Source organism: Nelumbo nucifera, chromosome 3, assembly GCF_055504915.1.
Source record: "Nelumbo nucifera cultivar China Antique chromosome 3, China Antique-T2T, whole genome shotgun sequence".
NCBI classification, from domain to species: Eukaryota; Viridiplantae; Streptophyta; class Magnoliopsida; order Proteales; family Nelumbonaceae; genus Nelumbo; species Nelumbo nucifera.
This window is the reverse complement of record NC_142651.1, coordinates 38,957,698-39,029,786: the sequence shown is the minus strand read 5'-3', so window position 1 is coordinate 39,029,786 and position 72,089 is coordinate 38,957,698. Positions and strand designations below refer to the sequence as shown.

The 72,089-nt window shown below is 36.3% G+C and overlaps 4 protein-coding genes across 6 annotated transcripts in view; 1 reads left to right on the top strand and 3 right to left on the bottom strand.

Annotated features, from left to right (window-relative positions):
• Nucleotides 1-9,584: 9,584 nt before the first annotated feature.
• Nucleotides 9,585-11,530, bottom strand: LOC104604055 (bidirectional sugar transporter SWEET4-like). Its single transcript, XM_010268285.3, has 5 exons — nt 11,353-11,530; nt 11,155-11,191; nt 10,668-11,046; nt 10,341-10,460; nt 9,585-10,258 (listed from the first exon to the last, which is right to left on the bottom strand). The coding sequence occupies exons 1-5, from the start codon at nt 11,393-11,395 to the stop codon at nt 10,040-10,042; spliced, it is 798 nt and encodes a 265-aa protein (XP_010266587.1). The 5' UTR covers nt 11,396-11,530; the 3' UTR covers nt 9,585-10,039.
• A 16,460-nt stretch (nt 11,531-27,990) lies between these two features.
• RCF3 (RNA-binding KH domain-containing protein) lies at nt 27,991-49,222 on the bottom strand. 2 transcript variants are annotated; one of them, XM_010268286.3, is made up of 8 exons: nt 48,022-49,222; nt 45,618-46,082; nt 30,902-31,150; nt 29,025-29,285; nt 28,776-28,855; nt 28,592-28,700; nt 28,385-28,511; nt 27,991-28,283 (listed from the first exon to the last, which is right to left on the bottom strand). In XM_010268286.3, exons 1-8 carry the CDS (start codon nt 48,718-48,720, stop codon nt 28,258-28,260), a joined length of 2,016 nt encoding a protein of 671 aa, XP_010266588.1. In that variant the 5' UTR covers nt 48,721-49,222; the 3' UTR covers nt 27,991-28,257. The 2 variants fall into 2 exon arrangements, with proteins under 2 accessions (XP_010266588.1, XP_010266589.1); XM_010268287.3 differs by lacking the exon at nt 30,902-31,150 and having other exon boundaries at nt 48,022-49,136.
• Nucleotides 49,223-53,038: 3,816 nt separating this feature from the next.
• On the top strand, nt 53,039-57,509 carry PTAC7 (plastid transcriptionally active7). Of its 2 annotated transcripts, none has more exons than XM_010268288.3 (4): nt 53,039-53,143; nt 53,238-53,297; nt 53,376-53,426; nt 57,053-57,509. In XM_010268288.3, exons 1-4 carry the CDS (start codon nt 53,090-53,092, stop codon nt 57,383-57,385), a joined length of 498 nt encoding a protein of 165 aa, XP_010266590.1. In that variant the 5' UTR covers nt 53,039-53,089; the 3' UTR covers nt 57,386-57,509. The 2 variants fall into 2 exon arrangements, with proteins under 2 accessions (XP_010266590.1, XP_010266591.1); XM_010268289.3 differs by having other exon boundaries at nt 53,044-53,143; nt 53,241-53,297.
• A 5,678-nt stretch (nt 57,510-63,187) lies between these two features.
• LOC104604058 (protein KINESIN LIGHT CHAIN-RELATED 1-like) overlaps nt 63,188-72,089 on the bottom strand; it is an 11,389-nt gene continuing 2,487 nt past the window's right edge. The window contains exons 2-3 of the mRNA XM_010268290.3: nt 70,384-71,292; nt 63,188-63,660 (exon numbers count right to left, since the gene is read on the bottom strand). Coding sequence (XP_010266592.1) covers nt 63,426-63,660; nt 70,384-71,292 — 1,144 coding nt within the window. The 3' untranslated portion in view covers nt 63,188-63,425. The remainder of the gene's footprint in view (nt 63,661-70,383; nt 71,293-72,089) is intronic.

Sequence of the window (72,089 nt, the reverse complement as noted above, 5' to 3'; positions counted from 1 at the left end):
AAACAGACTTTGGCCAAATCCATGAACTTTTTTTATTTTTTTGCGGATGTCAAGTGGTCGGTATGGCCCCCAATATTCAATATATAAATGTATGCCGCCCCAAAGAAAGAGATATACATTATACATGCTAGGTTTACTGTTATAATTCTATGAATAAGTGCCAAGGGTGGTCCCTTTGATTTTTAGTAAGGATATAAAAGTGGACTGGTCCCCTCTATAACTGATACCCCTAAATTAAAAATATCTATACATGTACATGAACCTGGAGAAAAAAAAGCATATATAACAGGCAGCCAATTAAAAGGTGGACAAATATGGCACGGAAACCAGATCTATTCCTTACGAGTGTTGGGAACATTTTTTCATAAATATAACATACATACATGGGAGATGTGCAGTTGCTATTTTCTGAAGGATTATAAAACGGAAATAGCTCATCCCCCAACCCAAGTTCCGATAAGATTCAATTTCAAGTCTTCACCAAGGTTCAAAATATCGATACATTCAATATATCGGTATGGGTGTATCAGCAAATCGATATTCTTTTTGGTGTTTTTTTTTATTTTATTTTTTTGTCAACTGGTTCAGGGGAGTCAGTTTAGATCTTCGCCACACCCTGAACCAGTCAGCCCACTGTGTAGGGGTGTACTGGTGAGGTGCCGGAATAATACGTATCAGCTGATACGGGTCAACACGTATCGATACTTTGAACCTTGATCTCCACTATAACCAACAGGAGACCTGACCAACCAGCTGCTGGTTAGCACCTTGTATTCATTTAACTCAAAAGACAAATAAAGAGTAATTATGGTCAACATTCTTTTAATTCAAAGGATAAATAAAAAACTAAGGTAAGGTATCATGTTCAGGTAGAGTTGGGATCTCCTCCCAATAGAACATGTTCCAATGCCCTACCAACTTGATCTAACAGCGCACATTTCACCATAAGACTGGGACCCGTCATATATGAAATATGTGGTATCGGATCATGTTGATAGATTGTTGGAATGTATTATGGCAGGTGATCCAGACTCGCTGACTAGAAATAGATCGGGCTATATGCTCCAATTAACAGCCAAGCCTTTTCCCACCCACACCCTACCTACAACATATTGGAGAAATCTCTCCATGAATGACAACATCCAAGTTGCCTTTTTCTTGTCAATTTATGCACAAACGTCTCGTGGATTTCTCTACTTACAAAACAATTTCTATCATGCAACAACCAGTCTTTCAGCAGAAAAGAAACTCGTAAATCATGTAGTTCAAAGTTCAAACGAGTAACTGTAGCGGGTTTGCTTCCAAATTTTATATTTGTATGTGTCTATTTCTTCATACAATCTAGATAATAAATATCACGACGCTGTCAAGATGCTGAGCTCTCTTTGCTCTTACATCTCTGTTCGAAGAAAAAGCAGAAGAAAACAAACGGTCTAACTTGAACTCTTGAAGAGAACTCTTTCCTGTAATATTTTCTACATTTTCCTATGCTATAACCTCACAAGCCTAATTCATGCATGGTCTCAAAATGGTAACCCCAATTAACCTACCCAAATCAGGTTTGGGTTGGACCCCATGTGATTATGGGTGGTGCCATGTAGGCACTAGACAGTGGCGGTGACTGGAATTATCTGGGGGGTGGAAAGTTAAAGAAGAAAATGAGGATTTGGGGAAAAATGGTCTGAGAAGGTTTGAATTTATTATATATTTTTACGCTTTGACCCTGCCCATACTTAGTAAGCATATATAAATAATGGTTTAACAAAAAGTTTGGGGGGAGGGGGGAGAGGACCCCCACCATCTTACATGTAGGGGAGTCAATGAATGGGATTTGGGATCAAAATAAGTTTGAACGGGTTTGGCATACCTCTTGGAAATATGGGGTCATGGAAATTTAATTGGAGGAGAAGATATGAGGTGTGCCTAAAGACATTGTCTTTAGAATGTTATTTGAGAGGACCCCCACCATCTTACATGTAGGGGAGTCAATGAATGGGATTTGGGATCAAAATAAGTTTGAACGGATTTGGCATACCTCTTGGAAATATGGGGTCATGAAAATTTAATTGGAGGAGAAGATATGAGGTGTGCTTAAAGACATTGTCTTTGGAATGTTATTTGCCCTCACTCTGATTTACTAAGTTTGTTGTATGGTTATAAGCAAATCCGTTCCTAGGATGCAACAGAACCCTGGGCGAGAGTCTACAACCAACAAAGTTGAAGAGTCTCCAAAGAAACCTTCTACGAGACAGTAATAAATCAAACAGAGAGAGGCAAGAGTGATTTTCGAAAAGCCTGTGTCTGCATTTTCTTGATTTACACTCCTTAAATAATTTTCTGAAAAGTAATGTAGTAGAAAAAGGTGCTAGTTTAGAAAAATGCTCATTAAACAGTCATAAGGGAAATTGTCTAAAACTCACCATGAGTTTTCGACATTTCTCTTAAACTTGCCACAACTTTTCAAAACGTCTAAAACTCACCATGTCATTAAGTTTTTATTTTCCAAAACTCACCTTCCGTTAGTGCACTGTTAATGTTTCTTAACAGAGGTGTCCACATCAGCATAAATAACAATTTTTATGACCAAATCACCCTTGAATGGCGAGTTAGAGGACAAGGGTTTTTTTCATTTTTTTACATTTTAGTGTTTTGTTAGAATTTCTAATGTTCTGTTATAATTTCTGCTTTTTTTTTACATTTTTCTATTTTCTACAATCTATAAGATTTCTTGTATTTTTTGTTATTTATTTGCAATTTCTGCATTTTTCTATAATTTTTGGTGTTTTTTCTACAATTTTTATTTTCTAATTTTGTTTTTCAATTTTTATAGTTTCTATAATTTGAAAATAATTTTTTATTTTGTGTGCAATTTCTATAAATTTTTATTTTTTTTTTGCAATTTTTGTGTTTTTATGTATTTTATATTTGAAAATATTTTTTGAACTTTTTCCTTTTTTTCATATCTAAATATTAAAATATATGTAAATATTTTATATTTTCTATGAATGTTAAAATGGTAGTATATTAATAGCCGTTAATATATTAATAGTTAATGATTTCATATTGGACCAGGTGAAGTGCGAACAAAGTGCACCTTTAAAGTGTCTCATTGCAACGCATACACCCATGTGCACGCATTACACGATAGCAAGCCTCCCTACTCTCTTCTTTATTTCTAAGGAGTGTAAATAAGCTCTTATTTAAAAACTCAAAACAAGTTTTGTAATTTTCCAATGTGGGACAAGTTGATAAATGGTTTTAATAAGAGAAAAAACTATTTTGCAAGACGTGTGCAGTTTTTTTTTTTTAATGTAATTGATCAATCAAACCCCATTGGATTTAATCTCTAATGAGATTAAAATCCAACAAGATCAAGAAGATATATTGAATTGGACCAGTCTAGATTTAATGGTCCAAAGTATTTATTGGATTGGATTAGACCTGGTCCATCTTAATGGATTTATATTGGACTTGGTCAGGTTGAACCAATATTCGGTTCATTGATAGAATATCAGAGTATATCTGGAACAATCCAATCTAAATTAATTAAAATCAATTTGAATAGATTGGACAATGTAGACATTGAACTGGACCAGTCCAGAATGATGCAAGTATTCATCAAATTGAATTGGATCTGGTCAATCTATAATGATTTCATATTGGACCAGGTCGAATTGAACCAATAGGTCCATTGACAGCCCTATTGCCACGAAAGCCTATCACCAAAACAAGGAAAAAACCAAAAGGATAACAATGTAAGAGATTGGCCTTCATCACCAAAATGGTTTTTAATAACCAACCTAGCACCTAGGTGATAGATCTCTTCTCTTGTAATGTCTTCTATGTTTTCTTATTTGTAGTTAATGTGCACGTGCATGCACGTGGTAATTTTAGATAATAAATGGCTTCAAATAATTTAGATTACAACAACCATAACAATAATAATAATAACAATTTAAACCTATGTTTGAACTCTGAATTAGATGGTTAGTTGATTGACCTATCACCCAACCAGATTTTTTTTTTTTTTTACTTCTGTCACCTCAGACCACATTAAAAAAAATGACCTAACTGGACGAATTATTACTGATCCATTTGACTCGACCAATGGATCATTAGTTAAAACATTAATTCTCTTTCTTTTTTCACTTTTGGCCATTTTCATAATTAATAACAATAATATAGGAGCATGCACAATTATTTATGAATTTTATGAATTATTTTATATATATTTTTTTCTATTTTATTGTTCAATCTATGGCATGACATGGTGACTTATATTTGATGGGTAAACAACTAACCCATCACTAGAAGGAAAATGTAGTTCCAATCAAAATTTAAAAAATTGGTTTTTTAAAGTGCTTTCTAACCCATGGTTGAATCAGCTGACCTATTATCCAATCAAGATTCCAGGTCCATTTCACCACCAAATTGTTTATCTAGAAAAAAAAAATTGTTGACTCAGTCAACAACCTAGTGACCCAACCATTGGACCCGATCAGTTGAGTCACAATTTATATATTGTTTCTCTTTTTTATCTTTTAATTTACTTCCATTATTGATAAAAATAATTTATATTTATCACACATATTTTTGTTTAGTATGATGAATATATTAGAGATGTGCCCAAATTCTTTTACAAGATTTTATATTTTATAATTTTTTATATTGTTTATCTTTTTTTAATTTCTATTATTTGATTATCATGTCATGGGTTGACCCATTTGATCAAAACAATTCAACCACTGACCCCCACCCAAACGGAGAAACATTTTCATTTATATGTCAAATTTAAAAACATTTATTCCATTTAAATTATGGGGACTATTAAAGTTGACTAATGGGATTTAATATGTGAAATAAAATTGCCTTATATGTAAGATTTTTTTTGAAGCCCTTGGATATAAGAGTTAAGAGAGAGAAGAAAAATGCATGGGAACCAATTAATTTAAATATAAGAAATAATGAGTAAAAATGGGAACTAATAAATTAAATATAAAAGTTAATGAGAGGAAACAGGATAAACCAAAAAGTAATAGCTCAAATTAGATTTTTCACACCCACAATAAAAAGGGAACAAGCCAAAAAAATAGGGGTCTTTGAGTCAAAGAAAAGTATGAAAACATTGAAGGTCTATTCCCACTTTTGATAAAGTAGGGATTATTTATTACATAATACTTTAGTAGCATGTGTATACGAGGGAGAGAGATAGGAAAATAAATGAAGAGACAGAAAAACAAACTTATTATTCCTCATGACCGGATAATGTTGGGTATTTATTATTCCATGTCTAGCGGTATCTCCTTTTTCCTTGGATATTTATCCTTCATATTTTTAGTTTTTCCTATTTTAATTTTCATTACTTTTAAAACCAAACAAAATAACTCACATAACCAATCACTTTTAAAACTTTTCCAATTATATCTACTCATTAACTCACTATTACCTTTATCTTCTATTTCTCATTAACTCCAATTATATATTCTCATTAATCACACTATTAACTTTTCTCACTCCTATCAGTTATTCCATTTGTCTTCGTGTTGCACCCCAACTTTAAGAAATCACCAAATACCAAAAACAATTAAATTGCCTAGAATTACTTTACTCTATCTATTTATAATTATTTTTCAGTTAATTAATTAAGAATACAAGCACAAGGGAGAAAAAACAAAATAAGAGCCAAAAAAGTAGCCAAAGAATCCTAACTTGGGACAAACTCAACGACATATGGATAGTGGGAGATTACAAAGTGGTGATATAAAAAGAACAAGGGGACAGAATAGAATATATATAGCAAGGTAAAGATGATCAACAATACTTGAAAAAATTGAATTCAAATCAGCCCCCCACAACATCCCACAGCACATCTTCGCGCCGTGTATTGAGAGCATCTCCCAATAATAACATCATCATTTCTAAGATGGCAGAGATGTAATGTGGGATGTTGTGGGGGGCTGATTTGGTCTCTTGAAAATTGAAATCCAACAAAGACTTATCAATAAATTAAAGTAACCACTGCACGTATATTTAGAAAAAGGAAATGGGAAATCAATGCTGACTTCCTATATGGAGTTTGGCATATTGGTGTTTATCCATTGTTTGCATTCAAGCATAGTCAGCAAAATGTCCGATTTTCAATCTTTTTATAATACATGTTTTTGATACAGATATGTGCTGGCTAGGCATTCAAGGTGCTATACTTTTTATTAAAATTTTTGTAGCAATCAAATAAAGATAAAAAAAACAAGTGGTTTGCTTTTTCATTTTCCAATGTGCCACATCTTAGGGGAGTTCTAGCATTCCCCCAATTGTAAGAACATTAAATTGGCATTCTTACGGTTGCCCCTACTATATTATTGCACTAGCATTTTTATATAAAAGGGCATAAAAAACATGATTTTCCCCCAATTTTCGACTTTTTCTTGACTAAAATGCATTCCTTGTTTTAAATTTGGTCTCTATTGTGCGGATAGAAAAATGGTAAAAGACTTGCCATACTTAGAATTTTCATAATTTGACTTAAATATACCTTAAGTTTTTCAAAAAGACTTAAATATTAATATATTTCATGGGCTGATTCCATTGGACTTAAGCATATCCTCCATCAATGAAACATTACATGAAATTCATAAATTTTGAAAATCCTATTTTTCCCTTATGGACAGAAACAGAAGAAGGAGAAGTGAGCTGGAAGAAGAAGAAGAAAGAACGTGAGAGGAGAGAAGAGAAAAATATATAATACTAAATATGGCTGCAAAAAATAGGAGAGAGAGATTGAAAAGTGAATACTAAATATTTGGTTATAGGAATCAAAGCTTCTATGATTTTTTTTTTTTTCATTTGAAATTCTAGATTTAATGGTAAAAAAGAGAGAGGGGATTGTTTCAAGTTCCAATTTAAAGTCCCACTTCCCAAAAGAAATTTGTTTTGCAGAGCAAGATATTAACACCCAATAGTTGGTTCGTTTATCTTCAAATCCTAGGTGATCATTTCCACGGTTTCAGGAGTCCATGGTACAAGAATATTCACATATAGAAATGATCAAAATTTCAATCGTTATCTCCTTTTGTGAGCATTGTCATGTTTCTTTCTTTATTTATGTACTTTTTTCATCCTATTGTTGGGGAGTGGAGATCTCTTATGCTTTGGCATATTTTATTGAGATTCCCAACATCCACATGAGTTTAAAAAATTCAGGATACATTTTGATAATTTGAAATAAAATAAAGGATAAAAAAGGCACAAGGTATATTTAATTCTTTTTAAAAAACTCAAGGTGCCTTTAAGTCAATTTATGAAAACTCAGGTCTCAGGGTATGTTTAAATCTTTTACCCCAAAAAATATAATCTTAATACCACTTTTCAATTCATTATAATCTATTACTTCTCATTTAATCTTAGGCTATGTTTGGTTTGAAGGAAAAGGTAGGAAAACCTATATAAGATTTATAAAGATTTTTCTACCTTTCCCTTCCTTTCCCTACCTTTTCCTTCAAACCAAACATAGCCTTATATTTAAGGTTTTATGAACTACACCCTACCTATTATAGCAACACTTCTCCTTTTAACCAGGCAAACTATTCAAAAGTGAATCTAAATTTATTCCTCACACTTGGAGCCACACATTGAGAATATCTCCCTATTACTTCTAAATTATCATTTGTGGAGAGATGTTCCTTTTAACACTTCTCCTTTTAACAAGGTTGATGTAAGGGGCATTCTGTGATGAACAAATCCGAATATTGTATATGAAGCATAGTTAATCAAAATGAACTATAATTCACATGAATTAAAACTAGAGGGAGAAAAAAAAAGAGGCTCCTACAATTAGGAAGCACAGTGATTTAAATGTAGACATTGGAGTCGTTTATATAGTTTCAAAGAACAGAACAATAAAAAAAAAAAAAAAAGATCAGAACAATGATCATGGCCAATATCCATTTAATGAAAGATGCCTGATGTTGACCTGTCCTCTTGCTCTCTCATACATTTGTATATTAATTGATGGGTTCCTCATCGGTTGGAAATGTTTTGGTCATTTGTAAAACAGCTATTACCCAGGGGTAGGGGTATTTAGGGTATATTAAGATGTATAAATATGAAGAATAGACAAATAGGGAGTGAAAATTTTGACATATCATTATGAACCTCTTAGGGCCGGGGGTAGTCCAGACTGTCCAGCAAGGGAGATTTTACACAGTTGATAATTCCCCTATTTTATTTAACACATTATTAACCTCTTAGGGCCCGTTTGGTTCGGGGTTTTGAATTGGAACCATTTCGATTCTAACTATTTGGTTGGACAGAATTGGAATCTCATTCCTATTTCTACTGGAATAGTATTTTTTTATTTGAGGGAATTGCCATTCCCTCTCCCTTTCATGGGAATGAAATCTCCAAATTATTTCAATTCTGATTCAGATTCCAATCTAAATCAAATAGACTATGGGAGTAGACGATTCTGATTCTAGCCTAAACTAAACAGACTATGAGAATGGACTATTTCGATTCCAATTCTAAAAAAAAAAGTTAATTCTGATTTCAACTACAAACAAAATAAGGCCTTATTTTATAAGTAATTGTAATAGAACTAAAAAATCCATACTACCAAATGAGAAAAACTAAAAAATCCATGCTTAAACTGTTAGATTTTAATCTCATAAGAGATTAAATCCAATGGGTTTGATTGGTCAATTACATGAGAAATTGCACCTGCACACTTGATTGAAAAATTGGTTTTTCTCTTACAAAACCCTATTTTGAACTTATCCCACATTGGAAAATTATAAGCTTTGTTTTCAGTATTTTAATAGGAGTTGATTTACACTCCTTAGAAATAGTAGAGGAGAGTATGGGGGTTTGATACCATGCAACGCGTGCACGCGCGTGTGTGCGGCGCAATGAGGTGCTTTAGAAAGCGCACTTTGCTTGCACTCGCGTGGCTCGCAAATGGTGGCTTTGGTTTTAGTGCGGTGTTGACTGTTGATCACCATTGATGAGATCAACGATCACGATTCGATCGGGTGTGATCAAGAGGCACAATTCAAAGTTAACAATCATTAATTCAAGGTGCCTTCTCTGAACCAATACCTACATTTTCTTTATACCTATTCATAAACTATTTAAGGAGCATGAATCAGATTTCAAAAACACACATTTTCGAAATCCACTTTATTTCTTTTTCTCAGTCCTGTCTGCTACAGTATCATAGAAGGTTTCTTTGGAGATTCTTCAATTTTGCTGGTTGCAGATTCTCGCCCAAGACTCTGTTGTATCCTGAGAACGGATTTGCTTGTAACCCAACAACAAATTCGGTGAAACTGAGTGGGGGCAAATAACGTTCTAAAGACAATTTTTTTAAATGCACCTTAGAACTTCTCCTCCAAATTACAGTAACCCCATTTTCCAACATAAACATGATATATATGCTAGCCAACTTAGACTTCATGTTCGTATCATTATTATAGAAAGGTGAAGAAAAAAAAATGTTTTCTGCCCTTCTTACCTCAAAATAAACGAAGCTTAAAGCCCCAACCGCCGTTTCAACCAATAAAAAAGAAGCCCAAGCTAAATAATCAGTCTTTAGTCGGTCGAATGATGATTGTCACTTGATGGATGCAGCCTTGTGGCCTAATATTAAAAGACCATTTGATATAGGTCGGAACTGAGCTTGGGGCTTTGGCATGTTTAATAGGCAGCCCAAGAAGCCTTTCTCATCGTACACTTGAAGCTACAACTGGGTGATTCTCTTCTTACCAAAAGGGCAAAAACGGAAGAACCGAAAGAAAAAGAAAAGAAAAAACAAGGGTCAAGGGACTTTTGTCTTGGTCCTTGATTCCTTGGACGAGGCATCATCACTTGCAGAAAAAAAGGTGAGAGGATGATGAAACGCGCCATGTTGGTTACCATGGTGCATACAAGTTTGATTGATGGGCAAAAGAAAAAAAAAAAAGGAAACTCTCTCTCTTTCTCAGTCTCCGTCTCTCTATGATAAAGTAGTAGATGAGACGGCCGGTGGTGAGTGGTGAGCGATAAGTCACATCTCACGGATCTCAGAAGCGTGGCCATTGAGGTTGAGGGCCTTGTGTGGTGCATTATTGCCCATCTTCTTGGGGTCTCCCATCACAACCACCTCAGCCAAGCTCATCTCGCCTTTGCCCATCCTTTCTTCCTTCAGCCTCTGGGTGGACTTGTAGTAGGCCGCGTACAGTATCAGCTGAACCAGCCCAAACAATGTGCCCAGACCATTTGGTATCTGCCACATTTACCACAAATCCCTTGTTAGCTGTTATCACTATATATATGAGAGAGAGAGAGAGGCAAGTTTAGTGAACTACAGTAATGAAAAGGTCGAAGCGGATGAGAGCATAAGTCGTCCAGCAAATGCCGTTGGCAAAGGAGGCCAAGGACAGGGTGAACGGCATGTATTCCACGCTCTTCGTTGTAATTACGAGTTTCTGAAATCATCATCACCATCGTCATTAATATAAGCAGATAAGATAAGATAAAAAGAAGGAATTTTCTTTTTGGTAGAAAACTAAGGAAGAAAGAAAATTGAGGTAAGTAATGCTAATTAAAGGGTACAATAATGGCGAGAGGAGATGCATGCATGCACATGGTTTTGGTTTTGAACTTTTGATTGAGAAAAGCGCGCGAGCACTAACCATGACCGATAAGGGAGCAACGTACATCATAGTCCCAAAGAAAACACAAATGCTTCCCACGATGAGAGAGCGACGGTCATAGGTGTGAGCCAGCGTCAGAACTAGAACAGCCACAGCACCCACGAATACGAACTCCGCAATCAACAGTAGTATTACTCTGAGCCTCTTTCTTCCATCTGAATGAAGGATGAAGAGGATGACGTATGTGAGTTCGATGAAAGTGCCGCAACCGTTTATGGTTATGACTAACATGCTGTGAGGATGCACCAGTGGTAGCCCATACACCAGCCATAGCAGGCAGTTCAGAAGGGTTGCTAGATATGGCACCGGTGAGAACTGCTCCACCGATCCTTTCTTCCATATCTGAACAAAAGTTGGCCTGATGGATTTCATGAAAGAAACAACGTGTTAATTAATTCCGTGGTTTCCAAATAATTCACATGACGTACATTAATTAATTCACCGTAAATTAAGCTTAATTGCTTACACTGGTGACAAGAACAAACACAGTGCAATAATGTTTCCTGCAAAGAAAAAGAAAAGAACCCATAATTGTCAATTGGTAACCATGTGAATATGACACCACATACAAGGATTAACACTAACAGAGCTAGAATTCAGAGAGAGAGAGAGAGAGAGAGAGAGACTAAGATTAATCTCTATTACAACAAATTAAGACACCCACCCAAAATCCCTACGGCGGTTCGAATGGTATCTACAGAAACCATGGTTGGAATTGGAAAGGAGGAGATAGAAAGTGGTGAAGCGAGATCGAAGGAGGAAAAACAGAAAAACAAAGGCAGAGGCAAAGGCAAAGGCAAAGGCACGGATAAGTATGTTTGACTATAGGACACCGTCTGAAGAAGTCTGAAGCAGAAGTAACGGTTATATAGAATGTGGTGAGGTTGGGGGTAGGCAGTAAAGCTCAGAAGCCTTGTACCCACAGCTTTAAGACCTGGTAGGTCACCTGTTTTCCATGTATTGGCTCATTGTGAATAAGTATAACACATGGAGAGAAGGAATTAATATGCTGAATAGACCATGGCACTGCCTTCAAGATTATCAAAATCCCAGCGTACAGGTTTCGGGCGGTGATTGCTTCTTCCATGGTTATTTTAGGGAACAGACGTTGCCAAACACTGCATTCAATGAAGGCTTAGCCAGAGCCTATGTGGAGTCTGCAGCAGTTAGTAACTGAATTTAAGTTAAGCTTATCCATATCCACACTGGGTGAAGTAAGCATATGTAACAACAATGCACCAGGCCGTGCTGCAGTGAAGTTCCGATGACCGTTCATCTTAATCAATGCATTTGATCGATCTTGATTCAAGATTATATTTTCGTCTTCATCCTCTCTCTCTCTATGTAGGTTGGTCATGATTATTGCACTGTGAGGGGACATGCATTTTGTGTTGTACATCAGTTCACCAACATGAACATCAATCTGTGTGTGTGTGTTTTTGTTTATGAAGATTCAAGAGCTGAATCGTGAACGAAGTATTAGTCTATTGTGGAATGAGATTGATCCAAGTGCCTAGAACTGTTTGATACGCGTAAGCGGGAAGGAGAGGAGTGATTCCTGGTCTCGTCATACTGCTGCACGGAAATGGGTGGCTCGGCTAGTCGGCTGCTTCCTGCGCGCGCGCGTAGTTTGTAAGCAAGCATCTATTGCATTTGCATGCGTTAGAGGTTGCAACTCATGCCATTTGTATCGAACCATGGACTCGACGATGCAGCCAAGGAAATGGGTGTCTGCACGTACAGTTCGTGAGGTCACTACACTTTTTACTGACAACAACACATACATCTCTCTCTCTGTCTCCATTTCATTCGGAATATTGGATTGATTATCTGATGGACTCGCGGTTATCATCTCTAATAGTAATATTTGCATTATTGGAATGTGAATAGGGAACATTTTATCCAGGGAAGTGATACATTTCAAATTTTGTTTTCCCTGAGAAAGACTATTGTCTGTGCTTAGTGCTTCCTCAAAAAGAAGCTTGAGTCCATTGCAAAAGTCAAAAGCTAATTAATAATAATAAATGAGGTTTGACTTAGGACTGAAAATAGGACAGAGAAAAAGTTTGGCATTTTTACCAGGGAAGTAGGGGAAGTTGCATTTTTTAGTTGAAAGCCGAGGCATTTGCCATCATCCGTCTGCAATACTACCTTAAACTGTTGAGACAAAGGACGCGGAAACTCGGAAAAACCCATGGGCATATATGCACAAGCACAACACAGGCACTGCTAGCTCTTAAACGAAAGTTCAATTAGTTTAAAAAAAATATATCCGTTTGATTTTCAGTAGTAATTGGAATTGGAATGTTCTATTTATATAGTTTGTGCAGATAGAAAATTAAATTGGAATAAGTTGGAATGAAATTTCATTTTCAAGAAGAAGGGAGGAAATGGCCATTCCCTTAAATGGTATTCCAACTCTGCGAATCAAACAATTGATTTATTCTGATTCCAATTCTAAACCCTATTCTTATCATCCAAACAGATCCTAAAAATCTACTATAATGCATTCAATAATGTGGGTTGACTCTTAAATCCAAATTTAGTTTACTTTGGATAACATGTCTTTTGTTTCACTCCAGTAAATGCATTGTAAATTTTACCCTCAAAAAAAATAAAAAGTAAATGCTCTTTTTAATTTGCTCAGAACCACAAATTAATCCCCTCACTTTTTGAACACTCTAAAATCTCGTATAAAAATCGAAAATTTAAAATCACATATTTTCAACCAAAAAAAGGAAAAAACCATGTATGAAATACATACTTTTAGATTGCACGGTTCAAATACAACCACACTGCAAGCTATTTGAGGGGCTGTTGAAACGAATATGATTTTCTTGTCAAAACAAAAACAATTACCACGTCAGCAAAAAAAAGTAAAAACCAATAAATATTTTAAGTATGCAGTCCACTCCAAAAATCTTAGGTCCACCGTATAATTGGGATAGGTGTCCCGATCGGAATTGATGCTAATTTACGAGTGTTATAGGTGAAGGTATTTATAATTTTTGATTATTACAGATCAGTTCAATTCAGAATTCTGATGGAATGCAGTCAACCCGATAATATTGTTTCTATCGATGCGACAGTTGATTTTGATTAGAAAAAAAAATCTGAACACCCCAACATGCATGTATTTTCATTTTTCAACCAAACACTTATTTTTTAAAGGCTTCATGAAAACCATCCACTACCAACGGATGGTGGTTCAGTTGCTAGAATCAAGAAAGAAAGAAAACCACCTAGCGATATGCACAAACAGTCCGAGTCATCACCAACTCAGTATCTATGCTAGCTAGACTCAAATGTCTCCTCTGTTGTAAGTTGTAGCCATATGTATCTTATCATAACCTTCTGATAGAATCCGAGCTCTGCATCAATACATCATCTCTACCCGTACACATTTGTTGTCAATAAGAACTATGGTCGGATCATGGAGTGCTTAAAAACCACTCAAACAGCAGGCAAGACGCCGACACTCTATGACGCGATAACAGGGCTCCAACCCAGTAAGGGATTAGTTCTTTTACAGGTAACCTGGAGATCGACAACTCAGTTCCAATCTTTTGAACCGGTGAGCACAGCGGAAGGCTGGGTTTGCTGGGATTAATGATGACCTTAGTGTGGAACTGCCAAAGGCTATTCTCACGCCGAAAGCGCATCTTAAGAACCATGCCTCGGATATAGTCATCCTCATGGATACAAAAATAAGAAGCTCTACGCAGGAGTTGTATTCTACCCGACTACCCGTTATGTGTATTAACTCCAGGCTGGCCCGGCCTGGCCTCCGGACGGGTTTGAACATGTTTATAGGTCCGCGAGTTTAAATTCGGGTCAAAAAGTTCGGTCTGTAATAAATTTGAGTGGGACTCGGGTTTTGTCAAAATAGTTCGGTCTGAGCCCGGTCCGGTCCGACTTAAAATTATACTTAAAATGGGTTATGTGATTAATGTCCATTTGAATAAATTTTTTGATTTAAGAATGTAAAACTGTGTTTTAAAACATAAGAGAAAGGGAAAAAAAAACATTTTATAGGCCCATTATTCATTTAAATAGGAAAAAAAAGCCATCTGAATTTTTAATTCTAATATGAATAGGGAAAATTGTAATTTTTTTATTAGGTCAGGCTTTGGGCTCGGGCTCGGGCTCGGGCCTAGTGTATTTCCATTAATGATGAGTAAAAGCTCGGCCTGGCCCATGAACAAGTCTAATGTTCATACCAGCATACCAATGAAGTGGCCTATGGAACCCTACTTTTCATAACAGGAGTGGATTTAATGACTCACTATAAAAAGGACACTTAGCATGATTTAAACCTAAGAACCCAGGTCGTCAAACACCCAAGATTACATGCATCCTTAACCACTAAATCATCTTTTATTTTATAATAATAAATTATCTTTTATTAATGTTAATATCTAGATGCAATCCAAATGAACAACATGCACTTATGTCCAATAACTCTAATTACAAATTAAAAAAAATTATTATTTTATAAATTAATGAAATAAAAATAATCTATCAAATCCATATTTATTACAAAAAATGATTTTTAACTTCAAGAAATTTATACAAATAAAAATATTAATAATATCATAATTATTTTATTACTTAAAATTTATAAATTTATGTGATATGTATCTTAATTTTTTATAAATTATTAATTAATATCTTAATTTGCATTAAGTAATAATGTATTTATTATTTACAAAAATAAAATATTATTTAAAAAAATATTTGAGAATATAATATAATTGAATCTATCAAATTCTCTAGTATATATTTATATCGAAAAATTATTTTTTATTTTAGAAAATTTATAAAAAAAAATATCAATAATGGAATAATTATTTTTAGTACTTAAAATTTATGTGTTTTCATATGATATGTATCTTCAAGATTTTAATAGATTTGATATATTTTAAGATTATATGTTTTTATAGATTATTAATTGATATTTTATAATAGCATATTGATTGTTTACAAAAATGAAAATATTGTTTACCAAACATTTTAAAATTAATTTTTAGTTAATTTTTTCTTAATGTTAAAACTTATAAATAGAAAAATAGAAATAATTGAAATAATAATTCAAATATAATAGTTGCATATGTTTTGTGCCTTGGACATTAACAAAAATAAAATAATAATATGGCTTTGTGCATAATTTGTAAAAATCTATACAATATGTGTTTTGGACACTTGATTGATGCATTATCAATAAAATTATATGATATATTCACCCCACTATATTAATTGTAATATATTTCTTCATATATACCATTAGAACATACAATTCCTATATATTTATACATTATTTATAGTTATTTTGACATTTAACTTAATGCTATTAATATATTAATGAAATTTGTATGCATTTTCCTAGTGTATCCAAGTATTTCCATATTTTTTGTCCATATCTATTTGTTTTCCAAAGTGTATTCATATCTAAATTGTTTAATACAATACCCGATACCGATACCTTGATCATTGGCTCTAGAGTCTCAAATCTTCTATACAAACAAGGTTTCTTAGAGTTTGTTGGAGTGGATTCTAAACATCAATTTGGTGAGATTATGGTGGCTTGAAGGGATAACATCCTTGGTAATTGCAAGCTTGCTTATAAACATACCATACATCTCTCTTTTAGTAGTGTGGAGTTGAGTGAGTTGTGGCTTTGTTCTTTCGTCTATGGTGCCCCGAAGTAGGGGTGGCAAATGGTTGGGTTGGGTTGGGCTGGGTTGGGCTGGGTTGGGTAAGGGTTGAATACCAACCCACCAACCCACCATGACCCATCATCGATCCTTGTTAAAGGGTCATAATCCACCCTAACCTTGACCCACCCATATTGACCGATTTGACCCATCCATATTGACCCTTAACTACCCTCGCCCATTCTGACCCACCTATCCTCACCTATAAATACAAAAATGAGTTGAGATGGCCCGTATACCCGAAATAATAATTTTTAAGAGGAACATCTTTCTCAAGGTTGTCACGTGGCAGAAACAGGTCAAGTTGATCCACATATTGAAAATAACAAGTTTTTGAGATGAACATCTCTAAAAACTATCACGTGGGAGAAATGGGTCGGGGCAATCCATATACTTGAAAATAACAATTTTTGAGAGAATAATCTTTCTCAAGGATGCCACGTGAAAGAATCGGGCCGGGTTGATATGTATATAAGAAAAAAAAAACATTTTGGGAAAATCATCTCTCTTAAGACTGCCATGTGACAGAACCGAGTTGGGTTGACCCATACATCTGAAAAAAAAAAAAAAAAAAAAAAAAAAAAAAAAAAAAAAAAAAAAAACATTTTTGAGAGAATCATCTTTCTCAAGACTACCACGTGAAAAAAAAATAGGTTAAGTCAACCCGTATACCGAGAAATGCAAAAATTGTAGATAAATGCTGAAAATAGTAGAAAATGCAAACAATACAAAAAAATAAAAAATATAGAAAATACCAGAAAATTACGAGAAAATGCAGAAAAATACTAGAAATTGCAGAAAATGCAGAACTTTTGCACAAAAAATCAGAAAATGCAAAAAAAAAACTAAAAATTTGCAAGAAATGCATGAAAACACCAAAAAATGCAGAAGTGATGCAGAAAAGCACAAAAAAAAATTGTAGAAAATGCAGAAAAACACTAGAAAATTGCAAAAAAAAATTACCAAAAAGTTAGAGAAAATGCAAAAGAATGCATAACACTTATAAAAGTGCTTTTGTAAAAGTACTTCCGTAAAAGTGATTTCATAAAAGTACTTTCATAAAGTAACTTTATAAAAGTACTTTATAAAAATGCTTTTGTGTAAAAGTAAAGTGTTTCATAAAAGTGCTTTTATGCTTTCATAAAGTGTTTTCGTAAAAGTACTTTTCATAAAATTACTTTATAAAATTGTTTTTGTAAAAGTGCTTTCGTGTAAAATTGCATTTGAACACGAAAGTTAATAAAGTCTATTTTATTTCATTTATAATCACAAAATAAAATGTGACATTGATTTGGATTTGTAATGTGGTGCGTGTGTGCTAAAAGACCTGAGTTTGTGTCACTTCCAATTGCTGTATTTTTTAGATTTGATGAGAGTAGACCCAACCCATCCTGACCCGCATGACCCAATCCACCCTGACTCTAATAGGTACCCTCGACCCAACCCACCTTGACCCTTTTCTAATGATCCTAATGGGTTACTAGACCCATATTGACCCACCAATAGAATGAGTGAGTCAAATGGGTTGGGGTCAAAATTGCCAGCCCTATAACTATGTCATTAAAGTCACCCCACTAGCCAAGAAGAATGACTGTGAGGGGATAGTTGTTGAATCCTTTTACTTGGTCGAAAAGAAGAATGAGTGAGTCAAATGAGTTGGCGATGTTGTATATAGGTGTGGCCTAGTGGCCGGATTTGGGATTTCAAGGCAATCCTTTTACTTGGTCGAAAAGAAGGCAAGGGTCTCATTTGATTAAAGAGTCTGGATTGTTTCTTTAATTTGCAAGTGAAAATTGGTGTTCAAATTTTCTTGAGGCCATAGTGTTAATGAAGATGCGTTTGAGTCTGACCATGGAATGTGGACATCCCACCCCAATTGTAAGGAGTTAATTCATCGTAGCTGGGAGGAAGAGCAATCATCTGCAAATTTTCTTGGCATAAATTTCCTTGATCATAACCACATTATCCATATTGGCTTTTGCAAAGATGATGCAATCATCTGCAATTGAAGGATGGGAATGTTGGGACCGCTTCTTGATGCTTTAAAACCTAGGATCTCATTTCCTCTATAATTACTTTTACATACTAGCTTGCAGAGAGCTTCACTGCACAGAACAAAAATGTAAGGTGAAAGTGGGCCACCCTATCCGATGCCTCTACTAGGATTGATAGTTCTCATAGGGGAGTCATTCACAAGAACTTGATAGGAGACGTACTAATGCATTGCATTATCCAGTTAATCCGATTTCATGAAAACCCATTTTCCTTAGGGATTCCTCGACAAATACCCACTCCAGTCTACTATAAGCTTTTTCCATATCAATCTTGCAGGCCAACAACCCTTATTTACCCTTATTTCTTTCCATACCAATCTTGGATATTTTTAAGGCTTATGACTGGCTCACTTGGCAATTCCTCCTTGAAGTGCTGAACCATGGAATTCTCTATGCTGTTAAATGGTTTTAAGAAAGGTCTTATTCATCCCTAGTGTGGAACTCGACAGAAGGACCCATATTACCATATTTGTTTATTATAGAAAATCAAGCTCTCCTAAGGGACATCAAGGAGGCATTTAACACGGGTATGTTGTAAGGCTTAACATTTAAAAGGGGGTTCCTTCATTAGCTCACCTTCTATTTCAGATGATTCCCTTGTTTTCCTTAAGGCTCAGTTTGGAAGGAGTACAAATATAAATATGAAGAGTGAAAAATCTTGTATTTTATGTTATTTTGTATGTATTTGCACTGTACATATTTGTATTTGTACTCCTTCCAAACTAAGCCTAAAGAAAATATTCCTAATTGTGGTAATGTGGTACGTAAAAGTTCATTTATGCAGGAGTTTGGTCGAACCCAACAAGTCAAAAGTCACATTCAGTAGGAATACTTGGCCAAGACATAGGAGGATTATGCTATGAAATCTCAAAATCCCCAAGGAAAAGGTAACAAGAAGTACTCAGGTTTCCTTTCCTCTTTGGTTGCAACAAAGTAGAGATCTTTCACGATATTGAAGAAAGAGTTGATCAGAGGCTAAGCAGCTAGTAGCAGACTCTTCTTTCACAAGCAGGTCGAGAGGTCCTAATTAAATCAGTCATTAGTGCCCTCCCAGTTTTTTCGATGCAGCACTTCAAGATTCCCAAAGGCTTCTGCGACGATATTAATAGTAAGAGCGCTACAATCAAGCACTTGTATCTAAAGGTGCGTAGAGACTACTTACTGAGGAAAATAATGTATGGTTGGCTCTGCTTTGTACGTTTCATAGCACAAATGATAATTTCCTAGAGGCGTTTGAGATGAATGGGGATTATTGGGGTTGGAAGAGTCTATATTTTGGCCTTTGTCTACTCAAACGGGGTATTATTTAGAAGATTGGTAACACCAGACTGGCATTTGGTCCGACCCATGGATTATGAGTCTCCGTACTTGCCAAGTTGACTGAGTTGCAAACCTTATCTCTCCAGCTACCCCTAGATGGAATGTTCCCTTGCTCCAATCCCTATTTACCTTTGAGGAAGTTGAAGCCATCTTAACAATTCCTTTGAGTCTAGAAGATAGGGAGGATGTGATAGCTTGGGATTGGATTAACTTTATTGTCTACACAATGAAGTCTGCGTATTGGTTAGCTTGGCAGCTAGCAGATTAGTCCAAAACTATTGACACCCCTCTCCATCAGAATAATAAACTATGGTCTTTTATTTGGAAGCTTGGGGTCCCCTCGAAGATTTGTTTTTTCATGTGGAGAATTTGTCAAAACTTTGGGGATTCAGACTGATTAAATCTCCACTCCCACAATTGCAAAATGGGTGAAATGCTAGGCTGACGTATCAAGTGCTTTTATTGATAGGGAAAGAGAGGACAGCATCCTTTATAGCTTTAGTTTGTTGGTTCTTCTAGAAATCACGAACCGATCGTCTCTTTTCAGATGTTGAAGACAGCCAAATTGGGTTATGTAACCAAGTCTCAATCTGTTGTCTAAATTCACAAATGATGATGTTAACCATGATCCTCCATCTACGCATTTGATGCCCAGATGGAGCCTTCTAGATACTGGATGGGTTAAGGTCACTTGTGATTTGTGATGTGGTAGTCAAGCCTGACTGCCTGAGTCTTTAAAGGCGGGGCTTGGTATTTGTCTTCATGGTTCGAGAGGTGAGCTGGTATGTGTTGCCACCGCTTTAACGATTGGTATGGCTGAAGCCTTGGCCATTAGGTTTGGTCTACAAGAAGCAAAGAGGATGAATGTCACCAGCCTAGTTGTTAAGTCTGATGCACTCTTAGTGATATCCAAGATCTCAAGCCATGGCACCAATTGTCGTGACCCTCCTCTATCTGGGTTGTTGCTTGATATTGATCTTTTGTTGTGACTTCCTCTTGGTTAAGTTCCAATTTTCTCAATGATCAGTCAATGGCGTGGCTCATGGTTTGGCTAAAAATGGATTTCATTAAACTTCAAGGGGGAAACAAAAGATGATTATCAGTTTTGTGATTACAATCACTTGTTCGAAAATAGAAGCCCGAAGGACTTTTTATTACCGAACAAAAAAAAAAAGATGTCCAACTAATGAATATCAACGATTTCCTCTTTTAGAGGCTTAGATTTGACATCAATCAATTTACAAGTGGGATTAAAGCCAAGAATGTAAAATCTATAATTCCATACCCTCCCCTCCCAGGCTCCCCACCACATTGCATGTAAAACCGGAATGCTAAGGAATATCCATCTTTGCAAGTCTGCATTTGCCCAATAAAATTTGCCTCATTGCCAGGAAAACTGCCATTATTCTAGCAATTTTGCCACTGTTCCTTCCATATATAGTTGATTCACCTATCTCGACAACCCATCATAATGGGCAATAGAGTTTCACTACCTATAGGCTATAAGGGTGAGTAAATGAGTCAATTCTACTCGGACCATATGTAACCGACCTTGAACTAGCATCAAATCAGCCCTACTCGATCTATTACCTGGTAGGGTCCAATTCACAAAGGGTAATAGAGTTTCACTACCTTACCTATAGGCTATAAGGTGAGTAAATGGGTCAGTTCTGCTCGGAACTGAATGGAACCGACCTCAAACTAGCGTCAAACCAACCTTACTCAATTTGTTTACCCAATAAGGCCCAATTCCAAATTCTTCGAACCAAACCCCACCCAAGTTGGTTCCAAGGTTTATGGTTTACACTACCCGAATTGACCGAGAGAACCGGCCTTGATTGGCCTTGACGGAATCGGCCTTGGAACTAAACTTGTCTTGAAATAAATGCCAAACTACCTCAAGAATATGAAGATTTAAACCCAAGCACTCATGGTTACAAAGACCATGGTCTCACTTGACCATTTAGCCACTTAACTAAATTGATATGTTATATTCAATTTAATATTTGAATGTGCATAAAAAATAATTAAAAAAACATTTACAAAAATAAAATTACAATGATAAGCACTGAAAATTATTGAAAATCAAATTTAATCATTTTATCATAGAGAATTCTAAATATATATATATACTAGAAATTTTCTCCTTTTTATGAATTTTTTATTTTTTATTCCATGTCATTTTTAAACAACCAATAAGATGCTTTTCTTCTCCAAAAAAAATTACCTAATCTCTCTCTCTCTCTCTCTCTCTCTCTCAATAACCTAAATAATATCCTCTCATAAAATTTCTCCTAAACTACCTCCCCCACTTTCTCCTAAATTATCTATAATTCCTATTTATCTCCTAAATTATCTCCAATTTAGTGAAGAATTTCTCTCCTAAATTATCTCTAATTTCTATTTATCCTCTCCCCCATGTTTCATCTGTATCTATGTAAAGAAAGTTTGAATTAAAAAATTAAAAAGTATTTAAATATTCTAACAAAATTATATAATGACTTTAAAATTTTATAAAAAATACAAAAATAATTATAATAGATTTAATAATATTAATATTATTAATAATTTTATACTTTTACAAAATTCATCATGAAATTATGTACTAACAATATAAATTATGATTTTCCAGATTATTCAACTTCAATGTTATTCAAACAATAAAAATTTAACATTAAAAAATAAAATATTGTCTAAATATTTCAATAACTAAATATCTTAAATAAAAATATTAAAAATAGCGAAATAATTATATAAAAAATATTTAATATTATGTAATAACTTTCAAATAAATAAAATTTAAATAATGAAAATTTTTAAATATTTTATATATTATTTAAATATTTAAATAATAAAATATTTAACATAACTAGATTTTAAATAGTTAAAATAACATAATTATGTAATAATAGTATAAATTATAATTTCGTGGATTACTAAATTCAATAAATAATTAATATTTTAAAATTTAAATAATGATATTATTTAAATAACTAAATAATATTGTAAATAACTAATTTCACTTATATCAATTAATAATTCTAGAAAATAACTTTCAAAAAATTAATATTTATTAATAATAATTTTAAAATCTCAATCTATATTTATTGTATATCTATCTATATTGAAATTAATATTTATTGTATTTTCAGTAATTATTTTTTTTTGTGATAAATATATGTTCAATAATTAAGTATAAGTTTATTTTTGTTTTGTTATTTAATAGAAAATTTTCAATAATTATTGGAGATTAAACTATTGGTATTTAACTTTTAAAATTTAATTTATTGTACTTATTGTGTTATTTTATAATTTATTGATTAATATTTATTAGATTAAACTATTTATTAACTAATTTATTATATCTTTTAGTATTTGTTATATTTTTGTAATTATTATGTTTTTATTAGTTATTTATTATATTTTCATTGTCAATATATTTTCAATAATTGTGTATTTTTGCTACAAATTTTGAATAATTATTGGAAATTAAACTATTGTTATTTATTAGAAATTAGACTATTAATTTATCTGAAATTAGGAGTGTTTACGGGTTGATTTAGCTTAGTTGTAGGCTGTTTGGGGAGTTGGTCACCTAAAACTGATTGACCATTAGTGAAAACCGACCAACTCAAGTTTTATCAATTAGGGTCGATTATCAGTTTAGTCGGTCGATTTGAGTTATATTTTATGATATAAAATATTTTAGACTAAAAAATATGGGAATTTTCCAACTTTCCTGTACTAAAAAAATTAAATGAAAAATACAAAATACTAATATATCTATGGTCAGGTTGTTCGATTTTGGTCAATTTTCAAATTGCTAAAGCGAAACTGATCCAACTTGGTCGGATTGGGAAATTGTTGAACCAAAACTAACCGAAAATACTAGAAAACATACCAACTCGGGTCGAGTTGGTCGGGTTGGTCGATTTCATTATTTTGATGAACCCTAGCTGAAATTAATTATTGTTAAAAAATTATTAATTTTTGTATCGTAAAAAATATAAAAATTAATTTTTGTATTGTAAAAAACTTATTAAAAATAATATGCAAAATATAAAATAATTATTAATTATTTAAAATTTTAAAAATATAAAAAAATTATATACTCTTATGTGTTTCTATTGTTTAACTTTCACTAAACAAATATCGTGCATCACAGGGGTCCCCGCTAGTTAATCATATATATTAATGACATCAATGATACAATTTCCAAAAATCTAGAACCAATCCCTACAAGCTAGGTTTCAAGTTCTGTCTTGAAACCAATCCATGCTCACACCTAATAGGCTATAATAGCAAGCCATCTCAAAAATGCTGAGAAGCATGCAGCTAACGCAATACAATAGACAAAACCTAAAGAGTTAAAAGATGAAGATCCCTGCTGATAAATGAGAAAGCTTAAAGCCTCCGCTGGAGGCCTGGAGCTGTTTTTATAATTTGACGTACGCATACAAATCTTAATTCTTAGAGCTCCATTTGTTTGCATGCACTGGTGTAAATGAATAGGATTGCAGCAAATGGAATGTATAAATCTTAGTTTACTTTGCAATAAGATAGGGAGTAAAATAATGTGACTCCCACATTATATGAAAGAGAATGGAGGTGAGGAAAAAGGGTATTTGTTTGGGAGGAACTATACTGCAAGCAAATTAATGAAACAAAGTTCAAAGTATTGATACATATCATACGATGGCTTTTCAATATGCCCCTCCAGGGGTTGTATCGGGTCAGACTATGGTTTAGAGGGTAGCTAAGCCTTAAACCAACCCCTCTGAACCGGTTTCAAAAAATAAATAAATAAAACCTAAAAAAAGTACCGATATGCCCTACAAGCATATCAACTTGTGTCGATACTTACCTTGATATGCAAAACTGAAACAAGAACAAAATTTGCATAGCCTAAAGAAATATACAAAAAGCTTGTTAGATCGGTTGCATTTGGATAAGCTTAGGATTTGTGTTTATAAGGCCCCAAAACACAATAATCCATATTTTGGCTGTATTATTGGGCCAAAAGTGTCTCGGCTTTCAATGTCTACAAAAATCCATTGACCAAGAATCCCATGTTCTTGGGACAAAAACACCCCTCTTGATAATGGATTTTTTATGGTTAAAATGGTCATTGCCTTATTTACATAAGATAAAAGAACATGGATAAATGCACTTACCTAGGTAAGTGTTTCCCAGGAAAAACTTACACAAGTAACTACATTTACCCGAGTAAATAACTTATCGAAAAGCGAATGGGGCCTAAGAATCACAGCTGCACCTTACAATATAATAAATAACCTATTAAAGATGAGCCAAGACCTCTTGAAAGCAAAACAATTAATGAACATAACAAGGTAATCTATATATATTAAAGTAGAATGTGCCAACCTGGCACTTTTCTGCTTTCTAGTTATTTTTAAGAATCATTTATCTTTTTTTTAGTTGCTTTTTGAAAAGTACTTATCTTTTTTTGGGTTTCTTTTGAATTTTTCTCATTTTAAAATTGAACAAAATAACTCAAGTGCCCAATAAACTTTAAGACTTTTATCTCCTCTCGTTAACTCACTATTAACTCACTCTTCTCTTTTTCATTAACTCCTTTAATTATCTCTTGTCACTAATTATGCCATTAACTATTTCCTTCAAGAACTTATGCCATTAATTTTCTCTCATCTTGATTATTCCACTAAATTGCTTAAAATTCATTATCTATATCTATATCCATTTCAATTTAATTATAATTATCAATAAAAATTAATTATATTGGAATCGAGATATTCAATGATATATTATTAGAAAATAATCTACTTCAATTTAAAAGATAATTAATTTTTTAAGTTAATAAATAAAGTAAATTATTTTTCAGAATAAATTTTATTTAATTCACTCAACAAATAAAACCAGTATTTTAGAAATCAAATTGCAGGCTGAATAGCCTTTGCCATTACATCATAGGTAGGGGTGCTCAAAAAAACAAAAAATCAAACCAAATCGAGAAAACCAAACCAAAAAATGCGGTTAAGAAAACCAATTGATTCAGTTCGGTTTGACATTTCTAAAAAAACGAAGGACCGGTTCGGTTTTTTGTTAACCTAAAAAAAATTGGCAGCTATTTGAACTGATATATATATATATATATAATATTTATTTATAATATATATTATAAATATAAAAAACCGAAAAACCAAAGAACTAGTTAAAAACCAAAACCAATCAATCAATAGTACCAGTTCGGTTTCAATTCAGAAAAATGGAAACACCGATAGGACCGGTTCTATTTCAGAAAAATGTCCATGGTTCGGTTAGCGCCCCTAGTCACGAATAAATCAGTCAATGGTTAAACTATTTGGGTAGGACAAATCAAACCATGAGTCCATGACATATCATCCATCTATAAACGTATAAATGTATCATACGATATATATGATTACATTTTGTATTGTGTATACATTATTTTTAGGTTCAATTTATACCTTTTATTTTATTTTTAAACTTTTTATAAATAAAAAGTCCAAAACTGATATTTGAGACCACAAAATGAGTTATAGTGAAGTCAGCCAAAATAAAAAATGATCACCCCAATAAGACGATTAAGCACAAAGTTAAAGCCCTTGGGAAATTTTCAATACATTGTATATTATAACCGATGACCAAACGACTAGATCAAAAAGATCAATGGTTCAATCGCCTAGGTTGAATAAGTTTTGACCAAATCAATGGTTTTTGACAAAGTAATAGGTTTTAGGAAACCAAAAATTAGATATAGGGCCGAGCAATCGTTCAAATGGTTTAAATGTCCAAGTCAACGAGTTGAAAACATTTAATTAAACATCATAAAAATTACAATCCATTTATATTACATTTAAATAATAAAAATAATTTATTAAATTACTTAAATAAGATAAAAATAATTAATGATTATTATTACTAAAAATATTTTTATTAATATAATAAAAAAGTAGTAAGATAAATTAAAAACTAATATCCATTTAAAATTAACATAAAACAAATAGAAAATTATCTAACAATTATTAGTTTTATAATTAATTTTTACTAGTGAACTTAAATTCTATTGAAACATAAAAATTTAATATAATTAATAAAACTAATAAGGATTAATAGAGAGGAAAATTAATAAAAAATTATTAACCTTAAATATAGTTTAATTAATTTAAAATCAACTTAAATTCTATTTTGAAAATAGGGAAAATGATAAAAACCTCCTTGGGTTTGCTAACAATTCCATGAACCTCTCCTATACATGTTTTGACCTTAACAAAAACCTCCCATATTGTTTTGACTAAAAGTGTAAATACTTTCCTTCTATTAGCATTGGAAATATAAAAAGTTGATGTAATGCATTAATTTTCTTTAAATACCAAAGTTACCCTTAAACAACTTATTTGGAAATAATTACAAACCAAAAACTATTTTTACCTAAAAAATACAAAAATAGTTACAAACCATAAAATTTTTAAAAATTAATAAAAGAATTTATCACTAAGATATAAAAAAATAATACAGATTTATCTAGAGCATAGGAAATCAGCCACTTTAACTAAAGTGTAACTTGAATTGTGATCGAATAAACTAAGCATAACACAGAAAAAAAAAAAAAAAAAAAGCTTGAACCGGACTTGGATGTGTATCGTTTAATCGCAAATGTCATAAAGCTCCTTCATCAATTTTTTCTTGATAAAACCCGTGCATCCCATAATCCCATCTCATTCAAGAACAAATGCAAAGTTGATTCACTAAAACATAACAAGCCAGATAAAGTAAAAGGCACAAAATAAACCTCACATGAGCCTAAGTGCGCTTAGAAGTTCCTCTTAAAAAACTTGCTCGAGTAATTTTGAGATTAACCAAATCAGCTCTCAGAAAAAGACATAAAAATGGTCATTTCATGAAACTCATCTTTTCTTATAGTACGAATAGAAAAAGAAGGCACGCTACTATTGTTAGACAGGTAAACATGCTATACATAATTACAGAATAGGAAAATGATACGGATGTTGAAACTCTACAAGTTATAGTCTTATAGATACAAATATTCATGGATTAGATGGAAAGGTCTGGATCAGCCAATGTAATAGGTTTTTCCGTTTTGGTTAAAGCACCCATCCCTTTTGTACAAAAGTGGTTGGGCATGTGTGTTGTAAATAAATAAACCGAACCCAATTATCAATAAGCATGAAAGGCAAGATACACACCATCTAACAAGTAAATCGTGAAATTACCATTTAACTGTCATGCAAAAGTAGGAAAAGAAAAATGAGGGAATGGCTTATAATGAAAGGCTTGTCTAAAACCGAGGTTTACATCAACCTTTTCTCCACTTACTTTCTTACAATTTAAACTGCACATAATTGGAAACAAGGCATAAATACCTCTTTACACAAGTAGGAAAACTGTCCACCACTCTTGGCAATTTGCATATGGAAGCCACACTCACAGCAAGTACCACCGGCTCGGCTAATGTTATTAACTTGGAGGATCATCTTCTTGTGCTGTGATCAAGCCAGTTGAAAATCAATGAAAATGAAATATTTTTCTGCTCGATAATGAAACAGGAATTGAGAACGGATAATCAAAGACTTGGAAGACTTACTGCTCAGAATAAACCCCTGAAGTAGACTCTGTGCTCTCTCAGCCTGCTCTGGCGTACCTGATATCTGAATTATCTTTTCAGTTAGCTCAGGTCTATCTTCAACAAGGCTAACACTGGCTCCTGACAACTGTTCCAATTAAGAAGAAGAGTTAAGTTGCAGCCTAGCTTCTGAAATCATATAGGAAAAGAGACGATCCAGAAAGACACCTCACTGATCTGAGCAAGCTTGTTTCCTGATCTCATTATGAGCTTTGGAATTGCATGCTCTGGTATGACAACCTCAAGTGTACTTCTAGTGACGAGTGGCACTGGAATTCTGATCACAAAAGGAAAATTACATAGCTGCTGTGCATAGTTTTTCAATATAAACAGGAGGGAAGATAGTTCATACCTGTGCAACACACTTGGAGGATCATCATGACCATCATTTTCTTTCCGCTCCAAGGGAACATTACTGCACCCTCCAGCGTCCTGTAATTAAAGATCATTATGAAGACTAAAGATAACATGCTATAGCAGTAGCACAACAAGGTTACATGGTAGCACAAGACATAATATAGCTAAAGCATGCCAGTACACAGCTGTAAACCAAAATACAAGAGAAATGCAATTATATCTAATTTCTATCAAGGACAATCACCTTTGATGGCCATGCAAGTGTTGCGTTCTGCAGATTCTGATAGCCTGTAATTGGGGGTTCGCTTCCTTGGTAATTTTCACGTGCAGCAATTTTACTAGGGGAAGCAGCCTCGAGTCCAAACATGCTACCAACAGGGGCTGCTGAAGATATGGATGGTGGTTGCAAATCCTTTGGAAAGGTACTCTCACGAAACAAGTAATTGCGAAGCCTTGAAGTAATCTCAACAAGAGCATCTCGGGCTGCCTTTATCTCCCCTATAATCTGCATGCATTCATCACTATCATGAACTTGCACCTGCACTTAAATAACGGTGAAAGAAACAAGTGGCCAAGTTTAAAATGCCAGAGGTAGGTTCATAATAGTTCTTTCTTCTTGGCACAAGGGAAGCCACCAGTGGCACAAGGGACGGTACAACTTTCATGACCCACCTGTGCAATAAAGGCAAGTTACCAATGTAGTGGGCCATCTTTATTGCCCATTATGGCAAGTCGTGTAATATTGCACGCCTATAAGGTTGGGCACAAAATTTGACAAGTCTCATTAAGAAAATCTCTATCACTTGGTCAGTACAGTATGCCTGACTACTGCTGGGACAGTTCATTCTTGAGTGGGAAAAACCATATATGATGGATCAAATGGTTATGGCGATGAAACCAATTCGATATTCAGCTCAGGAAACTTCTTACGTGGGATCTACCATAGTTGTCAAAGGCGTTGCCTGGGCGACTAGGAACCCTTGTCTGGGTGCCTAGCCTTTTTATTTTGGTATTCAGTGCCATGCACCATGAATAACTTCCCCTTGACCCCGTTTTTCCCCAAAGTGTTGGTTGCGGGATTCAGTTCCGCATCAACGCTGGAACAAACCTGCTAACACACCAACGAGCCAGCCCATGGTTGATTTCTGGGTGCCTAGCCTAAACATCTAGTTAATAGCAACTAGGCAACTAAAATGACAAGGCAGGTGCCTTATTACAATACCATTCAATAAATACAACAGCAGCCCTGCTTTTGATTTTTTCTTTCACCTACTCTCTCTCTCTCTCTTAATTTTACCATATATAACTATAGCCATCTTTAAATGCTAATTTGATAAAAAAAATTACTCTATTAAATACTTAATATATTAATATCATTTTTGAAAGTATTGAAATTAATATAACTGAAATACTACTGTCCCGGATATGTTGATTTGTCGTGTTTTGAGAAGAAATTTAATATTATATAAAAATAGAGTATTGCCTAGGCAACAACTAGGAAAAACTTAATATAAAAATAGAGTATTAGGAAAAACTTAATATATTAATATCATTTTAATATTATTTTTCCAATTAAAATGCATACTGAATTTTATATAAAGTAGGTGTCTCATTGTTGCCTAGAATTGCCGAAGTGCCTTGACAACTATGGGGTCTATTGAAAGGCAATTCACACCAATAATGCGGCTTTGTTGTTCATGGGCCGGGTAGCCCGACGGCCCGGCCCGATCTAAGTCGGGCTTGAACAGGATTTCAGACCCGTGGGCTCGGGCTCGGGATTTCTCAAAAAAACCCAAGCCCGAGCCTAAGCCCGACTTGATAATGTATTATATAATAAAAAAGCATATATATAATATATTTTTCTTTATTTTCCTTCTCTTTTTTCAAGTAATAATGAGACCTATCATTATTTATTTAGGTTTTGAGGTCTTTTAATATAAATAAAATAGTTTTTAATTGAATTAAAAAGGAAAAAAATCTTCTTTCCAAATTTCTGGCCGGGCTCGGGCTCGGGCTCGGGCCTGAGCATATTCTGTTAATGTAGAGGCAAAGCCTAGCCCGTGAACAGGTCTAGTTTTTCAAGTAATAGAGCAGTTTGCACATGGGCTAAATATCACAAACCTGCACAGCATCGTCAGACCCTGGCACACATGTTGGAAGTTCTTCTCTGGGTAATATCTGTATGTTTGCACCAGTTAACCTCCTCATTTCAGATAAAGATCCATCTCGTCCATCTAAACATCCAATTTCACTAGATGAGACAAGTAACCTTGTTGTTACGATATTGTCTTTGTCTGGACCAAGATCTACAATCCGACTCTGGATATGCAGCAAAGCTTCTTGAGCTGGAAACAAATCATCATCGGGGCCCTAGTATAAACCAAAAATCAACTACCGTTTACCACATATAAAATTGTTTTTTCATCATAAGTAGCCTTTAAACTGAAAAAAAAAAAAAAAAAAAAAGAATACAACCTTCTGAAAAGGAGATTGAAGAGGACCCAACCTCTAGAATATTTTAGTGGCTCCTCACATTCATCTCCAGGTGACAGTTTAACAGTTCAACCATCCAGGTCAGATGGATGGTTCTCAAGATTCAACAGATTCGATATAGGCCATTGGATTAACATATTAGGTTAAACTTTTTAACCCTATTCATATGTGTGGTTATAGTTATACAATAGAGAATGAGTGAGAATGAGGGTGATGGCAGAGGAGGAGGAACACTGCTTACCTTTTTGCATTTTTCATAAATCTAGAGTTGCCGATGGCAGCCATGGAGAAAAGGTTCCCTATTTTCGTTCTCCCATTTTGCTCCTTCTACAGTTCTACCCTATTTATTTCTGCTATAATATTATTTTTCAAAATAAATGTTGTTGGGTAAAATTTGATCCATTAACCAAATAACCAATAAATAGTTCAACGGTCTAAATGGTACTGTCAATGTCAATGGGATTTTACCAGCTGATTGGTTTGAGGCAATGTTTTGAAACGCAAGGTGTTCCACTACCTAGAGGCATGAGGCGTAGTTCAGAACGTAAGAGGCATAAGCCTCCCGAACACAAGGAGGTGTAAGCCTCCTTAAGAGGAGGGGGATGAGGAGGAAGGGGAAGACGAAGAAGAGGAAGGAGGATCTCATTTTTCTTTATTTTTAATAAAAATCTTTATATTAAAAAGAATGAAGATGAATAATACTAGTTGAAAGGGGGGGGGAGAGAGAGAGAGAGAGAAAGAGCCCTTGACGGAGCCCGGCCCACTTTCTTTCCCCTTATCTATTCTTCCCTTCTCTTTTCTTTCATTTTCTCTTTTTTTTCCCTTTTCTTTTTCTTTCCCTTCCCTTTCCTTTTCTTCTTTTTTCTCTCTTCTTTGTCTTTTTATATGAGGTGTGCATGAGGCGTACGCCTCAAGCACGCCTCATGAAAAAAGCGTATGAGGCATATGCCTCAGAGGTGTCAGCGCTTCTGGCCTGCGCCTCATGACATTTTGGGGCGCCTTGCCGCCTCCAGGCATACGCCTCCTATGCGTTCTCCAGGCATACGCCTCCCACGCCTTTTAAAACACTGGTTTGAGGTTAGACCAGACTGCCTTCGCTTCCAAGTGATGGGTTGACCATCTGGATGAACAATGGGTTAAAAATACAGATCTCTCCCAACCTGTCCCCCACTTTCTCCAACCAAAACCAATGAAAAGAAAATAAATAATTCCTAAACTCAAGAACCAATTAAAGCTAAGATCTTTGGAGCATAGTAAGAAAACCCAATTAATAATCCAACTCATTCAAATCTATCACTTAAACCAGATTGAGGTTTTTGGGGAAGGGACCTCGTCAAGTTAATGTGGTTGATGTGGTAAGTTCTTTTTTTTTCATTTCTAAGTGATTTACAAATTAACAAATACTGTGAATGGACAAAATGATATTTCTATTTTAGGTTTTTTTATTAATTTCAGACTTGAAGGCATCAAAATTCAGTTTAGGATGTTTACTTAAGAGTTTTGTTTAATTTTAAGTTTGATTTATCAAAAAAGTATGTTTCAACAAATAAGAGAAGAGATAATGGAGTGAGGAAAAGAGAGAAGAAAAGAAAATGATGTGAGAAGAGATGGATAAGCAGTCATGACTGGCTCTGATATATCTATAGGGTTGAGCACAAAATCTACAAGAAAACTACTATGCCCTCTATAAATTAAAAAAAAAATCAAATACAAAATTTCAGGTCATGAATAAAGACAAAATAATCCCACAGTACTATATGATGAATAATTCTCTATACACCCCATCAAGCTGAGCATAGATATTAGTCACGCTCATTTTGCAAGGTTATCCTCTTGAACAAGGTCATATGTCCAAGGTAGACTATCTTAAGGTCAAGTACCTGCTGATGAGTCAAATCATACTCTGGATTCAGGTTAGCAGGAAAATCAAAGCCTTGATTCCTTTCTACTAGCTTGATAAACTTCTCTGTATCAGCATCTCTATTCGAACCAATGGTCTTGTAGTAGTAAATTTTCTCCCATAAGGATTGAAGCAATGAATAATACATAGATAAAGACTTACACTCATGACAAATGTCATGTCCCTCTTGTAGAGATAATGGGCCGAATGGGCCTTAGTTTCTTTGTTTTTCTTTAACTTATGTTTATGACTTGTGTTAGCAAGTAGTGGGCCATAGTTATGGGCCTTTTTTATTGTTTTTTATTGTTGTCTTTAGTGACGGACGCCCTACTAAGGGCACTCATGTAATTGTCCTTATTTTTTTTACAACAAAAGAATAAAGGAGATCATTGGGGGTTGAAGAGAGGTTTTTAGAACAACTCTTTCTTCTTCCTTTTCTTCCATCACTTCTCTCTCTTCAATCTCCTTTTCTCCTATTTATTTTCTTTTAATTCAGATTACTGCAGGTGTGATTTACACTTGGTACCAGAGCAGGTTCTCACCTTCTTTTCTTTCTTCTCTCTTTGCCCCCATGCACAGTGTGTATGGAGAATTGATCAGCTGATTAGGGAGCACCTTATGTAGCCCAATTGGGAGGGATTTTGGAGAGGTTTTGTTAAGTTTTTTATCCACAGTTGAAGCCCAAGGAAGGTTCTTGGAGTTTTTTCCCGAAAAGCCTAGACAACTGGAGAAAAATAGCTACAGGTCCTAGAGACACTTTGAAGCTAGCGCTTGGAGATCAAAGGGTAGCCTTTTGATTTTCATTAAGGGTGACTTGAGTTGGACAGGGTTCTAGAACCTCTGGTAGGAGCGGTTGAACTTTCTCCTCTTATCCCCTTTGGGTAGGTCCTGTGAAACTCTAGATTTGGCTGTTTGAAGAATAGTTTTTTTCTTGGGATAGCAATTCTAGCTTAGTTGAGGCTTATTTTGATCTCTGTTTCACTCAATGGAGCAAATTGGAGGAGAAACATATCCCACAGATTCCGAGTTTGGACATGGGGGCTCAATGGAAAATACTTTTGGGGCAGTGACCACTGGAAAATACTACATGTGTGTAGTAGAGGGAAATGGGGTTATATCACCAGAAGCAAGAAGAAATTGGGGGAAGATGACCCTACCTATGAAAGGTGGATGCAGGAGAATTACACAGTAGTGAGTTGGTTAGTGAATTCTATGCAGCCACATATTAGCTAGCACTACTTGTGGATGGAAACTGCAAAGGAGGAGTGAGATAATGTCATGAAGACCTATTCCCAAAAATTGAATGTTGCCCGGGCTTACAAATGAAAGAATGATGTGAATAATCTAAGACAGGGAGAGGCCCTTAATTGTTTACTTCCCCATGCCAAAATCTCTTTGGCAAGAGGCCCTTAAAGTCGGGATGAAGCCGAAGGTCAGCACTAGGAAGAAAGATGTTTGTGAATACTGTAATAAGCCTAAACATACTAAAGACACCTATTGGAAGTTGCATCCAGAGCTTATACCTGTCAGACTCAAGAATTCAAACAATGGAAAAAGGAATGAGAATGTGAAAGGTGGAAATGCAAATGTAACCACCTCCTCACAGAGTGAACAGGGGCATAATGATGAGAAGTCAATGAGAGAGCAACTAGCAGCCATCAAGGCTAAGTATGAGAAGTATGGCCGAATAATTAGTCACCTAGAGTCTATTGCTACAGCACCTACTTCATCAGAGACAATTCCCTCTTCATCCACATATGCCCATTCAAGTATTTGTGCTACTATGAATCATGATTCTATCTTAGGCAATCATAGAATCCCTTGGATAATTGATTTCGGTGCCTCTGACCACATGACTAGTGTGTCCCATTTATTTTCTACTTACTAGCTCTTACCTGGCCAAGATAAGGTCACCCTTGTTGATGGCTCTCTTGCTCCTATCTGGCAAGGGAACCATTAGAGCTTCAGACACCCTCACCTTATCCTTAGTTCTTCATGTTCCTAAATTAAACACTAATTTGCTTTCAATTAATAATTTGACAAAATCTTTGAATTGTAGTGTGACCTTTTTTCCCTTCTTACTATGTTTTTCAAGACATGGACTCTCAAAAGGTGATTAGGAGTGGCCATGAGGTGAATGGGATATACCTGTTGGACATGCCTGGACAAAGTCAACTATCACCTCTGAGAGCAGCTTTTAGTTCAAATGTGTCTAAGTCAGTCAGTCGTATTATGTTGTGTCATTATCGTTTGGGTCATATTTCTTTTTCATTGTTGAGTCTTTTGTTTCCAGCTTTATTTAAGAAAACTAAGTTGTCAAGTCTACATTGTGAGTCATGTGAATTGTCAAAGCATTATAGAAACTCTTATTTTGCAAGTAATAAAAGATCTACAGTTCCTTTTCATATTGTTCACTCTGACGTGTGGGGGCCATACCATTTACCTTGCATGGGTGGTTATAAATGTTTTATTCTATTTATTAATGTTTTTTCTAGTTACACTTGGCTTTAACCTATGCGTTCTCATGCTGCAATACCCAAACTTGTAAAACAGTTTCATGAATTTGTGCTAAACCAATTTGATACTCGCATCAACATATTATGATCAGATAATGCTAAGGAATATTTTGAGAAGGATCTTGTTTCATATTTTGAGAAGTTTATGGTTATACATCAAAGTTCTTATCCCCATACCCTAGAACAAAATGGGGTAGCATCGAGAAAGAATCGACACTTGGGGTTCAAATCTCCCTTGTTGTCCTGTTTTCTATTCCCTCGCATGCCTTTGGGTGCACGTGTTATGTTCATGTCCCTAGCTCTCAAAGACATAAGTTTGAAATCACGGCCTGGAAGTGCATTTTCTTAGGGTATGCCTCCACACAAAAGGGCTATTGCTGATTTGATCCCACTAGTGGAACTCGTTTTGTCTCCATGCATGTTACCTTTGTAGAGTCACTTCCATTTTATGGTCATTCTTCTGAGGGGGAGCATTCCGTTGAATTGTTTTCTTCACCACTTCCTCTGCCTTCTATTGATCTTGAGGTTGAGTCTCTTGTGGTTCTTTCTATTCTAGTGACAGAACCTTTGTCTCCTAATTATCCATTCCTACTGCTCTTCCTCCTACTAGTCCTCTAATTTTCATTACTCATCCTATTGTTCAGAGGTGGTACCAGATACAAAGGCTATGACATGATTACATTGTTCCCTCATCTATAAGTGCCTTATACACTCTCAACCCTTGAAGAGAGGACAAGTCCTTCACTGACTGCTCTAGAGCCTCCCTTCCAAACTTGGACCTACCTATTATTATGAGAAAAGGTAAGAGGAAATGTATGACACATTGTATTTCCAAACACCTGTCTTATAACCTGCTATTCCCAGCTTATTATTCTTTCTTAGCCTCCATTTCTTCTCAGCCTATACCCATGTCAGTTACAGAGGCCTTGTCTAAGATAGAATGGAGGGAGGCTATGAGAACTGAAATAGAAGCACTTCGTAAAAATCATATCTGGGATAATGTGGATTTGCCTCATGGGAAGGAAGAACTAGTGGAATGTAAGTGGGTGTTCGCTATCAAGTATCATGTTGATGACACCATTGAGAAATATAAGGCTTGGCTAGTAGCCAAGGGTTATACTCAAGTATATGGAGTTGATTATATGGAGACTTTCTCACCAGTTGCAAAAATGACCATAATGAGAATTTTGTTATCCTTGGCAGTGAGTTATGATTAGCCCTTATATCAATTTGATGTGAAGAATGCTTTCTTAAATGGAGACTTGACTAAAGAGGTTCATATGTCAACTTCTACCAAGTATGTATAGTAAGGAAATGCAAGGCAAGTATGTAAGTTGAAGAAATCACTTTATGGCCTCAAGCAATCCCCAAGAACTTGGTTTGATAAATTTAGAGCTGCACTTATTGAGTTTGGCTATACACAAACACAGTCCAATCATACTTTGTTTGTTAGGGAAATTGCTAGATCTAAAGATGGCATCTTCATCTCCCAACAGAAGTATGTGTTAGCTCTCTCAAACCTATTTCTACACCTATTATTACTACTACTACTAGGATCTATGTTTTTTACATAAAAAATCCATTGCCTAGGTGACTAGGCACTCCCTTGTTGCCTAGCCTTGCCTTGGTGCCTTCGAAACTATGGCATGGACAAATGAAGCTAGAGGCTTACACAACTACTACTAGGCACCCCCTTATCGCCTAGCCTTGCCTTGGCACCTTCAAAACTATGGCATGGACAAATGAAGCTCAAGGCTTACACAAATGCCAATTGGGCTGGTAGTATTGATGATGGGAGATCTGCATCGGGTTACTGTGCCTTGGTTACAGAGAACATTGTCTCCTAAAGGAGAAAGAAACAATCAATAGCAACCAGGTCTTCGGTTGAGGTAGAGTACAGGGCAATGGCACATGGAGTTTCAAAGTTGTTATAGCTCAGGTCACTTTTAGAGGATATGGGCATTACATATGATAAGCCCTTAATGCTTTACTGTGATAATCAAACTGCAATCAACATAGCTCACAACCTAGTTCAACATAACAGGACAAAACATATAGGCATTTTATAAGAGAAAGGGTAGCTTCCAGAGAAGTTTGCCTTCCTTTTATTGCCAGCAACAGTTAGCAGATGTTCTAATAAGGCAAAGTTACAACATTGTGTAAGCAAGCTGGGCATGACTAATATCTATGCTCAGCTTGAGGAGGAGTGTACAGATAATGGGCCGAATGGGCCTTAGTTTCTTTGTTTTTCTTTATGTTATGTTTATGACTTGTGTTAGTAGGTAGTGGGCCTTAATTATGGGCCTGTTTTCTTGTTTTTTATTGTTGTCTTTAGTGATGGACGCCCTACTAAGGGCACTCATGTAATTGTCCTTATTTTTAACAACAAAAGAATAAAAGAGATCATTGGGGGGCTGAAGAGAGGTTTTTAGAACAACTCTCTCTTCTTCTTCCTTTTCTTCCATCTTCTTCCTCCATCACGTCTCTCTCTTCAATCTCCTTTTCTCCTCTTTCTTTTCTTTTAATTCAGATTATTGCAGGTGTGATATACAACTCCTCTGTATGCAGCTGATACACCTTAGCAGTATTAGCAGAGGCACGAGATGCAGCCCCCATTACAGAATCAGAATTATGATTGAGACACAAACAGTTCAGACTTATGCACCCCCTGTTTTGCAAAAAAAAAAAAAAAAAGAGCTAACTCATTTGCCAACCCCCTGTTCAGCCACCCTACTACCAATTTAGAGTAACCCTCAATTACCAATCTTTCATAATTTAAGTCTAGCAATTTGTACTCCTCACAAGGCTGCTTTGAATTCAGCATACACCAAATCCCTTTCTCCAACAGGGCCTAAAAATACAGCAAGAATGTATCCATCAGTATTTCTAAAAACTCATCTAATGCCAGCCAGCCCTGGGTTTCCAAGACAACTAACATCAAAATTTAGGAACCATTTGGCGCGTCTTTTTGCGCAAGCTGTCGGATTTTTAGAAGCCCGTCAACCCGCGTTTTGGTTTTTGCCGTTAGGTTGGGAAAATATCTAGCCACCGAAAGCTGCAGCCCTGAAAAGACACAGGAAGCCCATTTTCGGCTATTTTCAGGAAGCTCCAAATGGAGCTTTTCGCATTTTTTTCAACTCTTTGCGCAGAAAGATGCACCTTAACCAAACAGTCTTCAAGCTACTAAGATCTTTAATGCAAAAGCTCACATCGTCTTTTGGTTGTCAAGTCTGCGATGATTTAAAAGACGCGCCTAGGCGCACAGGCGAGGCGCATTTTGGGGTATGCCCCTCACCCAGGTCCTAGGCACACCTCTTTCGAAAGGCACATGCCTAATGCACCTTGCGCCTCAGCCCAGGCGTGTGCCTTTTTAAAATGCAATATGTTTGCCTCAAGGGGTGTGCTACAAAGGCGACTCATAGAATCAAGAATGCAATATGTTTTACATCGCATTAACTACTTGAAGCAATGCAATAAGGAAAAAAAGAGATTGTGGGTTTTACATGCTTGAAAATGCTTTATATGTTTGCAGTTATTTTTAAATTTTCATTTGAATACGCTTTACATGTTATGCTTATGTAATTTAATTTTAGATAATTGGTTTTTTAAAACATTTATTTTAAAAATTTTGTTTATATTTTTTATTAACATTATGTTTAATATTTTTTTGAAATTTTTTAATTTTTTGGCTTTTTTTTGAATTTTCTAACTTTTATTTTTTAGCTTTTTTTTGTAGTATTGCGCCTTTCTTAAAAAGGCGCGCGCCTCGCCTTGCGCCTTGAGTCTCAAGCACAAATTGTCCCTTGCGCCTTTTTTGCTCCTTACGCTTTTAAAACACCGAGTCTACCAAAAGATCTTCTAAAAAAGACTTGCCAAATGGCACCTTAATTTAATAAAACCTTCTTCTGGGGTAATCCAGACTGCAACCAGTTTATCGTTCATAACAGAACTTCTTGCTACAGCTTCCCAATTTCACCATATGTCGTCAAAAGAGAAGTCTGAGAAAAAGTCTAACGATTTAGTCCAATGTAGGCCCTACTTACAACACATTCCTACACTGCTTCCTCGTTCTTTTTTGTACCATTGAAAATTCTTTTGTTCTTTTCCTCCCATACTGTCCAAACCAATGCAGTGTGAGCACATGTCCACATAATTTCACCTCTTCTCTTTGGCTAGTTGAAGGTCATAGGGGCAAATAGACTACAATCTACAGGGGCACACTCCATCTGTTATCAAAAAGACCAAAAATCTTTTCCCAAATACCTACAACAAAGGGGCAGGAGATTAGAAGGTGGTAACAACTTTTTTCCATTTGCTTTGCAAAGGGTACACCAATGTGGAGAGATACACAAATTAGGTCATTTCTTTTCTGTAAGAACACCCAAAGTGTTAATTTTTCCATGAAAGACTTCCCAACACAAAGCCCCTACCTTGAGAGGAATGGGTTTGGACCAAATTTCTTTCACAGGACAAGGCTGAGAGGTAGGGGATGAACACAAGGAAGAGAAAAAAGAGGGACAGGAGAAAACTCACTTGGGATGGGGAGTCCAAACCCGACAATCTGGCTTAGAAAAATCCAAAAAAAATAGAATCAAGGATTTGTATATTGTGGGAGTGAGGTTGCCCTAACAAGCTCATGGTCTCTCAAATCTCTCCTTAGGCCCAAGTTCCAACTAACCCTAGTCAACGAGGAGGACACAAACTGGTGGACAGGTTCTTTTTTGAACAAATAAAGAGAGTAACAAAGAAGGAAAGAAATCATTAGGGATTGAGTTGCCTATCCAAAGGTCCTTCCAAAAGAGAACATTATTGCCAGAGCAAACATCATACATGATAAGGCTCAGAAACTAAGCACTCCACAAACGGTCTTCCAAGGAAAAGCCAAAGTAGCCATCAAAGATACCCCAACATCCCAACCATTGCTTACACTTCCATGAATATTGCCAATAACCTCTTGCCAAAGTCTCCCCCCCCCCTCCAAAGACCATCTCAAGAGACATTTACCTAGCAAAGATAAATTCTTCTTCCCTAAATTACCCATCCCTAAACCCCTTGCTCTTTGCTTCTGCACACTAACTCCAATTTAATCATTCTACCCCCAAAAGAAATGTAATTTCTCTTCCAAGCTACCAATCTCTTAAAACAGTTCTCTACTACTAGACTCCAAAACCTGCTTTCCTTCGATTATCTCCCAGGAGCATACCCAAATATCTTATAGGCCAACAAGTAGTACGGCAACCTAGGGCCTCTGCTACAATTGTCAACAACTCCTACTCAAGGTTTATACCAACCACACAACTCTTCTCAAAATTGATATTCAACTTAGAAATGTTAACCACCTTCATTAATTGCCTTGCTTCTCTAGGTTTCCCAACCCCTACAGAAAATGATTATATCATCTGCTAACAGCAAATGTGTTAGTAATGCATTGTTCCTGCCTACCCTCCATCCTCTAAACATATTAGAACTATCTACCCTAAAGAGAAGTCTATTGAACACATTCACAATTAGAGTAAAGAGAAAGGGGAAAGTGGGTCCCCTTGTCTTAATTCCCTAGTAGCTAGGAAAAGTCCCTTACCACCCCATTCACCAAAACTGAGTAATGGCAAGTTTTCAAACAGCCTTCAATTCAGTTGCACCATCTTTCCCCGAAACCATAACACTACAAAATATCCAGAAGAAAGACCCAATCCACCATATTGTAAGCTTTCTCCAAATCTAATTTACACACAAACCTTTCCTCCTCCTTCTCTTTAAGTTTTCTACACACTCATTAGCTATCAATATTTGGTCAATAATATGTCTCCGCTGAAAAAAGGCGCCTTGAGAATGAGTTGGCAGGTTTGAGAGGGCCAATCTTAAATCTTTTTTGATGAGAGGGCCAATCTTAATCTTACCGACAACACTTTTAGCCAAAATTTTATAAATGCTAGTCACCAAGCTAATGGGTCTGAAATCTCTTAGCTGTATGGCATCTCCCTTTTTGGGTATTAAAGCCAGGAATGTAGAATTAATTCCTAGGCTAACAAAATGTTCCTCAGCAAATTCCTCAAACACTACCATCAAATCAAATTTGATTATCTCCCAACAATCTTGATAAAAAGCCATTGGAAAACCATCTAGGCTTGGCGCTTTACGCCAAATATCCATAACAGTAAACAAAAATAAATAATTCCTAGTAATGTGTAATTGCATAGAGCTTACAAGCCACAACATCGACAAATTTTCTTGTTCCACTTACAAATTGTTTGCTCAAATGCAAGATTTTACTTTTAAAATAAATACCACCAACATACCAGAAAAAAAAATGTTTTTTTCTGGTGTGATAGTTGCTTTTTAAACATCATCATGCATATTGATGAAATACCCCTTAGAATACTGCAGATCTACTAGACTACTACAAGTGCAGACTTGAATTATTTCCCAATTTGCCCCTTTCATCAATATACATCTTGGCAGATTGGACCTATTCAAGATAGTTTTATACCACCCAGTATCAGTCACTATTTCGATGTCTGGAGCATCACCAATTCACCATAGCTATCCTAACCCCTCCATGCTAGAACTAATCAGGGAAAAAACATCATACTAGAACTAGCTTCACTAGATGTTGATCTCATTTCATAATCAGTTCTTGTCAACAAAAACTCCATAATCAGTTGTCTTGGCAACAAATAATCACCAAGCACCAAAACTAGTAATCAACCAACCTAGAAGAATTAATAAACTATCCTCCTATCTCACCCAAAGGAGGCACTAATAAACTTGATTCTGGCAGCCAAAAGATATCAAATGTGTCAAACTTTAATGGCTTAACAGTCCATTCCGCTCTCACCAAGTAGCATTAAAAAACACTCCAGATTTGACTTTTCTAGATTTTCAGAAAGTATACATCCATAATCCCTGGGCAGAAAAGTTCAAGGCAAAAAATGACAACATCCTCTAATTAAAGAGAACCACAACAGCAGCCAATCAATTGGATCTACTCTCAAATACCAACTTGAAAATAAAAGAGATATATTAAAAAGTATGTCACAGCAAATAAGTGAAGATATAAAAAGTGAGAGAAAGAGAGAAGAAAAAATTGATGTGAGAAGCAGTGATTTAAAAAGGCATGCCTAAGCACAGAGATGAGGCACTTTTTAGGTAGTGCACCTTACTCGTATCAAGGCACAGGCAAATTGAAAAGGCACTCACCACAGCAACCGAGGTGAGCACCTTAATAAGATTGTATCTTATATAATTTTGTAATGTTTCCATGCAATATTTACTCTGTAGTAAAGTTGTTTTAGCTTTACCTTTCCGATTTTTTGATAAAATTGATCTAGTAAAAGTAATTTGAAGCCCTAAACCAACCAATAGAACAAGAGTAAAGAAGCAATCCAAGAGTGAAGCCTTGAACATGACGAAGATACTCTACCAGTGACAACTGACTGAACTGATTCAATCCGTAGGCAACTGTACAACCACTTCTTCTTCTTAACCAAAACAGGGGCTCCACCCAATTTCCTCCCTTTTGATGCAAAAACAAGGTTTCTGCCCCATATTAGTTATTTATATTTTATTTATACTAATTGATGTTTTGCATGTAAATGCAAATTCACCAAATCAGCACCCCCACCCTTTGTGCACTGGTAGTTGAGGAAGTCCAAATTATAGTTTATATTATTTGTTATTGAGTGCTAATCTCGTGAGCTGTGATAGTTACAGAGTTTATTTGTGGATTCACATTCAGATAGAACACTTGCAGACTTGCCTAGTTATTTTATTTCCCATTTCTTTGCCAGTTTTTGCATGAAATTACTTCGTAATTAATGTAAATAATAAATGATTTGTGTTATTATCAACTGTTAATAATTATAGTTTACACTTTGTAATCTATTTTTTTATAAATATTACACTTTGTAATCTGTTACTTTGTTATGTTCAGTAAATTAATAATAATAATAATAATTGTTGTTGTTATTAAATTGTTAATAGTGATTATGAATTGACACAATACTCAATAAACACATGTTGGAATTAGGAATTTGGAATTGAATTTGCTACTCAGTATTCTTGTATATGTCATGTACTTGTGTCTTGCTTCCAAATTGAATTTCCAAGTGGAGATGAAGATGATGAGGACCTGAATGAACCTTGAAGATGATGATGATGAGCATCAAAAGATAAAAGAAAACTTTGAACTCATACAACAGCCCTTGTAGAGGCATGACAGCAGCCTCTCTCAACTGATTACAAGGAAACTAGAGAGAAAAAACAAGCATTAGAGCTGAGCCCAAAACAAGACTTACCCTACTTGCCCATTGCTTAGCTAAGCCATCAGCCAAAGCATTTGCTGATCTCCCCACCCATTATGTAATAAAAGACATATTCCTTGTCAGCCACTTAAATTTTTTTACTTCATTCCTGTAGCACTACATAGTATCCTCAGGGTTCTTCAACCACCCCACCACCACCTTGGAATCCCCTTCAATAATAAGCTGCCCTAAACCCAGTTGATTTGCAAATTGCACTCCTTGTAGGGCTGCTAGTAGTTCTGCTCTGACTGCTAGTAGTTCTCAATTTGGATATTAACACTTTCATATTTGACATATTAGTAGGCCTTTTAAATCAGTTAATTAAATTTGAAATTCAGGGTTTTTTCAATTAATATGTATATATGTATATGTTCTTTAATTTTTTAAAATATCCAGTGTCCTTGCTTCAGAAAGGTGTGCACGTCAGGCATATTAAGGCCCTTACAATTGTAGGCCAGTTTATAGCACTCATCATTATTAAGGTAAAAAATAAATAGATTTGAAATGATCCACAAAGGCCTTAGATATTTACTCTTCATGTGTAAGCACCTTCCCATTTACCACCAGCCTTGAAATATAATTTTCCTTCTCCCAATTGCCGTGCCATGGAAAAGCTTTGTGTTTCCATCTCCCTCCTATAAGTATAACCACTTACATCTCAATTTTTTGCCTCCAACATGTCCCCTCCATTCATAGTACGACTTCCTATTCCTTCTTCAATCTCCATCTTTGGATCCTTTCCTCCTCACTCGTTAATCTTTCAACTTCTTTTCCATCCAACTCTATTTTCCTTTAGAATGTTCCTTTCCTTTATTCTACTAACCCAAACTCTTCTTTGTTCAGTTGCTTTAATATCCCCATCGATCCAAGTAACCTTTTGTGAAACTTATTCCGCTCCTAGCCACAAATCCACAACCCTTCCCTCCTCCCACAAATTTTCCACATTACCTATGGATGAAGGGGCTACAAATTGTCAAAGAAAGATTAGGTTCTACCATATTTTCAAGGGGCTACAAATTTCATGAACTACTATATTACTATAAATTTTAAAACAGTTAAAAATCATAATGCATAAGGCAAAGCAAAGCTTATCTTCATGTATGTCACAACTCGCAAGGTCTTTTCTTTTTTGAGATTGGTTGCTGCATACAGTGGTTTAAACAGATTTTCCACCAGTTGTCTCAGACTCAAACTAGGTGCTATCATACTTATAGTGGTCAAGGGATTAGAAAACATTTCTCCTTCAAATATAAAATATTTCATGAATTGCTATATAATTAATAAAATTTTATAACAGCTAAAGATCATAATGCATAATGTAATGCAAAACTTATGCTCATTGTGCCATATGGTTTGTAGAAATAAAACCTTACATAAAATCTGAAAGTTGAACAATTGTATCAACAAAAGCATCCATGCAATCATTTAGACATGATATATTCACAAAAAGTGTCAAAGCAAATAAAGCTAAATGAATGAAAAAAAAAAAACAAGGGACAGATGTGAACTTCCAAAAGGTGCATTAATGCATTACTTGTATGATGATAGAGAATCAATTGCTTTTTCTTCACATACACCTTTGCCATGTGTGTGCATTGTATTAGAAGGCCGAAATTAGGGAAACATACCTCCTCAGAAGTAATAACAATAATCTGCTCATTTGATCCAGGCAAAGGATCACTAACCCTGACATCCACACCAATATCATCCTGAAGCATTTCTATTATACCATCTGGTTCTCCCATAACATTGTTGACCTTGTCATTTGGGCAAAGTATTCGAAACACAACCTCCTCTAACGGCTGCATATTGTCTGCTAAAGGACTGGCTCCAGCTTCAAATGCGTAGCCAGATGGACGTGAGGCATAGGAATTGTTTCTAACACTGGAAGCACCAACAGAAGATCGTGTTCCTAATGAACCCCCTTCTATAGATGGCCGGTGTGGCATATCAAAATCTTCATCAGGAGGGAAAAAACGCTCTGGTGAATGTAATCGTCCATGAAAGTGGCTGCGATCACGATGCTGGCTCTCCTTTAAGCGTGATGAAATAATTGTTATAGCTTTCTTTACAGCACTTACATCACCTACTACCTGATAGGAAAATACCGTTGACTAAATAATTTCTAGGATATTAAGGATAAAAAATCACATGTTTGATACTTTGATATGAACTAGTGTCTGTGCAGGCAAAGATGACAGACTACCCAAATATTGTATTGCTGTATCACATCAAAGGATAATTTCATGTTAAATCACCAGTATACATAAATACCATTGTTCACAATATCAGCAAGATTTGGAGAAATCTCCCCTTCTAAGAATCTTTTTTCCCACATATTGCCAATATATTGTCGATATATTATGAATGTTTTGAATGTTATGACAGATTAAACATCTAATATTTAAAAAATTAAAATTTTAAAATAGCATTGATACTTTCCGATATTTCAATAAAATCATTAAAATTTTTAGAAATATTTTCCTGACAAAACAAGTGGTGATTCTATAACTGAATGACTAGCTTGCCTTTCTAAATATGATTCACCCACTAAGTCATTGTAATTAAAAAAGACAGAGACAACAAGACAGACAACTAAAAAAGAGGATTCTTGCATGTAATTGAAACTATATTATAACAAAATAGATAGAAATCAAAATGACAAATTAAGAACATACATAAAGAAGAGAAGATAACTAAAAGACAGAGAGAGAGAGAGAGATTCCCCACATATTAACAAAGAGTTTATGATACTAGACGTTGTTACATATACAATGAAATACACCACCCAAGACCCAACTAAGAAGAAAGATTTGAGGACAGGTTTGACAAATAGTAGAAGCCAAAACCCAAATGCAGAATTCATTTTCACTTTATGGATCCATAGATGGGACAATGATAATTGAGAATTTTGATATCAAATTATATTTTGACATATTTATTTGAGAGCTAAACATTGATTGGGTACTTGTAACTTGTGAGTAGTCACTAAAGATAATTAAGCTCCACTAAACTGAAAATAAAATTCCATGTCTGCACAAAGAATCAAAATTCAAGCTAATATCAACTGAAACTTAAAATTATAGTGAGCAGTGATTGAGTAGGAGAGTGGTTCAGGCATATCTCACTTGTTGTAAAGAAGCCACACCCGTATTGCCCAAGAAGTACATCTTTTAAAAAATAAAAACACTCCCATGTTTTGACTAACATTACTAACAGTGGTTTCTTTGTACTTTTTACTAGGAATGTCCTTGTTTATCAAAAAAAGAGACATGTCATCCAAATCATCTCTCTTAAATTAAGGCTTAGGTTTCCAAAACTCTATTACAAAGTGAAGGAACCAAATTAATGATGCTTATACCTCAATACAGATCACAAGTTGAAGGCTTACATCGAAGATGTGTAAAGTCAATCCGATTTTAACAGTACAAAACCGAAGTCCATAAATACCTGCTTATGGGCTTTATTCACATGACTGATTCAGTATGACAGATCCAAACAAGCAATTTTGCTGTGTAGTATTGCACTTGTTTTAGAACATGGACAATAGAAAGGATGTTGTTATTCAATGTTTGACTGCACCTCCACCTTAGCATCAAATAGTGGTTTGTTTGATTTTCATTTTTTCCTGAAACATGAAAGGTTTCTCCTTTTTTTTCTTTATTTTTATTTCAAAATGCAGGTTTGACTGGTTTCTATAGAGAACTCACTTTCAGCTAGGTCCTTACAGTCAGAGACAAAAGAGAAGTTGTTTCATTGTGTTTGAGATGAAAGAACAACCCCACTTGACCCCAAGCTACGCAAAGCTAAGTGGAAGTTCAAGAGTTTCATTACACTATATCCCAAACTGAAATCACAATCTTCAACTTTATCCAATCTACTCTGCTAGAACATAAAAGCCACTTAGAAAGTCGCCTTTGAGCCTATGCAGATGATCTTACCATGTAATTACCTCAAATGCTTCAACATGCAATGATTAGTTAAAGGAAACCAAGAAATAAGCTAAATGGTACATTAAAAAGAGAGCTTTACCTGAACGATTTCCTCCGACATGGATACACACCGAGGCAGATTGTGATCCCTTGGAAGGATCCTAATTTGAGTCTTAGTCTCTACCCTCATTTGCTCAATGATCTTCCCACCCTTTCCCAACAAACACCCCACATGCATCCTCGCCACAACAAGCCTGGTCGCTACCCTACCGCCACCGCTGCCACCGCCACCTCTTGGCCCATAATCTTCGTCGTCGTCACCGGCACTTCCATCGCATCCAAACCCAAATGCAGAATCACTGTCGAGTATCCTTTCATGAATCATGAGCAGGGCCTCCTGCGCCGGTGAGAAAGACGGGATACGTCCATCGGGGTCCCGCCGCCTGGAATCGGAGATCTCAATGATCCGCTCTTCGTCTCCAGGAATTAAAGGGTGAACATTGATCCACGCGCCGGTCTCCTGCCGGATTGTCTTGATGATGCTCCCGGATTTTCCAATCACACCACCGGCCTTAATATCGTGGCAGAGGATGCGATACGTGGTGGTCACATTAAGCGAGGCATCCTGAGGTTTAGATAATCGACCACCACCACCTCCACCGGAGCCACCGCGTCGGTGGTGACTGTTATTATTGATTGCCTTGTGGTGGTGGTGGTATCGTGCTTTGGTTCTTGCTAGGGTTTGAGGTTCGTAATCTTGGTCGTAGTAATAGTTCCTCTTTGATCGAGATCTCTCCATTTATTTCACCTGGTGCTGGTATAGGGTTTTCAGGTCTATATTTCAATAAGAACGCTATCTGTCGTTAGAGTAGGGAGCAACATTGTTGGTTGGTTTATTCTAAGTTGTTGTGTTTGAGAACTGAAGACATCAAATTGAAGTTCTCTTTCTAGGGTTACGGACTTTCATCCCTAGTTCCTGATAACTGTACTCTTCCAGCAGAGTGTTCCGGCGGAATCCGAGCAGCTGGGAGCTGCTGGGGCTCTGGTCTCTGTATCTAGCAGCTCATTTGAAGTGCTTGTTGAAAGATGGGAATATCTCTCCTTCTCCAAGAATTGCAGAGCTTGAGAGTTGAGACCCAGAGATGGGTTTTGCTTTGTTGCTTGCCCCAAGCCCAACCCCCAGTTGCGAGTGGGCGAAGTCTACTTTGCCTCTATAACATCACAAAAGGACAAGACGTATAATAATACCCCATTACCCAATTGGCAATTACCCATAAGCCATCCATCCAATTCCAATGCTCGCTCGCTTTGTTCGTGTTGATTGTTGAAATGTTGAGTGCCTGTTCAAGTGTTGATTGTTGAGTGCCTGTTCGGGGCAGCGGCAAAACGGGCCCACGGCTCTGCCCGCTCAAAGCGCAGGCCGTCCTGGGCCGCGTCGCCCTCCTCAGGGATAATTTGGGGTCGGCCCTGCATGTCCCATGGCTTAAGCCGACGGTCCATACTGTGTTATGGACCTTGGTCGGGCAGGCTGCAGGCCGTTTCGTGGGTCTGGGTTGGTTCATAGGTCGGGCCTTGGGCATGGGCCGAATCAGGCCAGATTGGTTTTTTTTTTATTTATTTGCTAAGTAAAACTAAAATATTTAACTTTTCTTTAGGAACTATTTGAAAAAATAAGAAATCTAACAAAAAAACAAAAAAAAACACTTAACCAAATAAGAAGTCAAAAAGACAAAAACTCAAAGTGAATAACAAATTGGAAGAAAAATAAGAATTTTAGATGAAGATTGTTAAAGACATATAAGAAATATAACCAATACTTAATCCATGATCTATTGATTAGATTAAACAGTTCACCAGTTCAACCTCTAGGGGGTTGTTTGGTAACGACTAAAGTTGTTGGACTGAAAGACTTATTGTGTTGTCTTTTAGATGATAAAATAAATAAACAATACAACTTTCAAGGGTATATTGATCTACCCAATTTCAGTTCTTAACCTTAAGGAGTCCACAATAAGCTTATTCACTAAAAGGAAAACCAATAAGCTTTTTCAGCTCAACATCTTCCGCTGTTATAAAACGACCCTGGGATGATAGATGAAAACGTAGTTTGGTACCATTGCGGAATTTTGTTTTAACGGTTGCAGAATGCACCATAATGAAAATATATTCTTTCAACCCATGGTGTGTTTTAGAATAGCTTGACTCCAAGATACAAAAAATATCACAGAGATTTTGGAGCACACTTACTTCTCATATTCCATGACACACCACACCACAATTGTTGATGCTTCAATGCTTTTTTCATATACAATACACAATAGAAATCTTTTTTTTTTCTTTTTTTTTTTAAGGTGAGGAGTTTTGGAACACACCATACCATAGCATACATAATGCCACACAGTAGAGATCTGATGTTTGCATTGGATGACAAAAGATGTTTTCCAATGAATTGGGATCTCCCCCCAAAAAAATTGTCCCAACATGCTTCTAACACAAGGCTATGTTTGGTTTGAAGGAAAATGTAGGGAAAGGCTTTGTCCCATCAACTTTCACCCCAAATGGGAAAGTTATACCAACATAGGGCTAGGAGATGGGTATCACTTACTCAAGTACAAGTGATATCCAGGGAAAAACAATTTTACCATGGATCCCATATGAACCCTAAAAAGGAATGTGGGTATGTTGGTTACTAGCCTTCCCTCTCCAAAATAATAATAATAAAAATGAATAGGGCTGGATTGGGGGAGTCCAGATGTCCTGCCAATAAAACGTGTTACTAACACACTTCTACATGATCTATATCCACACATCTCACCTCACCATGTGATCGGTAAGGGCGAGCATGGGTCGATTCGATCCAGTTCCATGGAAGAACCTAGAACCTACCCTATAGGGATCAGTTCCATGTTTTTCGAACCAAAACCTTCTCTATGAAGGTCAGTTATGGGGTCAGTTCTAGGGTCTACCCGTGGAATGTGTTCTTTCTTTACTCTCTCCCTTCAAGAAAAAAATAAGAAACATGTCCCTCAAAAACTTGATTTTCAATCATGATAATATATAGTTTAAAACTTGTATTATCTTTATTGATTAAATTGAGTAATTTAATATGTAGAATATCATGGTATACTAATATATGGTTAAAAATTTGTCATTATGATTTAAATTTTGTAAACATTACCTTTTACATTATTTATTATACACATACAAATATTAAAATGAAAAGAACGGATGAAATCACTTAAATAACTTGATGATCAAGTGAGACCATGGCTTTTGCAACTATGAGTGCTTGGGCTCAAATCTTTACATCCTTAAAAATATTTTGGGGTTTATTTCAAAGCAAGTTCGGTTCCAAGGCCAAACAAGGCCGGTTAATCGGGTCAATTTGGGTAGGGTAAAACCCCTAGACCCTGGAATCGATATGGGTGGGGGTCAATTCCAAGAATTTGGAACCAAGCCCTACCCAGTAATAGATCGGGTAGGGTTGGTTCAAGGACGGTTTGAGGTCGGTTCCATTCGGTTCTATGTAGAACCTACCCATTTGCTCACCCCTAGTAACTGGGACCCATCATATGACCGAATACATTTTTTGGGGTAAATTACAAAGATTTCCTTGTACTATGGGCTTAATGACAATTACCCCATGAACTTTCATTTGCAAAAAAGAACTCATTTTTCTCTAGAGTTCTGTCAATTAACTTCAAAAAAGATTATCACTCAACTATTTAATTTTTAAATCCCCAAACTACTATTTTCTTACTTATTTGAACAATTTATGATTCAATTAGTTTTCTAAATATACTATAGAAGCCCTCTTGGTTATTTTATTATATCATTGCAGATTTCTAGCTAGATTCAATATTCAAATGAAATGGTAGTGGTTCATTTTTGATATATATAAATTTAAGGTTTTGTTTGTTTATTCTTGGTTTATTGGAGGAAGTAGTGGATATTTTTTATATTTTAAGATGAAGAGAGACATTCATGTCGATTCTTGTTATTTTAGTTGGTTTCATTTGGAGAAAATGGAGATATTTTTGGGTCAATTAGGATTAAGAGAAAAGGGCGAGAAAAAAAGAAAATGATAAATTACAAAGACCCCCTATACTATGAGGTTAGTGACAAATACCCCCTCAACTTCCATTTGCAACAAAGATCCCTTGAACTTTCACTTTATGACAAATACCCCTCTATTAGAGTTCTATCGGTTTAACTTTGAAAAAGAGTCTCGTTAAACTGCTTAAATTTTTTAAATCCCCAAATTATCTTTTTCTTAATTATTTGAATGATTTATGATTTGATTAATATTCTAAATACAACACTGAAACCCTATTGGTTGCTCCAATAAATCATTGCAGATTTATGGTTGGATTCAATATTTCAAATGAAATGGTATAGATTTCTTTGTAATAGATATAAATTTATGGTTTCATTTGATTTTTTTCTTGAATTATGGAGAAAGGAGTGAATAATTTTTATATTTTAAGATGAAGATAAACATTAATGTGAGTGAAATGAAGTGAGATTTGAAAATAACATTATTTTCTATGCCAATGAAATGATTCTTGTTAATTTAGATGGTTTCGTTTGAAAAAAATGAAGGTATTTTTTGTTAATTCGGTTTTAAGAGAAAAGGGTATGGACAAGAAAAAAAAAAGCTTATGTGGGTATTTTGGTAATTTAATGCATTATGTCATCCTATTGTAAAGGACGTTTTTATCACTTGACCCTATTGTAAAGGGGGTCTTTGTAATTTACCAAGAAAATAAAGAAAGTTTAGATAAATATTTTAATAATTTAATGCATTCCTAATCTAAATTAATGGCCAGGGGTATTTATTACAAAGTGGAAGTTCAAGATATTTTTGTCACACATGAATGTTCAGGGGTTAATGGTCACTGACCCATATTACAGGGGGTTTTATAATTTACCTTTTTTCTGGGCTCATAAGAATGAATGTGGCAGCCGGACACAGTTTATATTTGAAGCCTGTTAGGCGGGGGTAGAACAGGAGAAAAGCGGCAGTGGCGTTTTAAGTAATTTCATCGAATTTAGCGGGTACTTTCAACGGAAGCAACTTAACCAAACATCAGTAGAAGCACAATATAAACCTTGCAATAGAGACGCGATAACGCGATTAACGCCTTTTTCAGAGCCTATCCATACTCATGGCTCTATGTACTAGTCTTCACTTGCTCTGCCCGTCCATTTTATCGCCTCCTGTAAGTACTTCTAGTTTTGTTCTGGTTCATCTGACAAGTTCTACCTAATTTTTTTTTCCTTTTTATTTTTAATTGTCATTTTCATTTATCGCAGCAGAAGATTGGAGTTAAAGCAGAAAATCAATGGCGTCTGTGTAGTTCTGTGAGAGCACAGGTTAGTCATTCCAAATCCTTATTGATTTATTCGTATCCATTTGATAGAATATCTGATCTGTATCTTGATAAGTTACAGGAATCATCTAGTAATAGTAGCAGCAGACGAGTATGGAGGCGAAGAAAGCTGGTAATTATCTTATTCCCATGTTTGTGTAATCTGAGGTGTTTGTGTGTCCCCCTTTCCGCTTCTGGATCTTTTCTTTTGATTGCTACATTTTGAATAGAGGTATGTCTTGAAACACTATTCTTTCTTAACTTGAATTAAGATATGAAAGAAAACAATCGTAGAGAAGTCTACTTATGTCGAAATCGGGAATAGAAATCGTTGAGATTAAGTGATAGCTAAAAACTATTTATATTTCCAATCATTTCATTATAATTATAAATCTCAAAACTAAAAATAATGTTGAAGTCACTGAGGTAGGATGAGCATGCATTTCGGTGCACTAATGTTGTATTTGACATTGCAGATTCGGCACCATCTGAATTAAGTCGTTAGGGCTTCGGTTTTCGCCTCTATGACCAAATTCTGTGTAAGAGTACTGTATGCTGAGTGCAAGGGTAGAGTTAAGCGGTTTAGATGATAGTTTGCCTTAATACATCCCCACCACCGCCGGAAGGCTTTTTTGATGTTTGGGAAATTGGGGAAGCAATAATCGTGTTTGATCTTGGTTTCCCAAACCCCTCCAATACCGCCTCTATGACCACATTCTGTGTAAGAGTACTGTATGTTGAGTGCAAGGGTAGAGTTAAGCGGTTTAGATGATAGTTTGCCTTAATACATCCCCACCACCGCTGGAAGGTTTCTTTGATGTTTGGGAAATTGGGGAAGCAATAGTCGTGTTTGATCTTGGTTCCCCAAGCCCCTCCAACCCTGATGAAGGCGGGATTTGATCCCAGGTCTTGCCTACAACCAGCCAAAGACTTTACCTGCAAGATATTTGGCGCCTTAGCTAGAGAGTATAAGATCATTGTTATTATTATCATCATCATCATCCAAGCCTTATCACAACTATGTGCGGTCTACTAACTTAGAGAGTATAGTTTATGATAGTAAAAGGAATAGTTAACCTGGAGGAGACGAGTCTGGATCTTCTCTTCACAGTGCGCACCTCACGCCAACCTCACAGCCCAATCCCACCCTGTATTGGTAACATCTCCTGCCTTTTGTGTTGTTATTCATGGGGAGATGTTCCCAATACATGGTGGGGTGGGGATGTGAGGTCTGTGTGAAGTGTGCTTTGTGAGGAGCAGATCTCGATTCAGAGGAGACAACTCCAGGAAAAGTAAACCTCATCATGAAGATGTAAAAATTATTAATTTTGGTTGCAAAAAAAAGAAAACAAGTGATAAAAAATCATTGAAAGACAAAAAGAAAAAAAAAAAATCAACCCTCCCCTGTGAAGAAGTAATGTTTTAAAACATGGCTTGGAGGCTGAACTACTTTCCCCTTTGGATTAATGGCTTAGTGGTTCAACCATTTGGGTCATTGGGTCAACTCGTGATGTCATACCAATAAAGAAATTTTGAAACAATAAAAATAATTCAAAACCCAATGGTAATCCATTAAACAGGTCAAATGGGTCAATGGTCCAAGTCCAACTGTTCGGGCCAATGGGTCATTGACCAAGTCAACATTTTTTTTTGCAATATAGCGGGTAGCCAGAATTGTCACCAGGTCAGAGGTATGACTGGTCGGGTCAATGACACTATGACAGGTTGAAGACACTGGAAAGAAATACCTCCCCTTACCAGTTCAACAATGCACCTCTTTAGTTTTAAATAAATTCATTCATTAAGCTCGATTCCAATCCCCAGCCCCCGAAAAGAAAAAAAAGACCTACTGCCAGAGATCCCAACAGCCAACCAGCTTCTACCAGATGTCTTCTGCTTCTCATCATATTCATCCCTGTTTTCCTCTTGTTTCTCCCTCCCCTCCTCTAGTATTATGACCTACCTAACCAGACTCAGCTAACCTCTGTTCTATTCTGTTTATCCTCCTCTGCTTTCTTCCTTTTTCTTTCCTCAAGCTTTTCAAAGATTCTTCTGGCTGCCTCCTCTTCCCCTATGTTAAAATACACTCAACGTCTTTTGTATCTCAACCCCTCTATCAATCACTTTACTCAGTTCCACTCTCTTATTTGTTTTGCTAACCTCATCTGTGCACACCTCCTGATCATCATTCCCCTCTGTTGTCTCTTCGGATGCCTCCAAATCCCCACCCCAATTGAATCTTCACTCCTTGCTTTCAATTTCCAACTTTTCTGCTACAATCTCGCACTGCCCCTTCAATTATCTCACCATCTTCTACACTTTTAGACATTGGTTTACTCCTAAACTTCCAAATTATGCCCCATGCTTCCCATATGATCTCTTAAAGTCATTTCTTCACATCTCATTTTCCTGCCATTCTATTCTGCTAATTCTATCACTCCTTTATCCATAAAATTATTATTCCCATCAATATGCTTACCTTTAGACTTTTTGGGTTTTTATGATTCAGTCCACCCCTAGGTGGAGCTAGGATTTCATAGGGGTGGATTGAATCCTGCCTGTGGATTGATGCCAAATTCACGGGCAGGATGTGGTTTATGGGGGGGGGGGGGGGCTACTAATAGACTAGGAGGGGGCTGCAAAAAAGATTTCTGAGGGGGATTGCAGTCCAAAAATCCCTAGATTTTTCTTTCATTGAGCCATTATTAAATTTGCCTTTTGACTAAAGTCAAAAAGGATCATCATTCTTATTCTTCACTCAATTTATTTTACCCCTTTGTAGTGTTTGCAAGGCCCAGCTCCACAAAGACCATTTCCGAGTCTTGGAAAACCTTGGTAGCATAAACGCCTACTCTTGGAAGTTCTCATACAGTTGGTGATACATACTCTAAACTGGAACTTGAGGCTCACCCATTTGGACTAAGATGACTGCTGACCCAAATCCACACCCTCTTTTCCAAAAGTGACCTGAGGAACTTGTTATCCTGTACTCAAGGCCTACCTACAATATCAGGACCAGTACTTACAATACAACAGTCCCCAACAATGGTAACATTCATTAAAAAGAAAGAAAATCATCTTCAATCAAAATTGCATTGATGTACATATTCACCAAAAGCTATTCTTAAGCGATATCCCCATTTTTTTCTTTCTTTTTCCCTTAGACTAGGTTTTGTTGTTTAATAGAGACATAAATTAGCAACTTAACATCTGGTTTTCTGTCTTATCCTAAAGAAGGCAAACTTTTTGGCTGAATCATGATGATATGCTGTGATTGTAAATAAAATGGAGCTTGCCGAGTGGATTTGTTTGGGACAGAAAAGGAGATAACATACAAGGGCACTGGGATGTACAGCTCCTGAGTCCTGACTGTGTTTGGTTGTAATAGCGGTTTTTGTTTGATTATTTTAATACAATACTTTACACGTTCTTAAAAAAAGAAAGAAAAAAAGGGCCACATTGTTATCTTGTTACTTCAAGGCTGAAATTGTGAATGTTAACTATGCCCGAGGAGCATGGTCAAACTCATATGAACATGAATCCTGTGGCATTAAAACCGTTAAGGCTGATAAGGGGTTGTGTCACTTGTCAGGTTGGTCACTGGCATTAAAACCTTTAGCCAAACCCATTTGAACATGAATCCTGTATGAGGCATGACTTTAGGTTAAACTTTTTAGATTATATCCATTGATATTTCTAGAAGAATTATTGGAAAAAAAAATTGACATTGATAAGATGGATGAACACATTTTTTTTCAGACAAAAAAGGATGACAAGCTGCGGTATAAAATTGAGAGAATACCTTTTCTAGAAGAGCAGGTTAGGAAGATTAAGCAAACAGGAAACCTCTTGACTATGGACATAGAGACCCTATTACTATCAGAAGAGAACCGGTTTGATTTTGTAAACGAGGTGGCAGCAGAGGCCAAAGAGTATGTTGAGAACAACAGGGATGAATATGGAGGAAAGAAAGCCATCTTGCATGTGCTCAGTAATCGGATGAATGATGCCGGGTTCTATCGTCCAGAGGCATACATGGAAACGGATCCTTTCAAGCCTGGGCCCACTTACCTCAAAGAAGAACAAACGTAAGTTTGTAGAAGCAATACACTTTAAAGAGAATAGTCTCTAAAAATACTGGGAAATTTCAGAATTGTAAAGCTCAATGCTCATATTTGGCATTTTCCTTGATATTTTATCTAGTTATTTAAGCAAATCCTTTCTCTTTTTTTAACCATCATTCATTAACTGGTTATAAGTTGATAGAGGGTGGGTCTTGACACAACAGTTGGGTTGCTCCATTGCTTGGATGACCCAGGGTTTAAATCTTGAAAACAGTTTCTCTGTATGTACAGGGATAATATATCCTCCCCAGACCCCTTGTTGATTGGAGCTTCTTGCTCTGGGTTGCCCTTTTAACGCTTTAACTGGTTATAAATTGATCCTTCATCTTTGGACGGGGAAATATTTTTAACTCCAATCTCCAATCCAAAGTCCAAACGAATTGGGATCTGCTCCTCACTGAGGGTGCCTGACACCGACCTCACAGCCACCTCTTAATGATAAATAAAAATACAGGAGATGTTTCCGATGTACGGCCCGGACATGTTGTGAGATTGGTGTGAGGTGTGTTCTGTGAGGAGCAGATCGAGACTTGGTCCAAACCACTTGCCTATTCATTGGCAGATCAAGCCCGGGGAGGACCTGGTATGGCCCGTGGCCTCACATACCCTTATTGTACATGGTAAGTGGGAAGCTCCCAAATAGTCTAGGCCCTCTAGGTTCGCTGTTTGACCCAAACAGCCAAAGTTTTTCCATAAAGAATAGTATTGAATATTGATAGGCCAAAATAGATGAGCCTTTTAAGTACAATCGCACTGTTGGTGACTCAAAGTTCAAAGTATCGGAAACGTTAAGTGTATCGGAAAGTCAATTTTAAGAGATGTATCAAGATACGTTTTGGATATACATCCGTATCGAAAAAAAATTAAGATATACATGGAAACATTATAAATACTTAAATAAATCATAAAAATATAATAATAATACTAAATATGAGACCTCAAAGAGGCATATATACATTAAATTAATATATTTTAATGGTTTTATTAAGAAATGCATTTTATTTAATTAAAATTTCATTAAAAAACCAATGCTTAAATATAATTTATAAATTATAATTTTTAAGTTTTATGGGATAGGAAAAGCCCATCTCTCCTATCTAACCATAAAACATGCATTGACACAATTTCTAAGTGAAAATATAATTAATAATTATTATTTATTTATTTTGAAAAATTATAAAAAAATAAAAAATAAATAAACATTGTACAATATATTCAAAAAATAGTTATTAAAGAAGAAATTTTAATTGTTTTATGGATATGATAGATCATCCATAGAATTATAATATATTCAATCATTGTTATCAAATGATAAAATATAATTAATTAGTATTTACTTTTAATTCTAAAAATAAAAAAATAATTATTAAAGAAGAAATTTCAATTGTTTTATGGATATGATAGATCATCCATAGAATTATAATATATTCAATCATTGTTATCAAATGATAAAATATAATTAATTAGTATTTACTTTTAATTCTAAAAATAAAAAAATAAAAAAATAATTATTAAAGAAGAAATTTCAATTGCTTTGTGGATATGATAGATCATCCATAGAATTATAATATATTCAATCATTGTGATCAAATGATAAAATATAATTAATTATTACTTATTTTTTAATTCTAAAAATATAAAATTTAAATAATTAAATAATATATTTCAATTGATCTATGGATATGATAGATAAATCCATAGATCTAAAACATATTAAGTCTTTATAGGTAGAGAAAAAATTACATTTTCAAAATTTTTGTTAATTTATATTTTCCCCAAATATCTTCACGAAATTTCCATAACTGTACTCATAACACAAAAAATATATATATATATATATATATATGATTTTGAATGTAAGAAATGTATATCAACATAGATTTAAATATTCAAGAAAAAAAGAAATCACAAGATATTATAAAAATTGAAAAAACCTACTTATTTTTGCCATATTTTTTCAAGATTTGAAAAATCTTAAAAAAAAAACAATTCACACTTGTTTTTTTTTTTTTTTTTTGCATATTTAGCACTTTAGGAATAAGGTTTGCATGTTTAGAATCATTTGAGGGTGAAAAAATGCTTATTTTAGGGGAAAGAAACTTGTTTTCCCTATTTATTTATTTTTTAATTTTCAGTTTTTGGCCGTATCTTTTTCATAGCGTATTGGTCGATATGCTCAATGCACCCTCCAATATAGCTCGATATGATACAACATAGGTCTGATACAATAGAAAAAAAGACGGTACTATCTAGTTTCCACCATTTCCCTTCCTTTCCCTACATTTTCCTTCAAACCAAACATAGCCTTAAAGATTATTGTATCGAAATTTGAAACTTTGCGATGGCTGTCATATTTTGAGTGCATCCATGCGTGAGTCCAGATCTGCTGGGTCAGGTGACACAGAAAAATGAGCTGTTCCGGTGCGCCACCCTAGTTGATTGGAGATTTCTCTAGCACGTACGTCTCTCTCCCCAAATGCAGGCTTGTTATTTTCATGTTTCTTCATTTTCTGTCCTTGCATTGTGAGAGAATTCTTTATTTTTTTTTCTTTTTTTTTTGTGTTATGAGTAGATTTCTTTTAGAGATTTCAGCTTTTCTTAGCGATAATTCAAGTTTGAACTTTGAACCCTTAAACAAAGCTGAGAGAATGACGTTGATGAGGACATGCTCATTGCTCAAATGGTCAATCCTTATGATTTTATTTGACAATTTTAGATATTGAGGGGGGGGGGTGTTTAGGCAATTAAGTTTATCATCTGACGGTCGGACCGGTTGATTTGGGAATACATCATGGTTCCAGAGCCGATTTTGGATCCCAAAATCATTTGACTGGGGTTTAGATGGAATGATTGGACCATTTAACCAGGGAACTAGTGGTCAAAGGATTTGATTTTTGAGTCGTTTATTAAAACCATGCTGTACACGTGTAAAGGATCCTGTCACACACCGAATACAAGTTTAGAAGATTCACTCTTATTTGGAAAAGAAACTGTTCTGATATTTTTACTATTTCTTCTTCTCTTTTATAAAAATAAATTCAGTAACCTTGTCGTTTGGGGAGAGCAGGGAGTTCATAGAATGTCCAGGTGTTGATAAATTTGGGATGGTAGCAGAAATTTTGCTGTACCAATTGACCCAAGCAGATCCCATCAGGCAAGTTGGTAGAACATTCCTTTGTTGGCACATCGAAAATCAATTTGGAACGAAAATGTCTGACTGAACTTGGATTTGCAACTCTTGAAGTCTAATCAATACTCAAACCAGTTAAGATTATACATATATATTATGAGGCCCAATGTTTTTATTTAGTAAAACCTGAGTAGAATAACTGAAATGCATATTACACTTCACAGTCTCTGATATACATGGTATATGCATCTTGCCTAACAAGGGATTCCTTTCATCCATTGGGAAATTCATCGGAATGCAAAACAATTTTTCTAAGGCTGTATTTAATTGGGGTGTAAATGTAAATTTATGTAAAACTTCATCATTGGTTCGCATTTATATACATTTGTTTTTTTGTATAAAAGTGAATCGATGTAAAATTTTACATCGATTTATATTGAAAATCGATGTAAACAACTTTTCATTTTGACATTTTCATCTTAAATCTATGTAAATGATGAAATACATCGATTCTCACTTCAAAAATCTCCATTGATTCAGAAAATTTTAAATCAATAAATGTTTACACGGAGAATTTTTCCATCGACTGACTTTTACACGGTGTGTTTTTCCACTGCAGCCTAACTGTATTACAATAAGACGCCATACATAAAATATGCTGGTGGATTTTTTTTACGTTTGCCTAAAAGATTATAATTGGCTGTCTAAAGGTTAATCCTGTCCTAAGTTCTCATTGTCCAGGCATCTACATTAATGATTTTTGACACAATAACACAATCAAATGGTGAACTCTTTTGATTCCTTAAATGTACAGCCAACTGATCTCAGAAAAAGAAAATAAATAAGAGTTCAGGATAATGTCCAAATTTGAAATTCAGTATGATTATACATTGATCTACCTACCATTTATTTATGATATCTGGCATAATTGGATTGGAACCATTCACCATCCATTGAGAGCACTAATCCACAGTTCCACACTTTGTTGGGTAGAGTCGAGAGAAAATACAACATGTTCCTGGAAACATGAATGATTTGATACTTCATTTGCCATACCAGCAATGAAATAAAATACATGAAACCAGTGCACATTGCTTGGATTTTCAAAATTGGTTGATCGGTCTTGAGCATTTAGCTCAATAGTCGATATCTTTGATTAGAAAATCATGACTAAAAATGTCTTTTTAAACAATATTAAATTGGAAATAAATGAATAAAAACCAAAATTGACTTTTAATTTAAGACAAAAGCATTTTATCTTATGATTTTAAAAAGTGCATGCAAATGAGGGTATAATGTATACTGCCATTTCCTTTTGATAGAATCGTCATGATATGAAAAATACAAGAATCTAATAACAAAAAAAAAAAACCATTGCAAGGGACTATAATGTTTTTGCAAAATGTCATAAATATTATCATCCCTTCATCCTTCAGGGTCGTTGTCGTTCAAGAGGCAAAGAGAAGATGATAGGAGCAGAGAGAAAGAGGGGGCGGGGGGGAGAGGAAGCATGTGAACTTCACATATTGCCATATTCAGAAGTCATACCACGAAATGTTTATCAAAAGAAAACCCCTCATAAGCCATTTTTTTTTCGAAAATAGGTTTATCTAGATAAGTGCATTTACCTATGTTATTTTTTTTGTTTGATTTATCCAGGCAAATGAAATCTCTTATTTTCTCATATTTTTTTGCAACACTCACTTTCTTAGGTAAATTGTTATTTTTTTCATCTCTTTTTAATTTTACCCCTTGGCCCAAATTCATGTTTTTTAAACATTTTCTCTCATTGACACATAACCTGTCCAAATAATAGGTTGAATAACCTGTTCAACTATAATCTGTCCAAGTAACAAGTTCAATAACTTGTTCAGCTCTGCGTTGATTGATGCTTGGCAGGCCTAATTTAGCCAATCAAGCATTTTCCAAAAATCTATGCTGCAACTATCTATCTCTAATATAGACAAACATCCATGTTCAGCTCCCAACTGCAAGAGCTCTTGAGGAAAGAGCCAGAGAAAATACATGTGAATAATCAACAATATGCTTGTGCAAAAGTCACTGATTGAAATAGAAACAATCCAATAACATTAATTAAAAGAAAAAAACAGTGAGCAACGATGACAAGCGAAGAAGCAGAATCTCGGTAGTGTCGGCAACAGAGTGGAGGAGGATGAAACAGCAACAATGGAGGAGAATCAATGATGGAACCGATGACTAGATCAAGCAGAGCAGCAATTGAGAGAACCAACGGCAGCAAGATGATGGAGTAGAAGAGGAGAAACACAGCTGTGATTTTTGGAGAAACAGAATGGAGTGGAGGAGAAACGCAGAGTCGACAGAGGTGATTTCTGGGAAAAATGTTGAAGAGACACTCTCAACCTTTATATGTTGCGGGGGGCAATTTTGAGATTTTAATCTATTTACCCTCCACTCGGGAAACCAACTTACCTGAGTGTCTAGGGAACTGAAACCCAAGAAAATTAAACTTACTGTGAATCCCATCGACCAAACTTCCCCCTTCACTTTACGAATCACGAACATGGCCTCAAGGGTACAGGCAATATGTTTTCTTCCTTTCTTTGATAAGATGTGCAATATGTATTCACTTTTAGATAAAAAAGAAAATATATAAGTATGTAAAGAAACAATCTTAATTCGTAAAGATTTATTCAGTCGACTTATCATGACTTCTTTTGTGTAGTGAACACTTACAATAATCACAATGCAAATATTTAAAGAACAATTGGAAAATTAAACAAATGCAGATTAGAAGCTCAAGAAACAAGCCATCAATTCACAAGTTGACCCTTTACATATTCTTCTTCTATATTACAGAGAGCGACATGTATGCGTAGACTTATAAACAAATTCCTCGTCAACTTTTGAAGCCTAAGCCAGACCACCTCCTTGTTACCTCTTTCCTCATCCTCTGGGAGGTGGTATCAAAGAGGTTAACGAGTGATTTTGCTTTTCGGTTCCTGGACCTGCCTGCTTCTTTCAGGAGTTCCGCTAGCCTTTTCTTCTCATCCTCAACATCAGGGTTTGCTGTCCCAAGTTTTTCTTCTCTTGCCTTAAGAATGTATTCCAGAACCTCAATTGCATCTTCTACCCTGTAATAAAACCACATGAAAGATTAACGGAGCTGAGCTGATCCAAACTCCAACAGAAAAGTTATTTGGTTTTAGCAGTATTCACTTCTCAAGCATTTAAATACATAAGGGCATACCTACACAGTGAGCTACATCAACAAGCCTCAGCATTCAGAACCTCAGCAAACAAAATGGAAATACCCAAAAAGTATCTATAACCCAGCCTTCAGCAAACAAGTTAAAGACTAACCCAATGTATATGTCTATATTATGTCAGTTAAACTTCAGGATATGATTCAGATTCCTTCCTTGAACATCCTTCCTTTGAAGCATTAAAATGAAAAGTGAAAAAAAAAATGATGACACACTTAAAAAACTTGCATATGATCATTCAGATTCCTTCCTTGAACATCCTTTCTGTCTTGCAGTAGGGTTCCATAGCATCTATAACACTTCCCTGGTGACATAAAAAACTTGCAAAATACCCCTATGAAAAAGCCAACTGAAATCTCGGTAACAAACTCGAGGCACACTTAAAGAGATTAAAAGCTTCAATTCATTTTGAAAGCATTAGAAAGATTTCAATCCCTTACCTGGTCAAGTTGACAAACCTTCTACAAGGTGTTATCATTTGTTCATCTCATGTCTGCAGATTAACTTGTTTATAATTTATACTTGAAGCTGAATCTATTTTTTGAAGTGTTTTTCCCTTAGGTTATGTTTGGTTTGAAGGAAAATGCAGGGAAAGGAAGGGAAAAGTAGGGAAACCTTTACAAACATTGTATAGGTTTTCCCGTCTTTCCCTTCCTTTCCCTACCTTTTCCTTCAAACCAAACATAGCCTTAAAGTTTGCTTTAGATTAAAGCAAGATATCATCACCATCATCATCATCTAAGTCTTATCCCAACCATATGAGGTCGGCTATTAAATGAAGATATGAAAAACTTAATGAACTATGGTTGTTTGATGTAGGATGGGAAAGAGAAAAATCCTACTTGAGTATTGAACTTGGTGAGAAGATAAGGGAGAACTAAGGACCTGAGTAATGAGAAAAGGAGATTCAGATCTGAATAAATAAGAGGAAGAGAGGAAAGATAACACCTTTAGAAGAAGAGAAAGAAGATACTTATAACCAAACTTCAAAATAAACTCTTGTTTCATTCATTCATTATCTTTAATTCAATTACAACGACCCCATTTATGGACCAACCATAACTTAGGGGATCAGATCGCCCTTTAATAGATTCCAATTTCAACCAACAAACTCCTGAAACAAATGCCAATTACTTTAAGTGCTCTTTTGTGAGGGCTGAGATGAACATTCAGCTAAGCTGGTTCAGCTGCTTTCGAGGTGCTCTGGATAAGTTATCCAAGGAGGCTGAAGCTTGCAAATAAGATACAGGGTTACAGTCCTCAGAATATTTCATGGGAGAGAACCAACAGAAGCAGCAGGGTTGTAATAAAAAGTTCTGGACCCAGAGGAACCCCCCATGAAAACTTGAAGCTGCTTCAACATTGATGCCAACAACTTACAACTGACATGCAACAGTAACTAACAAGTAAATGCCAACTTCCAAATAAAATCAATTTTTTTATCAGTAAATAGAAAGGATATCACCATATTTAATACAAGAGTATGTAGAACATTTCTTGTGCAGAGGACACCATCTACAACACTAATAAGTGATCTTTTGCAAGCTGATAGGTTCAAAAGAGCTAGGATCAGGGCATGACAAACACTAATTGAAGTAATAAAAATGGTTTGAGGCCCTATAATATAACAATGAATATGACAGCTATTGTAAAGAGTGAAAAATAGCAAAGAAATCAAGGTGAGGAGAAAGAACACATTGCGTGGACAAATTTCAGTGTTGCCAGATCCCCCCCACCCACCTTCCTGATGTGGCTCAAGTTCGATATCTCCAGCTTTGTCTCTCAGCAACAGTCTAGCGTGACCAGTCACCTAGCAGGAGTAGAAGCCTCTGCTTCCAGTAGCCAAAGAACAGGGGATTACCCCACCGGAAAAGTCACTAAGATCAACTTTCCCAACTATTCCGGTGGATATCCCATTCCTTGGATCTTCCGAGCAGAAATATATTTTGAATACCACGAAACTCCCGCACACCAGCGTGTCTCCATCGCCTCCATTCATCTAGAAGGAGACATGATTCTATGGCTCCAATGGTATTGCTGGAATCATCCCCAGGTAACTTGGGTGGAGTTCACCGAAGCTTTGTGCATCTGCTTTGGGCCGACGACGTTCATGGACTACGACGAGCTGATTATTCCGGTTGAAGCAGACTTGAACGGTAGCAGAGTACCAGCTCGATTTCAAGCGGATGGCGACCAGGGTACACGGCTGGCCGGAGAAAGCCTTAATAGGATGTTTTGTGGGAGGTCTCAGAGAGGATATCCGTCTGGAGGTGAGGTTCTCCGTCCGGCGACTATCATGGCTGCAGTGGAACCGGCTGGTGATCATCAGAAACCCATATTGCCCCGGCCTGCTATGCCTTTCAAACATCTCTCATGGGCTGAGATGCAAGCCCGATGCGAGAAAGGCCTTTCTTATAACTGTGATAATAAGTTTGGACCGAGCCATAAATGCCGGGTCCAGCGGGTGTTTCTCCTACAGACAGAGGAAGAGCCGGAAGAGACAAACACAGAGCACTTGACTGACTGTGAACTGATTCCAGACGGGCCAGAACCTGATGGGGCCGAGATCTCCTTACATGCCCTCATGGGCCTCAACTCTCTTCAGCCCATGCACGTAGAAGGAAGATTAATGGGCCGGACCGTGATGATTTTGATTGATAGTGGCTCTACCTTGAATTTCATCACTTGCCGATTGGCTAAGCAGCTAGGTATGACCATACAACCCACTCCTCTCTTTTCAATCCATGTGGCTAATGGGAGTCAAATGTTGTGTAATGTTGTATGTAAGAAGGAGAAAATCCTCATACAAGGCCATAATTTTGTGGTGGATCTCCACCCATTGGATTTCTCGGGGGCTGATATTATTTTGGGGGTTCATTGGTTGCATGGCCTGGGCCCTTCTCTATGTGATTGGGCCAAAATGACAATGGATTTTCACCAGGATGGCCAATCTTGTCATTTACAAGGGTTGCGGCCCCCTAGTCCACAAAGTGACACTTTAGCCTCCATGATACGGGCCTCCAAGGATGCTGGCCAACCCATATTTATGCACTTAGGCATTCGGCCCATAGTCCCAATTCTGGACAACCAAGGCCGTGTTCACCCCACTGAAACCCAACACAGGGCCTTACAGTTGATACTCGATCAGTTTGGCGATGTATTCAAGGAGCCGAACCAATTACCTCCACCCCGGGCTCGTTATCATCAGATACCTCTCTTACCCGGTTCTAATCCGGCCAATGTGAGGCCATATAGATACCCTTACTTTCAGAAGCTGGAAATTGAGAAGGCAGTGAGAGAACTATTGGAAAAAGGGCATATACAGACTAGCACCAGCCCTTTTTCATCTCCTGTACTCTTAGTAAAGAAGAAGGATGGTAGTTGGCGCTTTTGCGTAGATTACCGGGCCTTAAACCAGATTACTGTGAAGGACAAGTTTCCTATACCCCTCATTGACGAACTACTGGATGAGTTAGGAGAGGCACGAGTGTTCTCCAAATTAGACCTACGGTCCGGGTATCATCAAATTCGGGTCCACCAAGCTGACATCCACAAGATGGCCTTTAGGACCCATGATGGCCATTATGAGTTCTTGGTTATGCCTTTTGGACTCACAAACGCCCCCTCCACCTTTCAAGCCCTCATGAATGACATCTTCAGGCCATTTCTAAGGCAATTTATTCTGGTTTTTTTCGATGATATTCTGGTGTACAGTAGGGATTGGGACACACATATGGAACATCTTAAACTCACCCTCATAACTCTGAAAGGGCACCAGTTACATGCCAAAATGACAAAGTGTTCCTTTGGACAAGGATAAATTCAGTACCTAGACCATGTGGTTGCAGCAGGTTGTGTCATGGCAGACCCAGAAAAGGTAGACGCCATTTAGAAGTGGCCCAAGCCCACTACTGTAAAAGCTCTGTGGGGCTTTCCTGGGCTTACCAGATATTATAGGTGCTTCATTAAGGGGTATGGGCTTATGGATGCCCCACTAACGCGTCTATTAAAGAAGGATTCCCTCAGTTGGACTGATGAAGCCCAACGGGCTTTTGAAGACTTGAAGATAGCAGTTTCCATTCCTCCAGTCCTCACTCTTCCAGACTTCTCTCAGCCCTTTGAAATAGAATGTGATGTATTGGGTGTAGGAGTAGGGGCCGTCTTGATGTAGAAAGGGCAAACCATTGCTTATTTCATCAAGGCTCTCTCAGTAGCTCACCAAAGTCAGTCCACTTATGTCAAAGAAATGATGGTTGTGGTAATGGCAGTGCAAAAGTGGTGTGCATACCTATTGGGACGCCAATTTGTTATTAGGTCAGACCAAGGAAGTTTGAAGTATATAGCAGAGCAAAGGGTGCACACCCCAGAGCAGCAAAAATGGCTTAGTAAACTGATGGGCTTTGACTACCTCATAGAATATAAGCCGGGGCCCGCAAACAAAGTAGCTGATGCCTTGTCACAAGTAGAAGAGTTAGCCTATTTGACCTGCTCTCAGCCCAGCTTCCCTTTGTTTGAAGCTATACGACAAGAAGCTAGATCTGATCTGTAGTTGAATGTCATTAGAGATAAGTGGAGGCGAGACCCTTCACAAGTTGTTGGTTACCAAGTTGTGGGGCCTGATCTTTTCTTTAGGGGTCGGTTTGTTGTTGCCCAGAATTCGGCCCACAAAGCTGAACTACTAAGGTTGTTTCATGACTCCGCCTTGGGAGGGCACTTAGGGGTGCTACAGACCATAAAGCGGCTCAACAGCCATTATCACTAGGTAGGAATGCGTAAGGATGTATTACAATATGTATCCGAATGCCAAACCTACCAACAGCAGAAATACTCGTTACAGTCTCCCACTGGCCTTCTACAACCTCTCAAGATTCCAGATCAAGTGTGGGAAGACCCTTCCATGGACTTCATCACGGGTCTTCCTCGTTCTGTAGGAAAGGAGGTTATCATGGTAGTGGTTGACCATCTCACCAAGTACAACCATTTCTCTACATTACCTCAACCTTACACCACAGCGATGGTGGGTGACATCTTCATCCGGGACGTCGCGAAGCTGCATGGAACCCCAAGATCCATTGTCTCAGATCAGGACCCTGCTTTCCTGAGTTCATTCTGGAAGGAATATTTTCAGTTGCAAGGAACCCAACTGCACCCCTGCACGAGTTATCACCTGCAGGCTGATGGGCAGACTGAAGTTCTTAATCGTTGCTTGGAAGCCTACCTTAGATGTTTCATAAGGGAAAAGCCCTGACAGTGGGCTCATTGGCTTCCGTGGGCAGAATATTGATACAATTCGACTTATCAATCGGCTACTGGAATGACACCCTTCAAGGCTCTTTATGGCAGAGAACCTCCTCCCATATTACCTTATGAGTATGGGTCATCCAAGGTGGTAGAAGTAGAGACCGTCTACTTGCGAGAGACAAGATTCTTAAATTGCTTAAGTCCAACTTGACAAAAGCCCAACAACGAATGAAGGTCCGCTATGACACTCACCACCGCTTGTTAGAATTTCAGGTGGGTGACTTCGTTTACCTTAAGCTCCAACCTTACCGCCAGATCTTAGTGGTAAGACGGGCTTGGCACAAGTTAGCACCCAGGTATTATGGGCCTTATAAGGTTCTGGAGAGAGTGGGCCCTGTTGCTTATCGGTTGGACCTCCCTGCAACCTCAAAGCTTCATCCAGTGTTTCACATCTCACTTCTTAAGAAGGCGGTGGGAAATCATACACCTGTCTCACCCAACTTACCCCAATTCACTGAAGAAGGGGGCATTAACACGAAGCCTATCAGAATTGTGGATTTTTGTTGGGTTCGACGAGGTGATCAGGTTGTGCCAGAAGCCAAGGTAGACCTTGAGGGCAAGGTCAATGCTAAGGGGGGAGGAATTGTTGGGACCCAAACATTCCCTTAGAACCCAACTATAGGTGTGGAGCAGGCCACCACCAAGCAACATTTCACTAGAAGACAGAGAGGCTAGCGTGACACGCGACAGAGCCTCCCAGAGTTAGTTATATTGCCACCAGAAGATATTCTCTTCATGATTGCATACATGTAGGCCAGCTAATATAAGGCCCTAATCATGTAATAAGTGGCGTGAATGAATACCCCTTTCATCTCTCTCTCTGTGTCATCTTCTTCCTACCTTTCCCTCCCATCTTCTGTTTCAGGAGGTTAAGCCACCCTCGAAGGGGCTTCCGAGGTGAGCGGTAACTCATCAGAGTGGAATGGCGAAACAGGATTTATGTAGCCCAACCTCTTACAAGTGTGCATAACATTACTTGCACAAATTGATTGGTAAGACATCTATTTCACAAGTAAAGTATAAGCCCATACCTAATAGACACTAATTGGTTCTGATACATGAAGGATGCATTGCATAGGTTAGGTTTCAGCAAATGGAGGCTTCTTTTTCTTGTTTAGCAGCTCAAACATGACCTCAAAAGAGAAATCTTTGTGGTAACCCTCACATAATGCAATTTGGAAATGGATAAACAATTATTATTTCACTTTTTTTATTGCTTCTTTTCTTTTGAAGTGAAGAATGAATGCTTGAAGGAAGAAATCGGAAGAACATTAAAAGAAAGATACTTACCTCCCCATGGCGTCATATGTTGCTGCAAGGTTGCTATATACACCAAGGGTATCTGGATGGTAAGGGCCACACTCCTGCTCCAGTATTCCTCTTGCTTCTTCAAACAGCTCAGCTGCCTCATCTATCTTGTACAGTTGTACACAAGCCAGTCCCATCTGGTTCAACACAATCCCAAAAAAAGATGATTTCCTCTCTCCGCTGGCTCTAAGCTTGGTCACAGCACTCTCAAAAGAGCTACGAGCCTCTTCATGCCTTCCAACCATGTAAAACATCACACCCATCTGTGCTTCTATCCCAGCAATTGTGCTTCGCTGCCCTGGTGTGTCTTCTAACAAGTTCATTGCCTTCTGCAAGAGCTTTAATGCCTCGTCAGGCTCATTAACAGCTTCATAGATGGCTGAGACTTCAGTCAGCCCACTAGAGATCTCCTCTGCTGTGGTTCCAGGCACAGGTTTTGTGTATATCCTCAGGGCACTCTCACAGTAAGATTTGGACTCCCTTATCTTGCCCGTCTTGTAGTAGAGGTCAGCCAGACGGACGAAGACGGAAGCAACTGAAGGGTGGTTGTCACCCTTGGTGGATTTGAAAACTGTCAGGGCCTTCTGGTAGGAGAACACAGCCTCATCAAAGCGGCTAAGGGACATGTAAATGTCACCGATGCTAACATCGATAGCAGCAACCTCGTTGTCATTACCGTTAGCAATCATTGCCATACTGGCAAGAACGAGGTGCTCAAGTGCAGATTCATAATCACCCTTTGCCTCACAGACGAGGGCCATCAACCTGCGGTCAGCTGCTTCTTCAAGTGATGCTGGCTCACTGTGTTCTTGGTGGATGTCTAGGGTCTTCTTGCATAAATTTTCTGCTTCATCAAATTGCATTGCTTGAACATGGGCCTCAGCCAAGTACCTGCAAATTTCAAAATCAATTCCCTGGTGATACGAATTTCTGGTCTTCACATCAGAAGTGAATTGAATTAGAAACTAAAATAAAATGTAGCCATTCAGGTGATATGGGGAGTGCTGGACAGTGTATGCTAGACCTTTGTTAAAACAAAGATTTTTGATCTTTACAGCACAAGGTGATTAAACTGTGTTAATCATAAGATCAATACTTATTAATAAGAGATTGAATTATATGAATAAGAAGGCCTAACTAACCATTTTATGGTTCTACGTCCCACTTTATTGAAGCTTTCCACCTAGGCACCAAGAAAAGCTAAGGCTATTTTCAGATTCAGAGGCAGACGAAGGAAACATAGGAAGGAAGTGAAGAATCAACAGGTTTAGAATGATTAGATGCGCACTTCCCCACAGATGAAAAAATCTACCATAATGGCAGAAAATGGAGCAAAAATTCACTGTTCTCCTTCAATGGAGATTCATTTTCCAAGGCAAACAAAAAACCAAAATTTTATGCAGTTCAATTGTTCACTAAAAAAATGTTCTACCATTATCATTGCTGTTGTTATTTTCATCAAATAACCTTATTTCTCCTGCAGCAGAGTTTGCATTCCCATTGTTGTAAAAAAAGAGTTTCCAAAAGAAAGTAGATTTACTTGTGTAGATTATCAGAAATAAGCATTTTCAAATAGTAAGACTAATCCATTTGATATAATCTCATCCAATTTTAATTTTTAATGTGACAAAATACCCATCACATGCTAACCATCTCTCTCCCCCTGCCTCAAAAAAAAAAAAAAAAAG

Coding starts and splice junctions, on each gene's coding strand:
- LOC104604055 (XM_010268285.3), bottom strand. CDS start 11,395: ATGGTTTCTGTAGATACCATTCGAACCGCCGTAGGGATTTTGG. Junction 11,192..11,352: donor AACCGCCGTAGGGATTTTGG/GTGGGTGTCTTA, acceptor TTTTCTTTGCAG/GAAACATTATTGCACTGTGT. Junction 11,047..11,154: donor TGTTTGTTCTTGTCACCAGT/GTAAGCAATTAA, acceptor GAAATCCATCAG/GCCAACTTTTGTTCAGATAT.
- RCF3 (XM_010268286.3), bottom strand. CDS start 48,720: ATGGAGAGATCTCGATCAAAGAGGAACTATTACTACGACCAAGATTAC. Junction 46,083..48,021: donor TGTCGGAGGAAATCGTTCAG/GTAAAGCTCTCT, acceptor TTTTCCTATCAG/GTAGTAGGTGATGTAAGTGC. Junction 28,856..29,024: donor CACTTGCATGGCCATCAAAG/GTGATTGTCCTT, acceptor CTTTAATTACAG/GACGCTGGAGGGTGCAGTAA.
- PTAC7 (XM_010268288.3), top strand. CDS start 53,090: ATGGCTCTATGTACTAGTCTTCACTTGCTCTGCCCGTCCATTTTATCG. Junction 53,144..53,237: donor CGTCCATTTTATCGCCTCCT/GTAAGTACTTCT, acceptor CATTTATCGCAG/CAGAAGATTGGAGTTAAAGC. Junction 53,298..53,375: donor GTAGTTCTGTGAGAGCACAG/GTTAGTCATTCC, acceptor GATAAGTTACAG/GAATCATCTAGTAATAGTAG.